The 72,089-nt window shown below is 43.4% G+C and overlaps 2 pseudogenes; both read left to right on the top strand.

Moving 5' to 3' along the window:
- The first annotated feature begins 35,814 nt into the window (after positions 1-35,814).
- Positions 35,815-36,664, top strand: LOC132365346 (transmembrane epididymal protein 1A-like; annotated as a pseudogene).
- Positions 36,665-69,704: 33,040 nt separating this feature from the next.
- LOC132365345 (small ribosomal subunit protein eS10-like) lies at positions 69,705-70,198 on the top strand (annotated as a pseudogene).
- Positions 70,199-72,089: the final 1,891 nt, after the last annotated feature.

Raw genomic sequence — 72,089 nt, 5'->3', positions numbered from 1 at the left:
TTCCACATGCCCAGCTTCGCTCTAAGGGAGCCCACGCGACTCCCCCGCACCACAGCCTGAGTTGTGCTGTAGACGCTTCATCACCCCCCCAACACACACGCACACACACACACACACACACACACACACACACACATGCTCACACATGAGAAAACAGAGTGCCAGAGATATGGGGTAGGTTTCTGAACCTGAGTCCGGTATCTTGTGAGATGCAGTACAGCACAGTAGTCAAGAAATTAGGTTCTAGAGTCAGACATTCTGGGTTAAAAGCCCCAGTACCCTGCATCTTACCAGCTGTTGGCCTTGGGCAAGTTTATTTAACTCCCTGAGGTTTAGTTTCTTCTCCTATAGAAGGGAGGCAATGAGAGCACTTACCTCAGATGATAAAATGAAGTGATCGATATGAAAGAATAAATTACAAGATGACGTATAAATGGAAGGGGTTATATATTCATAGCATTAAGGTCTCCAGGCTCGGCGAGCCCATATGATACAAGCAACGTAAGTAATAGACACTAAGAACGTTTTTCTTTAACGCTTCAATTCAAACTTACTCCTAGAGTTTGCCGTAACCAAATTTACCTCAATAGGACCTTGTCCTGTGTGCTCACACAGGTGATCACACATTTACTGGGGGACTTTGCAAAGCTTTAGCAGGACAAAGGTGAGCCCAGAGGCCAAGTTTCAGGGGCTGAGGGCCCCCTCCCCATGTAGTGTGTAAATAGATGCTCCAGGAGGTTAGATGAGCAACTAATCCAGTTGAGGGAAATCTGTGAACTTCTGCCTGAGTTCTCTTTTTAAAATAAGTAACTTCTGTGGTTTTAAGAAAATATTTTTTCTTGCAATAGGAGTATATGTTTATTGAAGAAAATTCAGAAAATAGAGATAAGCAAAAAGTAGAAAATATCATTTGTAATCCCATCTCCTAGGGAAAAAGAGTTGGTGTATTTTTTTGCATCTTTTTTTTCCCTGTGTGTATGTATGCATTTATGTTTTGTGTAAGACACACACTTTTTAAAAACCCAAAATGGGGGACTTCCCTGGCAGTCCAGTGGTTAAGACTCCATGCTTCCAGTGCCAGGGACATGGGTTCGATCCCTGGTCGGGGAACTAAGATCCCACATGTTGCACAGGAAGGCCAAAAAAAAAAAAAAAAAGCAAAACAAAATGGGGTTCATCCCATATAGACTATTTTCTCACTTTACCATAAACGTAAATATTTCTCCATGTCAGTACACAATTCCTTACACCCTTGCTGCTCAGTGTGGTCCTGATGTACAGGCATCACAGGGCAGCTAGTGAGAAATGCAGAATCCAGGCCCCACCTCAGACCTGCTGAGTCAGAATCTGCTGCTGAATAAGCTCCCCCAGAGGATGTGCCCCACACAGTTTGAGGAGAATCATCTGATAGCACCGTGTTTAAAGGGCACAGTCTCCCATAGCATGGCTGAACCATAATCTATTTCACCTCTCACTGGTGGGGATTTTCCCCTATGACAAGAAGCTGATCCCTGGAGGATCTTGGGCTTCCCAAAGCTGCCCTTGACCTTCTTCCCATCCTCCTCTAGCAGGGTGCTCTTCCCTTGCTGTGGGTCCCCCCTCACTTCTCCCCACTTCCCAGATGACCTCTTGGCCCCCTCAGAGGCCACCCCCAGGAGACTCCTGACAGCTGGGGAAGCACATCCTTGCACGTTCTCCATGGGCTGAACGCACACTGCCCACCTCTGTCATCACCTTCCTCCGCCTGGACCCCAGCCTGGGGCCCCAGACTTCCCTCAGGTCCCAGGCTTCCAGCAGAGCCCTTGGCAAAAGCAATGCCCAGTCCCCTGCGGGGCGGGCAGCCCAGGCTTGGCAATGCCTCAGCCCCTCCTGAAATTCCTTTCAACCTGCTACTCTCAAAATCCCTTCTCACTCCTGTAATCTCCAGCTCACTGTGAACGGCCCCCTAATTGCCGCCTGAGCCTCCTCTCCGTGCCCCCTCCAACCCCGTCTCCCTATCCCACCCTCCGCCCCTCCCTTCCTTAGGTCCCCTCTCTGGTCCGGAAACCTCCTCTCAGCCCCTCCTCTCCACCCCACAGTGTTCCTCTCCTCTGCCATTCCCCCCATCCCTAGAAACAGCCTCCCACTTCTCACCCGCCCCCTCACTCCTCCCTTTCCAACTTCCTCAATTTTCACCTCTCCCCCAAATTCCAGTCCTGTCCCTGGGAAAGGAGAAGCTCCTCTGGTCCCACCCTGCCTGTGTGTGGTCCGAGGTGGGGTGGAGGTCGCTCCCGCCCCCAGGGTGGGGAGGATACCCTGCCCAGTCCGCCCACCCGGCCTGGGGAGGGTGAATGGAGCCCTGTGTGCCCCTGCTCTGTGGGAGGATGTCAATGGCCAGTGTGTGACTGGGTGAAAAGAGGCCAGTGACGGCTGTGAGGCAGTCCTGAAAATTACCCCGGTCCACCAGCCCGGGGGTGAGCCAGATGCGACTCGTCAGGCAAGAAAGAATGACAGTGAAAAGTAAACTATGACCCCGACCACCTCGCTGGGCTTCCGTGGGGGCTGGGCTCCCCGGATCAGAGCCACCTTCCCCAGGGCGCCGAGAACCAGAGTCCCCGAGAACCAAAGGCGGATGCTCTGAGCTGCACCTGCCGTGGGGCCGCAGGAGAGACGATGGGTCCCACGGCGCCCTCCACAGTAAAGCTTTTTCCCTTTATACACGTTTGATAAGTAATCGGGGGAGATATTTTCAAGATAATACAGATAAGCTTCTATTTTCACCGATCAAAATAGTAAGGATTTTTTTTTTTTTTAACGAGAATATTTAGCGCTGACAAAGATACAAAGAAACTTAGTCAACCTTGCACTGCTGGGGGTGGGGAAGTGAATGGGCTCAACTCTCCACAAAACGTAATAGTATCCAGTACTAAGAGTCTTTGAGTGCTCACACAGTTTGATACTGTAATTCCACAGGTGAAAATGTATCAGAAGGAATAATCCCAAATATTCCCCAAAGCACAGACGTTCTTTGTGCTGAAAAATGAGAAAGAGCTTATTAAAATTGGAATCAACATATTGGGAATTAGGTAGGTATATTATGATACATCTACAAGTTGGAATATCATTCTGTCATTAACAACATTTATGAAGAGCTTTTGATAACATGAGGAAATGTCTTCCCAAGAGAAAGAAACAGGATATAAATTTGTATATACAGGATAATCACAAGTATACAAAATAAACATAGAAGACTAGAAGAAAATCAATTAAATGGGAGTGGGTGATTTTCCCCTTTACCTTTTACTGTTTTATGAATTATTTCAGAGATACATTGAGGTATAGAGAATAATTTAGCCACACTAAGCATTAGAAATGCAACATTCTTCCTGATGCAGCCCCTCAGGGACTCTCCTTATTCCCCATCCTCACCCTCACCCCTGAGGCAAAACTCTATATACTTTTATTACACGTGAACAGATTCCTGAACATTATATAACACTGTTTTAAATATTTCAAACTTTCTTACATGGTAAAGTACTACTTGTATACTTCTGTGACTTGCTTTTTTCAGTCAACATGATTCTTTGGGGATTTATCCATCCTGACTCATTGTTGATAAAGCCAAATCTGGTTCACTCAGTAAATGAGTTAATATTAATAAGGAACTTAGAACAGGGTCTGGCACATGGTGCTACATGAGTTTTGGGGGGTTTTGATAAACAAAAATTTATTTCCCCTGCAGTATACTATTGTGTTAATATTATATTGCATTTATTTATCCATCCTCCTACTGATGAAAAAATCAGACTGTTTCCATTTTGTCCTGATGACAAACAATGCTGCTATGGACATTTTAGTCCATGTCTCCTTGTGCACGTGTGTGAGAGTGTGTCAGTTTCTATAGAGTACACATCTAGAATTGGGGCTGCAGTGTTGCTAAGGATGGCTGGCTGCAACATGGCAAGTTACTGCCAACGGATGTGTTATTGTGTTCCCAATCCCCATCAACACTTGCTACGGTCAGATTTGTTAATTTTTTTCCCCAATTTAATGGGTTTGTAGTATATTTCTTTACGGTTTTAATTTGCATTTCCCTGGTAACTATGAGTTTAGAGGTTAGGTATCTGTTCATACATTTACTGGTTATTTGTATTTTTTTATTCTGTAAACTCCTGTTCATCACCTTTTCCTATCTTTCTATTGGTTGTTGTAATTTTCTTCTTGATTTATAAGAATTCTTATATATTTTGGATATTAATGCTTTGTCAGTTGGAAATGTTGCAAATATTATCATTCACATCGTGGCTTGCCATAACTTTTTATGTTGTTTTAAGGCACAGAAAATTTAAATGTTGACATAGCCTAATTTATTTATTTATTTATAGTTTGTGCTTTCGGTGACTTGGTTAAAATACCCTTTCTTACTCCAAGGTCATAAGTCTCCCTATATTTTCTTCTCGAAGTTTTAAAATTTTGTTGTTTTATATTTGGTCTTACATACATCCACCTGGATTTGATTCTTTGTGAAGGTAGTTATGGAGGGAATCTTCTTTCTCATATGGATAACAATCGTCCTAGAATCATTTATTCCAGTCATCTGCAAAGCCAGCTTTGCCATAAATCAAATTTCCCCAATGTGTTGGTCTGTTTCAGGGCTCTTTATTTTGTTCTATTAGTGTATTTGTCTTCCTTGAGCAATACCACACTCTTTTACTGTAACTTGATAAGTTGATTTCTGCATAAGCATGTATTCCCACATTTTTTCAAGACTATCTTCATGATTTGGGGCCCTTTACATTTTCATACACATTTTAGAATTAGCTTGTTTTACTAAATTCTTGTTGGTCTTCATTTTTAAAGTCTTTCATATTTTCCAGTCTTTTTAAAAATGAAGCATTTAATATCTACAAAAATACACAAACATGTATATATATGGTATAAAAAATAATAAATACCTGTGTACCCATCAGCCAGCTTAAGAAACAGAGTATTGCCTGCATTTTAGAAGTCCCCAACGTGCCCTCTCCTTCTCAAGGAATTTTTATTCTAAATTTTGTGTTTGTCATTCTCTTCCTCATTATTATAGTTTTACAACATAAAGAAATGTTGTTAAGTTTTGTATGTTTTTGAGTTTTATATAACTGTTATAATGTAAAGAAAAATACAAATGTGTAGAATACAAATTAATGACAGTTTTATTTCCTTCTTTTAAATTTTATTTCTTTGTTGTGCTTTATTATACTGTCTAGGACTTCAAATAATAGGTTAAATAGAAGTGGTGAAATTGGGAATTTCCACTGCGGCACCAGGGAAGTCCCAAGAAATATACTTCTGATTAGAAAAGCCCAGTAGCACTTCCAAATTGATAAAGAGGAAGGAAGAAATAAATAATAATGAAATAATAAGAAATAAATAATAAGCTAGAAAAAAGGAAAAAGATGAAAACTTAAAATAAATATTAAAAATAAAATAAGATGGAAAGAATAAAATCAAGTATATCAACTGTGGCACTAAATGTGAATGAGCTGAATTTCCACATAAAATATAGAAATTGTCAAATTGAACAACCAAATCCAAATATATAATGTTTATAGGAAGCATACCTAAGACAAAGCGATAGAGAAAGGTTGATGATTAAAGAAATTCTAGACAAATGCAAACAAAAGGAAAGCAGAAATGACAACATAGATGATCTGAAATTTAAGATAAAAAGTATTAAATAAGACAGAGATAATGTGTAATGACAAAAGGCACATCTTAACAAGAAGGCATTCTTCATAAACCTCTAAAACTAAACATCTTGGCAGCCAAATATATAATGCAAAAACTGTTAGAAATACAAGAAGAACCTCATTTTAAAACATGCATGCATGGGCTTCCCTGGTGGCATAGTGGTTAAGAAACCGCCTGCCAATACAGGGGACACAGGTTCGAGCCCTGGTCTGGGAAGATCCCACATGCTGCGGAACAACTAAGCCTGTGCGCCACAACTACTGAGCCTGTGCCCTAGAGACCACAAGCCACAACTGCTGAGCCCGCGTGCCACAACTACTGAAGCCCACGCACCTAGAGCCCTGCTCTGCAACAAAGAGAAGCCACAGCAATGAGAAGCCCATGCACTGCAACGGAGAGTAGCCCCACTCACCTCACTGCAACTAGAGAAAGCCCACACACAGCAACAAAGACCCAACACAGCCAAAAATAAATAAATTAAATAAATTAATTTTAAAAAAAACATGCATGCATAATTACAGTAACAGATTCCAGTATAAATCTTTCAAAATCTGACAGATCTAGAAGATAAAAATTTAGCCAGGACATAGAGGATCTGAGTATTAAAATCAACCAGCTCAATTTAATAGATGCGTATAGAACTTTGAAACCTACAAATACAGAATATGCTTTTTTTTACCTTATGTCAATAAAACATTTATATATTTATATATCATATTTCAATATCATGTATATTTCTATATCATACATATACATATATATATCCATCATGTACTTGGCCACAAATAAAACTTGACAAATTCAAAAAAGTGAAGATTTTTGTAGGATATATTCTTCTGATCAATGTTTTAGAATACAAATGAATAATAAATAGAAGACCCCCAAACTATTAACTACTTAGAATAAAAATAACCTTTAAATCAATACAGAAATAAAAATAGAAACCAAAAACTATCCAGAAAGTAATGAAACTTATGTTTTGGTATGTTAAACCTATATTCCAGGGAAAATTAGTCTTAAATGCGTTCAAGAAAATTGAAATTAAAGGAATCAAGAACTCCTCTTAGGAAATTAAAAATGAACAACAAAAAATCCAGCCAAAGGGATTAATAAAAGTAAAAGCCAACAATAGTGAAATAGACAAAAAAATAGTGGAAAGAATAAATAAATCCTAAATCTAATTTTTATATTGTGGTAAAATATACATAATATCTATCATTTTAACAATTCATAAGTATACAATTCCATGGCACTAAATACATTCACTATGTTGTATAACCATCACCACTATCTATATTCAAAACTTCTTCATCATCCTCAACAAAAACTTTGTACCCATTAAACAGTAACTCCCCCTTCTTCCCCCCACCAGCCCCTGGTAACATCTCTCCTACTTTCTGTCTCTATGAATTTGCCTACTCTAGGTACCTCAGATAAGTGGAATCATACAGTATTGGTCCTTTTGTGTCTCACTTATTGCACTAAGCATAATGTTTTCAAGATACATCCATGTTGTATCATGTATAAAAATTCATTTCTTTTTTATGGTTGAATAATATTCTATTGTATGCCTATTCCACACTTTGTTTATCCATATTTTGGTTATCTGTTGACAGACACTTGGGTTGTTTCCACCTTTTGCCTATTGTGAATAATTCTGCTATGAACATTGGTGTACAAGTATCTGTTTGAGCCTCTGTTTTCAAATCTTTTGAATGTATACATAGGTGTGGAATTCCTGGGTCATATGGTAATTCTATGCCAAATCTAATTTTTTTGTAAGATCAACAGATACCTCATGCCCACCATTAGTGACAAAGGAGAGATCAAATACAAACAATAGTAGAAATTAGAAAAGCCATATAACTCCAGATACAAAAGAGAGAAAAATAATCATAAGACAACATTATAAACAACTCTAAAACAACCAACTCGAAAATCTAGAGAAAATTGTTGAATTCCTGGAAAAATACAAATCAACACCAAAAGAAACAGAAAATTTAAACAGATCAGTTACTACAGAAGAGACTGGAAATGTAAAAATAATACAGTATAGGAATAGAAGGACACTTCTTAACTATGATAAAGAACATTTATCAAAAATCAGTAGCAAATATCTTACTTAAACTGTGAAACCTTCAAGCTATTTCCATTAATAGTAAGCACAAGGAAGGGATGCTCACCATGATCATTATTAGTTAAGCTTATTTTAAAGGCTCTATAGCATTATTAAAACAAAATGAAATTATAAGAACAAATTCTGACAGCAGAAAAAATTATCTATACTTGCAGATGATGTGATTGTATACGGAGAAGGACCCAAGGGACTGTAGTAAAAAGAAAAAAAAAATCTATCAGAGAAGAAATAAATAAACAAGGTATTTACAGACTGTAATAACTACTCTGCAGGAAATAGAGTAATGATAAAGAGTAGCTAGGCAAAGGGTCCTACCCTAGATAGACTGTCCAGAAAAGACTCTTTTGTAGGGGGGCTCCTGAAGCTGGACCTGGGCAATGAGAAGGAAGAGCTTGGGGTGGCATTCCAGCCAGGGGGAACAGTGTGTACACCGGGAGTTTGAGGAACTGCAGGAAGGCCACTATGGCAGCAGCAGGGAGGGAGGGGTGGTGCGAGATAGGGTGGGGTGGGGGTAGGAGCCTGTCGGCAAGAGCAAGGAGATTGACTTTTACTGTAAGTGCCATGAGAAGATATTGAAGGACTTCAAGCAGGGGAGAGATTTAGGTTTTTAAAATCTGATTTATATCAGTGTGAGTTGATGGATGTTCACTAAACTTATTGTAATCATTTCATGATGTATGTAAGTCAAATCATTATGCTGTACACCTTAAACTTATGCAATCCTGCATGTCAATTATATCTCAATAAAATGGGAAGAAAAAATTTTTTAAAAATCTGATTTATGTTTTTAAAAGAACATTTTATCTGCTTGTAGAGAAGAAGGCAAGAGGAGCAAAGGGAGACCAATTAGAAAGCTATTGCTGTAGTCCAGGTGGGAAATCACCATGGTTTGACTTAGGGAATGGCACTGGGTGAAGAGAGAAATGGGTGGACTTGAGATGTATTTTGGAGCTGGACTCAGGCTAGACAGATGGAGGGATGTTAGTTTTCCCTGGTACATCTTCACTGACCTCTTTGTTTTCAAACTCTAAGTGTCATTTTGTTTTAGCTATGTGTTTTATCAGCAGAAAATAGGTAGATGGGTTGTGGTAGGTTTTTATTGGGGATTTTTTTTAATACTGGGATTTAATCCATCTGAAGTAATTATGATCTCTGCTATGTATCTTCTACTTTTTCTTTTGTATTTTTTAGTTCCAGGATTTCCCTTTCCCCTGGTATTTTGTCCCTGATTCTCGAAGGGTTGCCTGAGTTTTCTTGATTTCTCCTTTTTTAAAGCTTTAACGATTTGGAAGTTTAACATCCTATTTTTAGTCTTGTGGTCTAGTAACTGTTCAAAGTCTTGAGTCACGTTAAGTATTAATCTTACCCCTCTGTTCGTCTCCACCATCCACCCCCCGCCCAGTTCCTTTCCCTTTCTTTAGTGTCCTCATAAACATTTGTGATCACTTCGAGTTCTTTTTAGTAGTGAGTTTCCACAGGAACATGTGACGACGCTGCCTGGAATATACATATTCATTTCTCCTTTCTTGTCTCTCAAGGAGAATGAAGACCTGAAAGAGTGTAGGCAGAAGGCCTCCCCGCCTCCCCGGATGGAGGCTGCCACCGCACCGTCCTCACTGCCCCCACCCCACCGCCCCAGCCCCGGGTCTGCACCGTCCCAGGGTTAGTTGGCGTCCGGCTCTCTGCAGGCTGCGGGTGGGCGGAACACCCGGGTCTGGCGCTCTTGGTCCGTACCTCCCCGCAGTCAGAGTACCGGGACCTCGGGCAGTTCAGAGCTTGTCCACTAGGGGGCAGTGGCGCGCTTCCCAGAAGAGACCGCCCGGGGGCTTTTAGTTCTCGGTCCCCTCTCCAGAGTCCCACGACCGGTTAGACTGGTTCCGCCTGCTGTGGGAGATGCAGGGTGAAGGAGCTCACAGACCCCGCAGGCCAGCCAAAGTCGGGGAGGACGCGGAGCCCAGGCACGCCAACCCCCGCCCCCCACGACATACACACAGGCATCTGGAGGCCCGAGTGGAGGAGGCGGGGTCGCGGGGCGACCCGCGGAAGAAGCCTGGTTCGGGATCAAGCCAAGAGCACGTGGTGGTTCTTAACGTGGAGGGCAGCAGGGGTACCTAGTCCAGTTTGAGACCAAAACTCTTCTCATCCCAGCCTCAAAGCAGTTCTCCCAGTGTTGCCACCATGCCTGAATCCCCACCATTAGAATCACTCCAATTATTACGGAAGCCCCCAGTCAAATGCTCATGTGTTAACCACTGTTACCCAAGGACAACTCATTAATCCCTTGGGACACAATGACACATTAGCACAGATTAATTTTGCACTGAAGTGGGATTGGGGCAGGGAGATCTTTAGGCTGTAGGTCATTGGGGATGTTGTTATTACCTCAAGGATTGCAACGATGGTCATTGTTTATTTCACTTGTTCCTTGCCAGGCACCTGAGAGCTTTGTCCCATTATCCCTTCTAATAAAACAACATCTTGAGATCACTTGGTCTGCTGGGTTTTTCCACTGTAAAGTTACTATTTTTCTCTTTGTAATTAATGAATATTTAGGGGGAGATACTTTGAGACTGCAATATTCTGTTTATCCTCAAACTTCCCCCCCACTTCTCAGTGTCCTTGGACTGCCTCTGGGACACCTCTTCACGCTGGCATTGACAGTTTTTGCTCTTGGCTCACAGTTTTCCTTTCACCCCAACCCTGCCTGAGTAAATCACTGTATTTGCATCTCCCTCCCCGTCAACTCCCATTCTCTGCTTAATGCCTTTCACCCTGCACCTGGCATTGGCACTCCCAAGTGTTTTTGACTTCCAGGCTCCTGGACCCCTCTGCGGGCCTCTTCCTCTTTCATTTAACTCCTCTCCATTCCTTCCCTCCCCCCCGCCCCGCCTCCCCCAGTGGATTCTTCCTTGGTAGCTCCTTCTCTGTTGAATTCCCACATCCTTCAAACTCTGCAAATAATATCTCTTACCATTTTCTGGGAATAACCAAGCGTGGAGCCTGAACTGCATTGTTGGGCTGCACCCCCCAGGCCTACAAGCCCTGTGCTTGCCCAGCTTCAAGACTGAAGAAAGAGCCCAGAGTCAGCGACAGAAACATCAGTGGTTTAATGGACGGGGGAACTTACATGTCTGAAGCCAGGTCCTGGAGCGATACCCTACCATGTGGGGCGGAGGGAAGGCAGGACATGGCGGCAGGCTTCACTCCCAGAGGCAAAGAGAGATTACCAGTTATGGGGGAATTGACGTCAGGTTGTCTCATCAGTTACCAGGAAAACTAGCAGAGGGGCATGCCCCTTACCACCCCCTTTGATAAGCTATCAGGTGGAGATGTTCTGATCTAAAGTTAGAGCAATCATTAGCTGGGGCGGGAGCAAGTATGTAGGAAGGTCAGTCAGGTGAACAGGGTGTAGGTGAAGCAGGTGCTGGTCAGCAAAAGAACAACCATCCTGGGTGGCCTGATCATACGCTAACTTCCTAATTCTTCCTCTGTGTTTTCCAAACATCTCCACCCCCACAAAGCATCCTTTCCTCCTTTCATCCAATCTCAGACAACTAGGAAAGGTCTTTGGGGCCAGCTGGAGCTCTGAGACCTCCTGGTAAAGCAGAAAGAACACCAGCTTTGGAGAAAGTCAGATCTGATTTGGATCCTAGTGCCACCATTTACTAACTATATGACCACTTTTTTTTTTCCTTTGAACTTTCTGAGCATCAGTGAACATTTCAGCGATGTCTAGATAGAAATACTAATTGTTAAAGATTTTAAGAATTGATATTTATGTGTGACAGGGACTTCCCTAGTGGCGCGGTGGTTAAGAATCTGCCTGCCAATGCAGGGGACACAGGTTTGAACCGTGGTCCGGGGAAATCCCACATGGCTTGGAACAGCTAAGCCCCTGCGCCACAACTACTGAGCCTGCGCTCTAGAAGCCACAAGCCACAACTACTGAAGCCCCCGCACCTAGAGCCCGTGCTCTGCAACAAGAGAAGCCACCACAATGAGAAGCCCATGCACCGCAACGAAGAGTAGCCCCTGCTCGCTGTAACTAGAGAAAGCCTGCACACAGCAATGAAGACCCAATGCAGCCAAAAAAAAATAAATTAATAAATTAATTAATTTTAAAAAAATATTGACATGTGACAAGTTCCTGAAACAGACTCTGACATGTAATGCTCAGTAAATGGTAACTATTATAATTACTCATGGTAGGGGTCCCTGCTCCCTCTAAAAACGTCATGCATTACCTCTCCTCTCTCCTACGTTTTCAACCTCTCACTCTCAACTGGTTTCTTCCCTCAGCTTATGAACAAGGTCAAACCTCCCCCATCTTTAAAAACAAACAAACAAAATAAATAAATAAAAAGAAAAAAAAAACCCTCTGTAAGAAAACCCACCAGCTCCCTCAAGTACGTTCACACCTTGTCAGGAAAGGAGAATTTCCACAGGAGGGAATCCTTGGCTTAACCAATGCCTGGTTCTCCCAAATTCCTGTCTCCTGTGGGAATCTCTCATTTGGCTTTTCTGAATCAGAGGATTGGCTTAAGTCATCAGTTATGGAAAATTCTCAACCATTATCTTTTCAAATATTTTCTCTGCTCCATTTTCTCTCTCCCCTCCTTCCAGAACTCCAGTTAAATATATACTGGATTTTCTCACTGTATCTTCTATCTCATTTATCTTCTCATCTATATTTTTCATCTTTATGCCTCTCTGGGCTTCATTCTGGATGGCTTCTTCTGACTTATCTTCCTTTCCACTATGTGTTATTAACCCACTATTGCATTCTTATTGCATAATCATACTTTTCAGTTCTATAATATCTAGTTGATTCTTTTAAAACTCTGCAATGTTGCTTTCAAAGTTTCCATATCCTTACTTAAAACTTTAAATCCTGCTTTTATGTCCATGGACAAAATAAGCATTGCTTTATTACAAGTTGGATCTAGTAACTCTAGTATCTGGGATCCTGGTGGGTCTGTTTCTATGGCTTCTGTTGATTCTGCCACATATTTTTTTGTTTGTTTGTTTTACATGCCTTGTGTGCCTGTGTACTTCCTGGACCTTTTATTTGACATTACTATTTTGAAAATTAATTTGAAACCTAGGCTCTTCTTCCAGAGAGGATCTTCCTTTCCTTCTGCCAGCATCTGAGGACACTCAGGCCAGGAATGGGCCCTGAGAATATTCTAGATGACCACAGAGTCAGTCCCTGACCCATTTCCAGTTACAGCCCTTTGGGGTCCCTGTCCAGAGCAGAGAGTGGGCATATACTAGGTTTCCACCATCATGGACGGTGAACACTGTCCCTGCAGCAGATCACTCGCGTATCTTTAGGACACTGTGGAATAGATGCAATATCACCCCTCCCCCTCGCCCAAGAAGCTTGGCCTGTTCGCTGCCTTCTCCCATTGGGTGAACACATCTAAGATACGGAGCAAAGGGTCATTTTAGGGTCTTACCCCCTCCATGTTCTATTCTATTAATTCCTCTTTTTCTGTTAGGCCTTCAACGTTATTAAGAAGAAGTTTGATGTCTCCTCCTTTAACTTTTGTAGTTTCTTTAGAGGGAGGGCGGTTCATCCCTTAGTCTACCACTACTGGAAGCAGATGCCAGGGAATCTCTAATGCCCCTGTACCACTTCTTTCCTGGCTGAACCTAGGTCCTTCCTTTTATTCATCCACAGTTGAGCTTTACATGGAGATAACAGGAGGGCATTACAATACAGAGAGCAATGTACAACTGGCCACTAGAGACATCCTGGTCCCTACCCCTGGGTCCACTAGAGGCCAGGAGGCCATCTTCCTTTCTCCCTGACCATCCATCAGGATACATCAGCATCGCTGGTGTGAGTGCTGGGCTTCTGGTGTGGCAATCTGATATGGGTTTGATTCCAAGGTCTGTATAAGTGTGTAGACAGGTTCGATGTCTATGTGTAGACAGGTTCTATGATGAGCAGACCTCTCTGATGTAAGCCACCTGGGAAACAGGCCTGTTCTTAGGTAGGTAACATTAACTCAAACATGAAGCCTGCTCTGATTCCTCTAACATGGACAGAGTCTCTCCGTGCCTTGTGTCTGTGGCTCTTTCTCAGTACCTGGTCTGGAGCCTACATCACCCTCCACCTTGTATGATCAAGATTTTATGTGCATGTCATGTCTTCCCTTTTGTGGTGGTGGTTGTTTCTGTTTCATTTTGTTTGCCTTGGTTGAAGAGGCTTGGATTATTCCTATTGCTCAGTCCATGCCATATTATTTTCCTTGGTCTGCACAGAGGCCATTAGTCATTTTATTAATTAACTTATTCTCTTCTATTTCTACTTCCTACTTTTATTACCCCCTCTCCACAGGTCATTATTTTACTGTGTTAATGGACATCTTTATTTGAATGTGTTCTTGAACATGTGCATTGTTGATTTATATGTGTATATTTTTTAAATGTGAAAGATACTACGAAATATATTCTATTCTGTTTCCTTCTCTCTGTGTTTTTAACATCTAACCATGTTCTGTACAATATCTAACTCAAGCCATCTAACCTCTGCATAATATCCCATCATGTGCACGTGCTCCGCTCTCCCAGCAATGAACACTCAGGTTGCCTTCAACTCCTGGCCTTCAACTACTGGTCACCATGGAAATATGCTGGGATGAACACCTTTATGAGAGTTCCCTTATGGGTCTGTATGAGGACTTTCCTGGGATGTGTATCCAGAAGCAGGATTGCTAGGTTATAGAGTGTGCTCACGTGGGACTCAATTTGACAAAGTAGAACCAGGCTCCTTTCCAGAATGGCTGCACCTACCTACACTTCCAACAGTGATACATGATTGACTTCTATGTTACCAAATCCCCTCCAACTTACATTACCCAGCTTTCTAATTGTTGCCAGTCTAATAGGTGCCAAATGATACCTTGTGGAGTATTGAATTTGCATTTTTCTTACCATCAGTGATTTTGAGCATCCTGTCATATGCTTAGTAGCTTCTTGGGTTTCCCTTCTGTTGTTTGCTTGTCCATGTTCTTTGCTCATTTTTTCTATTGAAGTTGCTGGATTTTTTTCTTTATTGATCAGCAGTATTTCTTTGCGTAGTCTAGAATAATTTTAATACCTTGTCAGTTTTAGACATTGCAAATGTTCTCTCCAATTACACATTGCCTATTTTTTTATAAACATTTTTTTTTAATTTATTTAATTTATTTATTTTTGGCTGCATTGGGTCTTTGTTGCTGCGTGCAGGGTTTCTCTAGTTGCAGCGAGCAGGGGCTACTCTTCATTGCGGTGCACAGGCTTCTCATTGCGGTGGCTCCTCTTGTTGCAGAGCACGGGCTCTAGGGGCACGGGCTTCAGCAGTTGTGGCTCGCGGGCTCCAGAGCTCAGGCTCAGTAGTTCTAGAGCACAGGCTTAGTTGCTCCACAGCATGTGGGATCTCCCCAGACCAGGGCTCGAACCCCTGTCCCCTGCATCAGCAGGCGGATTCTTAACCACTGTGCCACCAGGGAAGCCCCACATTGCCTGTTAACTTTTCTATAATGTCCTTTATAGAACAGAGCTCCTTCATTTTATGTAATCAAATTCATTAAATAAATTAATCATTTTCCATATGATTTGAGCTTTTGAAACTTTAAAGAGTTCTTTCATGCCCCTGGGATGTAATATTTTCCTCCACTGTCTTCTGCTAACTGGATAGTTTTATCCTTCACATTTAGCTCATAACTCCATCTAGAGTCCACATTTGTATGTAGAGTTAGGTAGAGATCCATGTTTATGCTCCTCCCTAGAGTGGGTCTGTTTTTTCAACATCAGCTACTAAGCAATCCATCCTTTCCTCTTAGATTTGTGGCGCTCCCTTGTCGATTAAGTTCCCGTAGCCAGGCAGGCCGACCGCAGGAAAAGAGCCCCAGCTGCGCCTCTAGCGCAAGTCCCTGCCCACGCCCACTCGTGACTCTCACTTCCGCAGGTGTACAAAGGCTAGGCTGAGGGTCTTTGGGGGGCTGAATCATCCCCAAAGAAAGGCCTGTGGAGCAGTGACAAGGCCCCTGTGTGGCCGGAGCTCAGCAGGGGCTGGTCTTGGCCCCCATGAGGCTCAGAAAGGCCACTCCAGAGCTAAGGAACTAAGGAACTGGAGCTAAGGAACTCCAGAGAGGCAACGCAGGGTCTGAGGCAGCCACGCTGGGTCAATTCTAAGATGAGCTCAAGGGAAAAAGAACAGGAGAAGAGCCCATTCATAATAGAAAGGAGGGCAGAAAGGGAGGGAGAAAGGAAGGGAGGAAAAGAGACAAGGAAACGTATCTTTAGGCAATAGGGTGGAGCTGGGCTCAGGTAGAGATGAAACCCCTTGCCTCAGGCAGGGTTCTTAGCCACAAACCACGAAAACTGGCTCTGGCAGATTTAACTAGAAAGGAGGTTTATAAAAGGAGTCATTTGGAGGGCTAAGAGCCAAGGCAGAGTCCAGGGCAGGTGTGTAAGGCCTGTGCCCACTCCAAGGGAGGCCATGAAGGACGAACCTAGCATTTCTAGGTCCCTGTGGGGATCTGGGCCCTCCCCGCTACCTACCCATTAGGTGGGGAATTCCTTACATAGAGGAAGGGGGTTCAAATACTGAGCAGACAAACAGAATAACTATGTCCACTAAGCTCCTCCTCTCCTCTACCCATCTGTGTCCCTGAACTGTGTGGGCATGAGGTATGTCTGGAAAAATAAGAACTTGAGCTCTGTTAACAGTCAGGGTTCAAAGATCACTGACACCCTGGAATCCTTGACAAGAGCCACTGTAAGAAGAAACAGTATGACACCAAAGAGAATATTTGCTACAAAGGAGGAAGGCACCTCGTACTACAAACCCCACTCATCTTCAGACCCTGAGGGTCCACATGATAGTGGCTTCAGGAAAACTGGGAGGCTGGCCCTCAGCCTTCCTCCCCATCCAGCCTCCCACAACCACAGGTGTGCACTTTGAGAAGACAGTCTAGGTGGAGGGCCTAGGAGAGTGGCCTCACAGAACGGTAGAGCCCCACAGAGCTCAAAGAAACTTCCTGCGGGGTCCCCCCTCCAGTGGAAGCAGAGCTGTTGCCACCTCACTTGGCCCGAGCATCAATCCCCGGGGAGAACTGCCAGAGACCGAAACCAACAAGACCAGGACCCCTCCTAGCTGTCGGGGCCATTGCCTGTGGAGCCCCGGCCCCAGAGACCCAGCTCAGCCAGCAGCAAGAGTGGGCTCCTCACAGCAATGGCAGCACCACAGGCCAAGACAGGGCTGGAAGCCTACAGCCCAGCAGGCTACGGCATCCCTGGCCGGCCGCTGACGGCGGCAGCTGCAGCATCAGTGCCCCGCGCGCAGCTCGGGCAGTAGTACGTCTACACCTGACCAGCCACCTGCTGACAGAGCAGTAACCAGAGCTGACTCTTGGCAGATGAGACTCCACAGAAGACAAACTGTGCAAGATCCGTAGACTCTCTGTGACCTTGCAAATGTTGGGGGCAAAGAGCCACTAATATGTGGACACTCGTGTTAATCAGACTGGACTTGTAGTCCCAGACTGGTGAAACCTGGTGTGCTGGTACCACAATTGTAATAACAAACACAATTGTCATGTCATGTCGCATCCTCGTGCATTAGCTTAATGCCGGGCAGACAGAGGCACCAGTGAAAGCACAGGGAGCAAAGCGGTATTACTGAGGCACCGCCTTCTGCCCCCGGGAGCACCTACCTGAGAGGTGAGCCTACCTGTTCACCAATTGTTGGTCCGTCGTCCGGCTCCGCCTGGTGGGATGGAAGGGGCAGTTGTCCCCTGTGAAGACCCCTGGGCTCTTCTCCTTAGGGCTGGTGTCCCTGCCCTGCTGGGCCCATGTCCTACTAAGACACACGAGGGCAGAGGTAGTGGCAGCAGGTACCCCTGGAAGAGGTGGGGGAAGCAGTTGTCTTCTTAATACCAGCCGTGCTAAGTTCTTCTGTTTTTCAAGGATGAAGCAGATGGTAATAGAGGACTAAGAAGAGGTTGGTCCTTCTCCATACGCCAGGGCAGCCGGTTGCTGTGTTCTTCTTGCTGAGCACGTGGGGCCGTAATGAACTGGGCAGAGAGGCACATGAAGACGGGCTGGGCAGCTGAGGCCTTTGGTGTTGGTGTTCAGGGCCTGAACAGCACGTTGATCAGCCACCTGGCTGCTGCAGCTGTGTGTGATGATGTGTCTCCTACCCACTGGAGACCCTGAGCTTCCTCACCACCTTCTGCTGCTGGCGCCTGGCCTTTGGGGCTACCGTGCCGGCACCATCTGCAGCCTCTGGCACCATTGTTGCCCCTCCGATGGAAGGGCAGGTGCCAGGTCCCACCATGCCTGGCAGGCCCCAGAGGCAGAGCTCAAGAAGCTCAGGGCAGAGGTCATGCTGCAGGATGGGGCCTCCTGGCTCAGACTTGTCCTTGGAAGATGCCCACACTTGGACAGACTATAGTGTCCTGAGAGCCACAGTTTGATTTCCTATCCCGTGAATCGTGTTCTTGTATCCTGGGGTTGTTTAGCTCCTGGGATGGCTTCAGGACCTGTCTGTCTGTCTGTCTGTCTCACTGTATGGAGGTGGTTTCCGGGCCTTTCTGGAGGCTTGGGGGTCCTAGAGGGTAGGCTGATATGGAGGAGTGTGGGGAATCAGGGTGGGCCAATGGACACCCTGGTCCTGGGCACCTGGACGAGTCTTTCCAGTTATCACTGGCGTGATTGTGACAGTGATGTTTAGGAAGAAGTGGATGTGCAGAGCCGTCTCTGCATAGGCTCATCATTGACAACATGCTTGTGTGTCTGCATTTCTTTCTGTCTTTTTTGAAAACACTGCTAACAGGTCAAAACCAAAACCATCTTCCAGGAGGCAGATGCTGGGTGTGGAGATGCAGATTCTTTCTACTGATCCGGGCAGGGTCTGGACGGAGAGAGAGGATTAAGCAACATGTCTGGACATGAGGTTGCGGACTGACTTCTTTTATTGAAGCATAACAGAAATACAGAAAGGTGGATAAATTGCAAGTGTGCAGCTCAATAGCTTTTCCCCAAATCACCTGTGTAACCAGCATCCAATCAAGAAATAGAAATGTACCAGAATCCCAGAAGCCTCTCCTGATTCTTTCCTGTCACTCCCCCTCACGCTAACCACTATCCTGACTTCTAACACCTTAGGTTAGTTTTGCCAATTTGAGGACTTAATAAGAACAGAATCCCAAGATATTACTGATGGACTTTAAAGAACAGAAATGTCTACTACCTAATATTGGGAGTTTTGCTTTGGGATGATATAATCCCCTACCATCATCATCCTCACACTTGTAATAAAGCCTGCTGCACAGATGAATGCCTTTTGTGTGTCTTTCGTTTTGCTTTCTAAAGGGTAGAGGTGGGAATCAGTGAAAGCGGCTGGGCCTCCCCTCTGGGCAGTACAAAAACAGACCAAACAGCGCTGCTGCAGAACGTGTTTATAGCAGATTCACACACTCAGAGTCTGATGGGGGCCCTGGAATGCTCAGGAACCGTGGACAGAGGGTTGGATTTCCGAGAGTATAGGATGGGTAGGCAATGAGTCAACTTCACCTACATTTCAAAAGATAGGGTGATGCTCCACTAGCATCTGGGTTACAAACTAGATAAGCATGACATTTCATTAGAGGAGATACAAAGAACCACCCATAGGCATCTCTATTTGACATTAACTGGCAGGTTTATTCCCGTGTGAGTTACACCTGCATGAGTCAGGTTTCAGGGCTGAAGCAAACCAAGCATAGCCGAGTCTGGAAGAAGAGAGGGGAGGGAGGAGGATCCAGCCACACATATGGAAGGGACCAGAAAAAAAAACCCTGCTGGCAGGGGGGTAGCCATGCAGCCACCTATGCAGAAGTGCTGCAGAGGGCACGGAGCGGGTCTCTGGGGCCAGTCTTGGGTAGCGAACGGACCAAATCGCAAAGCAAAAGAGAAAAGTGAAACTTCTGTGCACCCACCCCCCACCCAGCAGCAGCAAGAGTTAAAACCAGAACAGCACCCAGCTGAGCCTCCCAGGGATGTAGGAAGCCAACTCGAGCAAGAGGGCAGGACCCGCCCTTCTGACAGTAACTGCAGATCAGATAGTGTAAGGTGGTTCTCAACCTGACTGCAAATTACAGTCACCAAGGGAGAGTTTACTTTTCACTTTTTAAAAAATTGTGGTAGAAAATACATAACATAAAATGTCCCATTTTAACTATTTTGAGGGATACGGTTCAGTGGCTTTAAGTACATTCACACTGTTGTGTAACCATCACCACCATCCCCCTCCAGAACTCTTTCATCTTCCCACACAGAGACTCCATCCTCGTTAAACACTAACTCCCCATTCCCCCCTCCCGCAGTCCCTGGCAACCACCATTCTACTTTCCATCTCTATGAATCTGGCTACTCTGGGTACCTCATATAAGTGGAATCATACAGTGCTTATTCTTTTGTGTCTGCAGGGGAGATTTTAAAAGCATGAATGCCCAGGCCCAACAGCCCCTGATCAATAAATCAGAACTTGGGGTGGGGGCAGGAACCCCTCCCCATAGCAAATACATCTCAGCACCTGCTGGCTGATGCCTACAGTTCCTTTAGTTGTGGGTAAAGCTAAGGATTTCTCCTTTTTCAGCTGGAGATGAGGGGCTTAAAATGACTGAGGTATCACAGTGACTGAAACTCATCTGCTAAAGACTGATCTATCAGTCAACAAGCATAAATGACTATTATCAGGCACTGTCTACTTTGGAGAGCCAGGAGCACTCAGACAGCAGCAGACGATGAGATGGGGTGAGACAGACACACTGGAGACTCATGGTTACTTTTGGTGGGGGGTGGGAATAAAGGTTAATTCTGTTTACCTTTAGTTACCCTGTGGACAAAATAGGAGTTGGGAGTAGAGGAATTTAGGTCCAACGCAGCTGTGCACTTGCCTGGTTTACTGGAACGTGGCCACCCTGACATATGGTTCCCATCAACTGTATTTTTGCATGATTCTTGAATCCCTCCCCTTTTTTTTATTTGACTGCACTGACTTCATTGCAAAGGAACTTCACTTCCATGGGTTCTGAGGCATGACCAGTGCCTTGTTCAGAAAAGAGCCCCTTGTGTTGCTTGTTTCTGCAGAACTAGAAATACATAGAAAACAATCAGATGGGTTAGAGCAGGGGTCCCCAACTGCCAGGCTGCGGACGGGTACCGGTCCCTGGCCTCTTAGGAACCAGGCGGCACAGCAGGAGGTGAGCTGCCGGCAAGCGAAAGAAGCTTCATCTGCCTCTCCCCATGGCTCACATTACCCCCTGAACCATCACTCCCCACCCTCCTCACCCCCGTCCATGGAAAAATTGTCTTCCCTGAAACCGGTCCCTGGTGCCATAAAGGTTAGGGACCGCTGGGTTAGAGAGACAGAGAAAGACAGGCAGAGATACAAACATATACAGAATAACAGAATGACAAGAAAGATTCACATCAAGCTCCTAAGGCTGGCTCTCCCTATGAAGGGAGAAAGGTATGGGAAGGGGGCTGGAAGGATTTGAATGTTTATTTATTTTTTAAAATCCTGAAGCATACATGACAAAATGTTAACACTTATTCATTCTGTGCTGGCATTTGCTATGTTATATCACTTTTTACTTGTCTTTGTGCCTTTTGGTGTCTTTAAAAGTTGCCAGTATTGCAAATATATCTTTATAAATAATTGTACACATGAATATACATGTATAAAGAAATATTTTGATGACTAAAGAGAGTTCTTACAAAGTTTTTTATGTTAATAATTTTACCATAAAATTAAATTAATAAAGCCTCACAGAAAAGTTGAAAAATGCCAAAAATAGAGACGCAAATTAACATTTCCCATAAAACTACCATCCAGAATTTGCCACATTGTGATGTCTTGATATCTAAGCTTTTTCTCCATGCATTAAATCATTGCATCATTGGGACTTCCCTGGTGGCGCAGTGGTTAAGAATCCGCCTGCCAATGCAGAGGACATATGTTCGAGCCCTGGTCCGGGAAGATCCCACATGCGTCGGAGCAGCTAAGCCCATGTGCCACAACTACTGAAGCCCGCACACCTGGAGCCTGTGCTCCCCAAAAAGAGAAGCCCCAGCAATGAGAAGACTGCGCACCGCAACGAAGAGTAGTCCTGCTCACCACAACTAGAGAAAGCCCGTGCACAGCAACAAAGACCCAACACAGCCTAAATAAATAAATAAAAACCTTCATTAAAAAAAAAAATCATTGCATCATTGATTTCAAGTTTTCAGGTAGTTTATGATTAAAAAAAAATAATACTTGTTCATTGTAAAATGCAGAAAAAGATAAAGAAATGAATCACCCATGGTCTTACTACCTGGAGTGTCCTTATCAACATTCTTGATGGCAAAACCCCAAACCTGATTCTAGTTAGGAAGAGAAAGACATTACTGGAAAGATTGGAGTAGCATTCATCATCAGTGTGGAGATGGGTTTACCAGTGTTTTTTATTTCATTCATCTCCTCCTCTGGTCTTTATGTGATAGAGTGACCCAAACATTCAGTCAGATTTTGAATGGCTGGACCCTAATGCCAATTTGACCTTAAATGTTATTTCTTTGATGGCTTAATCTGAAGGAGTCACTCACTATTGCAATAGTCTTTTTTTTTTGGAAGGGAGAGGGCTTACCCTTTATCATCCTCTAGCATTTTTCTTGTTTTCTTGAGTTTTTCTTTCTTGTCTCTCTTCTTCATTGTTGTATCCTCAGGGCCTGGAACAGCATCTGACATTAGCAGTATTCATTGTTGAATGAATAAATGAATCAAAGAGCCTTTGGTGGTCTTGCCTACGAAGAATCTTCCTTTAACTACCACTGGACATGTAGCCTAAGAAGGCAACCTGGTGAAGCACCGGGTTTCATCTGCATCCCTGCCCCCCACCTCCTTGTAGAGCAGCAATTATACATCCTTGTGTCCACTAGCCACAGCCAACACCATATCCCTCTTTTTTTGCCTGTTTGCCTTGTGCCTTGAGGAGCCTGAAATATCCATGTGAAGCCTCAGCTTCCAGTTCAATGACATAATCAATGTGTCCCTTGATGAGTATATTCTTCCCTTTGGTGCTAAAACTTTTTTTTTTTTTTTTTTAAATCCTAATAAGTGTTTTTTTTTTTTTAATTTATTTATCTATATATTTTTTTGGCTGTGTTGGGTCTTCGTTTCTGTGCGAGGGCTTTCTCCAGTTGCGGCAAGCGGGGGCCACTCTTCATCGCGGTGCGCGGGCCTCTCACTATCGCGGCCTCTCTTGTTGTGGAGCACAGGCTCCAGACACGCAGGCTCAGTAGTTGTGGCTCACGGGCCTAGTTGCTCCGCGGCATGTGGGATCTTCCCAGACCAGGGCTCGAACCCGTGTCCCCTGCATTGGCAGGCAGATTCTCAACCACTGCGCCACCAGGGAAGCCCGGTGCTAAAACTCTTACCCTCAGGGTCCAGTGTTGCTAGTATGGGAAAAAATATTTTTTATAGCCATTCACTATTGTAGCAGTCTTAAGATTTTTTTAACTTACCATTTATCATTCTTTACCACTTTTCTTATTTGCCACTGAGGAGTGGGAGGAACTACGTCATCCTCTGTGAGGGGAAGTGTGTATTCTTTTTTTTTTTTAAACATATAGTTAATGCAATTTTTTAAATTATTTATTTATTTATTTATTTATGGCTGTGTTGGGTCTTCGTTTCTGTGCGAGGGCTTTCTCTAGTTGCGGCAAGTGGGGGCCACTCTTCATCGCGGTGCGCGGGCCTCTCACTGTCGTGGCCTCTCTTGTTGCGGAGCACAGGCTCCACACGCGCAGGCTCAGTAGTTGTGGCTCACGGGCCTAGTTGCTCCGCGGCATGTGGGATCCTCCCAGACCAGGGCTCGAACCCGTGTCCCCTGCACTGGCAGGCAGATTCTCAACCACTGCACCACCAGGGAAGCCCGGAAATCTGTATTCTTAAGGCCACAGATAAGCTCCACCCCAGCCACCATGGCCACACCGTACATGACCCCACTGAGCACACACTGGGTGGAGGGGAAGGGAGCAGAATGCCATCCGCAGAGTCGACTGTCCTGGTCCCTGGTCACTGAAAACCTCCACTGTGGGAATATTTTGTTCAGCATTCACATGAGATGCATATTCTGGACCCATTCTGAGAGTTCAAGACATTAACTCTTCCCCAAACTTTTTTTGTCATAAATCCTCTAATCTTAGTTCTTCTAGGTCATTGACCATATGATGAGATTTTAATCACACCCCAGGATTTAGTGGTCCTTGAACCATTCCAGAAAAAGTAGAAAATTTTTTAAAAATTTAAATACTCTGTTCAAAGTTCTGCCTCCTGGAAGTGTTTCTTTTAGCTGCTGTTCTTCAGGACCATCTGGAGCGGGACTATAGCACTGCTCAGGGCATCCCTGGTAGAGCCATCTGGAACCAAGCTTGAATGTTTTCCCCTCATCAAGCAGTCATAGAGAGCTCTACACGTGGCCCTACATGTTGGCTGAGGGAGGAGACGGCAGAGAAAGCATGCTGAGAATGTGAGCAACACTTTCATGCCATTTATTTGTGCTTTCAGGTGATGCTCAAACCTGGCCTCATTGTACCATATCTGTTTGATGATGGAGCATTGTTATGCATGCCTGACTTTAGACTCAGAAAGCACCCAGATCACATGGTTACCTGATATCCAATATGGAAAGTGTTCACTCTCCAGAAGAGTCCAATAGCAAGCTAAGAACAGTTTCTCAAAATGAGGATGGATGGTCATTTGCCAACATAGTCATGGTTTTGCTCCAGAATTATGGCGCCTTCACTGTGATTCTCCTATCTGGACTTGACACAGCCTCCAGGAAATTTACTACCTCTGGATCCACTAGGCAATAATAAAGCTGCTTGTGCTGCAACCTGTGCCAGTTGGAAGGTCTTCCCTTACATGGGTCTCCACCTAAAAACAAACATATATGGACATTCTACCCAACAACAACAGAATACACATTCTTCTCAAGTGCACATGGAGCATTCTTCAGGATAGACCATATGTTAGGTCACAATTCAAGTCTGAAAACATTTAAAAAGATAGATATCATACCAAGTATCTTCTCCAACCACAATGAGATGAAGTTAGAAATCAACTACAGAAGGAAAACTGGAAAATTCACAAATTTGTGGAAGTTAGCACACTTTCTTTTTTTATATACAGCAGGTTCTTCTTAGTTGTCTATTTTATACATATTAGTGTATATATGTCAAACCCAATCTCCCAATTCATCCCACCATCACACGCCCCCTCTGCTTTCCCCCCTTGGTGTCCACACAATTGTTCTCTACATCTGTGTCTCTATTTCTGCCTTGCAAACCAGTTCATCTGTACCATTTTCCTAGATTCCACATATATGCATTAATATACGATATTTGTTTTTCTCTTTCTGACTTACTTCACTCTGTGTGACATTCTCTAGGTCCATCACGTCTCTACAAATGACCCAGTTTCGTTCCTTTTTATGGCTGAGTAATATTCCATTGTATATATGTGCCACATCTTCTTTATCCATTCGTCTGTTGATGGGCATTTAGGTTGCTTCCATGACCTGGCTATTGTAAATACTGCTGCAATGAACATTGGGGTGCATGTGTCTTTTTGAATTATGGTTTTCTCTGGGTATATGCCCAGTAGTGGGATGGCTGGGTCATATGGTAATTCTATTCTTAATTTTTTAAGGGACCTCCATACTGTTCTCCATAGTGGCTGTATCAATTTACACTCCCACCAACAGTGCAAGAGGGTTCCCTTTTCTCCACACCCTCTCCAGCATTTGTTGTTTGTAGATTTTCTGATGATGCCCATTCTAACTGGTGTGAGGTGATACCTCATTGTAGTTTTGATTTGCATTTCTCTAATAATTAGTGATGTTGAGCAGCTTTTCATGTGCCTCTTGACCATCTGTAGGTCTTCTTTGGAGAAATGTCTACTTAGGTCTTCTGCCCATTTTTTGATTAGGTTGTTTGCTTTTTTAATATTGAGCTGCATGAGCTGTTTATATATTTTGGAGATTAACCCTTTGTCCATTGATTTGCTTGCAAATATTTTCTCCCATTCTGAGGGTTGTCTTTTCGTCTTGTTTATAGTTTCCTTTGCTGTGCAAAAGCTTTTAAGTTTCATTAGGTTCCATTTCTTTATCTTTGTTTTTATTTCCATTACTCTAGGAAGTGGGTCAGAAAAGATCTTGCCGTGATTTATGTGAAAGAGTGTGCTTCCTATGTTTTCCTCTAAGAGTTTTACAGTGTCCAGTCTTACATTTAGGTCTCGAATCCATTTTGAGTTTATTTTTGTGTATGTGTTAGGGAGTGTTCTAATTTCATTCTTTTACATGTAGCTGTCCAGTTTTCCCAGCACCACTTATTGAAGAGGCTGTCTTTTCTCCATTGTATATTCTTGCCTCCTTTGTCATAGATTAGTTGACCATAGGTGTGTGGGTTTATCTCTGGGCTTTCTATCCTGTTCGATTGATCTATATTTCTGTTTTTGTGCCTTGATTACTGTAACTTTGTAGTATAGTCTGAAGTCAGGGAGTCTGATTCCTCCAGCTCCGTTTTTTTCCCTCAGGACTGCTTTGGCTATTCGGTGTGTTTTGTGTCTCCATGCAAATTTTAAGATTTTTTGTTCTAGTTCTGTAAAAATGCCATTGGTAATTTGATAGCGATTGCATTGAATCTGTAGATTGCTTTGGGTAGTAGAGTCATTTTCACAATATTGATTCTTCCAATCCAAGAACAGGGTATATCTCTCTATCTGTTTGTCTCATCTTTGATTTCTTTCGTCAGTGTCTTACAGTTTTCTGAGTACAGGTCTTTTACCTCCTTAGGTGCTTTATTCCTAGGTATTTTATTCTTTTGTTGCAATGCTGAATGGGATTGTTCCCTTAATTTCTCTTTCTGATCTTTTGTTGTTAGTGTATAGGAATGCAAGAGGTTTCTGCACATTAATTTTGTATCCTGCAACTTTACCAAATTCATTGATTAGCTCTAGTAGTTTTCTGGTGGCGTCTATAGGATTATCTATGTATAGTATCATGTCATCGGCAAACAGTGACAGTTTTACTTCTCCTTTTCCAATTTGTATTCCTTTTATTTCTTTTTCTTCTCTGATTGCCATGGCTAAGACTTCCAAAACTATGTTGAATAATAGTTGTGAGAGTGGATATCCTTGTCTTGTTCCTGATCTTAGAAGATATGCTTTCAGTTTTTCACCATTGAGAATGATGTTTGCTGTGGGTTTGTCATATATGGTCTTTATTTTGTTGAGGTAGGTTTCCTATATGCCCACTTTCTGGAGAGTTTTTATCATAAATCAGTGTTGAATTTTGTCAAAAGCTTTTTCTGCATCTATTGAGATGATCATATGGTTTTTCTTCTTCAATTTGTTAATATGGTGTATCACATTGATTGATTTGCACATATTGAAGAATCCTTGCATCCCTGGGATAAATCCCACTTGATCATGGTGTATGATCCTTTTAATGTGTTGTTGGATTCTGTTTGCTAGTATTTTCTTGAGGATTTTTGCATCTATATTCATGAGTGATATTGCTCTGTAATTTTCTTTTTTTGGATTATCTTTGTCTGGTTTTGGTATCAGGGTGATGGTGGCCCCATAGAATGAGTTTGGGTGTGTTCCTTCCTCTGCCATTTTTTGGAACAGTTTGAGAAGGATGGGTGTTAGCTCTTCTCTAAATGTTTGATAGAATTCACCTGTGAAGCCATCTGGTCCTGGACTTTTGTTTGTTGGAAGATTTTTAATCACAGTTTCAATTTCATTACTTGTGATTGGTCTGTTCATATTATCTATTTCTTCCTGGTTCAGTCTTGGGAGGTTATACCTTTCTAAGAATTGGTCCATTTCTTCCAGGTTGTCCATTGTATTGGCATAGAGTTGGTTGTAGTAGTCTCTTAGGATGCTTTGTATTTCTGTGGTGTCTGTTGTAACTTCTCCTTTTTCATTTCTAATTTTATTGATTTGAGTCCTCTCTCTCTTTTTCTTGATGAGTCTGGCTAAAGGTTTATCAATTTTGTTTATCTTCTCAAAGAACCAGCTTTTGGTTTTATTGATCTTTGCTATTGTTTTCTTTGTTTCTATTTCATTTATTTCTGCACTGATCTTTATGATTTCTTTCCTTCCACTAACTTTGGGTTTTGTTTGTTCTTATTTCTCTAGTTCCTTAGGTGTAAGGTTAGATTGTTTGAGATATTTCTTGTTTCTTGAGGTAGGATTTTCTTGCTATAAACTTCTCTCTTAGAACTGCTTTTGTTGCATCCCATAGGTTTTGGATTTTTGTGTTTTCATTGTCATTTGTCTCTAAGTATTTTTTGATTTCTTCTTTGATTTCTTCAGTGATCGCTTGGTTATTTAGTAATATATTGTTTAGCCTCCATGTGTTTGTGTTTTTTACATTTTAGTCCCTGTAATTGATTTCTAATCTCATAACATTGTGGTTGGAAAAGATGCTTGATATGATTTCAATTTTCTTAAATTTACCGAGGCTTGATTTGTGACCCAAGATGTGATCTATCCTGGAGTATGTTCCATGTGCACTTGAGAAGAAAGTGTAATCTGCTGTTTTTGGATCGAATGTACTATAAATATCAATTAAATCTATCTGGTCTATTGTGTCATGTAAAGCTTGTGTTTCCTTTTTCATTTTCTGTCTGGATGATCTGTTCATTGGTGTAAGTGAGGTGCTAAAGTCCCCCACTATTATTATATTACTGTCGATTTCCTCTTTTATAGCTGTTAGCAGTTGCCTTATGTATTGAGGTGCTCCTATGTTGGGTGCATATATATTTATAATTGTTATATCGTCTTCTTGGATTGATCCCTTGATCATTATGTAGTGTCCTTCCTTGTCTCTTGTAACATTCTTTATTTTAAAGTCTTAATGATATGAGAATTGCTACTCCAGCTTTCTTTTGATTTCCATTTGCATGGAATATCTTTTTCCACCTTCTCACTTTCAGTCTGTATGTGTCCCTAGGTCTGAAGTGGGTCTCTTGTAGACAGCATATATATGGGTCTTGTTTTTGTATCCATTCAGCGAGCCTGTGTCTCTTGGTTGGAGCATTTAACCCATTCACGTTTAAGGTAATTATCGATATTTATGTTCCTATTATCATTTTCTTAATTGTTTTGGGTTTGTTTTTGTAGGTCCTTTTCTTCTCTTGTGTTTCCTACTTAGAGAAGTTCCTTCACCATTTGTGGTAGAGCTGCTTTGATGGTGCTGAATTCTCTTAGCTTTTGCTTGTCTGTAAAGCTTTTGATTTCTCCATCAAATCTGAATGAGATCCTGCTGGGTAGAGTAATCTTGGTTGTAGGTTCTTCCCTTTCATCACTTTAAATATGTCATGCCACTCCCTTCTGGCTTGTAGAGTTTCTGCTGAGAAATCAGCTGTTAACCTTATGGGAGTTCCCTTGTATGTTATTTGTCGTTTTTCCTGTGTTGCTTTCAATAATTTTTCTTTGTCTTTAATTTTGGCAAATTTGATTACTATGTGTCTCGGTGTTTTCTCCTTGGGTTTATCCTGTATGGGACTCTCTGTGCTTCCTGGACTTGGGTGGCTGTTTCCTTTCCCATGTTAGGGAAGTTTTCGACTATAATGTCTTTGAATATTTTCTCGGGTCCTTTCTCTCTCTCTTCTCCTTCTGGGAACCCTATAATGCGAAAGTTTTTGTGTTTAATGTTGTCCCAGAGGTCTCTTAGGCTGTCTTCATTTCTTTTCATTCTTTTTTCTTTGTTCTGTTCTGCAGCAGTGAATTCCACCATTCTGTCTTCCAGGTCACCTATCCATTCTTCTGCCTCAGTTATTCTGCTATTGATTCCTTCTAGTGTAGTTTTCATTTCAGTTATTGTATTGTTCATCTCTGTTTGTTTGTTCTTTAATTCGTCTAGGTCTTTGTTAAACATTTCTTGCATCTTTTTGATCTTTGCCTCCATTCTTTTTCTGAGGTCCTGGATCATCTTTACTATCATTATTCTGAATTCTTTTCCTGGAAGGTTGCCTATCTGCACTTCATTTAGTTGTTTTTCTGGGGTTTTATCTTGTTCCTTCATCTGGTACATAGCCCTCTGCCTTTTCATCTTGTCTATCTCTCTGTGAATGTGGTTTTTGTTCCACAGGCTGCAGGATTGTAGTTCTTCTTGCTGTCTGCCCTCTGGTGGATGAGGCTATCTAAGAGGCTTGTGTAAGCTTCCTGATGGAAGGGACTGGTGGTGGGTAGAGCCGGGTGTTGCTCTGGTGGGCAGAGCTCAGTAAAACTTTAATCTGCTTGCCTGCTGATGGGTGAGGCTGAGTTCCCTCTCGGTTGTTTGGCCTGAGGCAACCCAGCACTGGAGCCTACAGGCTCTTTGGTGGGGCTAATGGTGTACTCCAGGAGGGCTCACGCCAAGGAGTACTTCCCAGAACTTCTGCTGCCAGTGTCCTTGCCCCTGCAGTGAGCCACAGCCACCCCCCACCTCTGCAGAAGACCCTCTAGCACTAGCAAGTATGTCTAGTTCAGTCTCCAATGGGGTCACTGCTCCTTCCCCTTGGGTCCTGATGTGCACACTACTTTGTGTGTGCCCTCCAAGAGTGGAGTCTCTGTTTCCCCCAGTCCTGTCAAAGTCCTGCAATCAAATACTGTTAGCCTTCAAAGTCTGATTCTCTGGGAATTCCTCCTCCCATTGCCAGATGCCCAGGTTGGGAAGCCTGGTGTGGGGCTCAGAACCTTCACTCCAGTGGGTGGACTTCTGTGGTACAATTGCTCTCCAGTTTGTGAGTCACCCACCCAATGGTTATGGGATTTGATTTTACTGTGATTGCACCCCTCCTATCATCTCACTACAGCTTCTCCTTTGTCTTTGGATGTGAGGTTTCCTTTTTGGTGAGTTCCAGTGTCTTCCTGCCGATGATTGTTCAGCAGTTACTTGTGATTCTGGTGCTCTCGCAAGAGGGAGTGAGGACACATCCTTCTACTCCACCATCTTGAACCAATCTTGAAATTAGCGCACTTTTAAACAACCAATGGATCAATGTTATTAGTCTGCTTGGGCCACCATTACAAAATACCACAGACTCAGTGGTTTAAACAGAAGATATTTATTTCTCTAGTTCTGAAGGCTGGGAAGACCAAAACCAAGGTGCTAGCCAATTCAGTTCCTGGTGAAGACACACTTGCTGGCTTGCAGATGACCACCTTCTCTGCTGTGTCCTCACATGGCAGACAGAGAGTTCTCATCTCTCTTTCTCTTCTTGTAAGGACATTAATCCCACCAGGGGGGCCCCACTCACATGACCTCATCTAAACCTAATTGCCTCCGAGAGACCTCACCTCCAACCAACTACCATCACACTGGGGGATTAGTGCTTCAACATATGAATTTTAAGGAGACACAAACATTCAGTCCATAACATTCTGCCCCTGGCCTCCCTAAAATTCATACAGATATACAAAAATATTCATCCCATCCCAACAGTCCCAAAAGTCTCAACTCATTCTAGCATCAACTCTAAAATCAAGAGCCTAAAGTCTTATCTAAATCAGGTATGGGTGAGATTCAAGGTATGATTCATACTGAGGCAAAACTCCTTTCCAGCTGTGAACCTGTGAAACCAGAAAAGTTACCTGCTTCCAAATACAGTCCTGGAACAGGCATAGGCTAAACATTCCCATTCTGAAAGGGAGAAAGTGGAAGGAAGGTGTTATGATCCCAAGGAAGTACAAAACCTAGCAAGGCAGATATCGTTACATCTTATGGCTGGAGAATAATTCTCTTTGGTTCTATGCTCAGCCCTCTGGTCCTTTGGAGCAATGGTCCTGCCTTCAGGACCCAGTGGATTGGCAACGCCATCCCTATTGCTCTGCTTGGCAGGTTACCACCCCCCGCCTCCAGGTGGCCCCACCCCCAAGGCTCCAGAAGACCACTATCTGACCTGTTGAAACTGAGGTGATGCCCATCCCCCCTACCTTTTGAAACCAAGGAAGCAGCCCTGATGATCTCTGAATTGCCTTCAGGGTCATTTTTCCCTTGTCTTGAAGAATAGCACATGTTCACAGCCAAATAACTTTATGGTCCAGTCCTGTCTATAGGATCTAACAAGCCCAATAGCCTTCCCTCATTTGGTCTGAGCTCCATTCCTTTGGGTTGAAACTGGCAGTGTTGCTGATGGAGTGGCTAATTAGGTCTGTAGTCTATTCCCATACTAATCCCCTTATCAAAGGGTTGTTGGGCCCCACCTTACTGTTCTCTTCAGAAAAACTTCCTCATTTTTTGCAATATGGACAGGGTGAGAATTTTCAAAACCATAAGTTAGGATCTTTTTTTTTTAATTTATTTTTTGCTGCCTTGGGTCTTCGTTGCTGTGTGCAGGCCCTCTCTAGGTGCAGCCAGCGGGGGCCATTCTTTGCTGCGGAGCGCAGGCCTCTCATTGCAGTGGTCTCTCTTTGTTGTTGAGCACGGGCTCTAGGCGCAGCGGGCTTCAGTAGTTGTGGCGTGTGGGCTCAGTAGTTGTGGCTCGCAGGCTCTAGAGTGCGGGCTCAGTAGTTGTGGTGCACGGGATTGGTTGCTCTGTGGCATGTGGGATCCTCCTGGACCAGGGCTCAAACCCGTGTCCCCTGCGTTGGCAGGCAGATTCTTAACCACTGCGCCACCAGGGAAGCCCTCAGGATATTTTCTGCTTAACAATTGCTTCTTCAATGCATTCCTCTCTTTTCACGTTATATTACAAGCAATCAGGAGGCACCAAGCCTCTCCTTAAACACTTTGCTTAGAAATCGCCTCAGTTAAACATGCATTTTCATTTCTCACAAGTTCTACCTTCCACAAAACACTAAAACATGAACATAATTGTGCCGAATTCTTTGCCATTTTTATAAAATTTATCACTTTTTCTCCATTGTCTTATAACATGTTCCTCATTCCCATCTGAGACTTCACCAGAACAAGCTTTATAGCCCATATTTCTACCAACATTCTGTTCATGACTATTTATGCTTTCTCTAAGAAGATGGACATTTCTCTATAGCGTTCCTCTTTTCCCTATAGGTCCTCAGCTCAATCACCTTTAACTGCCTGTTCATGGCAATCTTGATCTTTTCTAGCATGCACCTCCAAACTCTCCCAGCCTCTACCCATTATCCTGTTGCAAAGCTGCTTCCACATTTTTAGGTATTTGTTACAGCAGCATCCCACCTCACAGTACCAAAATTCTGTCTTAGCTCAGTCTGCGCTAATGAATACCGTAGCCTGGGTGGCTTAAACAACAAATATTCTTTTCTCACGTTTTATAGGCTGGAAATCTGAGACCAGCGTGCCAAGATGGTTGGGTTTTTGTTTTTGTTTTATTTTGGACACACCACATGGCATGCAGGATCTTATTTCCCTGACCAGGGATAGAACCCTTGCCCCCTGCAGTGGAAGCATGGAGTCTTAACCACTGGACTACCAAGGAAGTCCAGATGGTTGGGTTCTGATGAGCGTCTTCTTCCTGACTCACAGACAGGCACCTTCTCGCTGTGTGCTCACACGTCCTTTCCTCAGTGCATGCACATGGAGAGAAACAGCAGAAAGAAGATAGGTAAGGAAACAGAGGACTTGAACAACACGATAAACCAACTAGATCAAACATATACGAACACTCTCCCCAACAACAACAGAATTCACACTCTTCTGAGAGATCTTTGTCTCTCCTCCTCTGTCTATAAGGGCATTAGTCTCATCATAAGGGTCCCACGCTTATGACTTTATCTAAACCTAATCATCTCCCAAAGGTCACACCTCCAAAAACCATCACATTGGGGGTTAGAGCATCAATATATGACTCTTGCGGCGAGACAAATTTTCAGTCCATAACATGTATCATGTTGATTTTATTATTATTCATTTGCTTACCAGTGAGATTCATTATCTTGAATTTCATAGGTTTGTTAAACATTTATGGTTTTTCTTAGATGAGTAGCCAGTTTATGGCCTTTGCCCATTTTCCTACTGAGGTGTTCATTTTTAACTTCTTGATTTGTAAGAGCTCTTTATTTTGTAAGAAGACTAACACTTTGTTACATATAGAGTAAAATTTTACAGTTTGCTTTTCTCTTGAAATTGGTTTTTTAACAGTAACTTTAATATATAAATAAATTATTAATTCTAATGTTTAATTTCTATTAATAAAAACTTTAAAAATTTACATATAATTAAGCTTTTCACTTTTTTCTTTATGATTCCTGCTTTGGTATCATTCATAGAAATACTTGAACAACTTCAGCGTCATAGGAATTTAGCAAGGAATATTAGTAATAACAATAGCAAAATTACTAATAATCACTGTCATTTTTTGAGTATTTATTATGTATCAGACACTCTACATACATTATTCTACAGGGATACTTCAGAGATATTGCAGGCTTGGTTCCAGACTACCACAGTAAAGTGAATATCACAATACAATGAGTCATGGAAATTTTTTGGTTTCCCAGTGTATATAAAAGTTATGCTTGGGACTTCCGTGGCGGTACAGTGGTTAAGACTCTGCGCTCCCACTGCACGGGGCACGGGTTCGTTCGTCGGGGAAATAAGATCCCACATGCTGCACGACACAGCCGAAAAACAAAAAGAGTTATGCTTGCATTATACTGTAGTCTATTAAGTGTGCAATAACATTATGTCTAAAAAACCAATATACATACCCTAATTTAAAAATACTTTATTACTAAAAAACACCAAAACAATTACAATAGCAACATCAAAGATCAGTGATCACAGATATAATAATAACAAAAAGTTTGAAATATTGTGAAAATTACCAAAATGTGACATAGAGGCACGAAAGGAACAAATGTTTTTGGAAAAATGGCACCAATAGACTTGCTTGATGCAGGGTTGCCACAGATCTTCAGTTTTTTTAAAAAACACAATATCCACAAAGCCTGATAAAGAAAAGTGCAATAAAATAAGGTATGTCTGTATTTAATCCTCACAACAAACCTAGGAAGTAATTATTATTCCCATCCTACAGATTAGGAAACCGAGTCTCAAGAAGACAAAGTAACTTGCTTGCAGTCATGTGAGTTGCAAGTGTTGGAGCTGAAATTCAGTCACTGTGCAGATAAATGAGTAGACCCGGTCCCCATCCAGGCTCTGCTGTGCTGGCTGTTAGAAGGGACCCCATGCATGTCCCTTCCCCTCCCCCCCCGAGCCTTCATGTCACCTGTAAAATTTGTTTAGCAATAACTTCCTTATAGAGTTGTTGAGGGATTTTTAAAATTAATTTTTATTGGAGTATAGTTGTTTTACAATGTTGTGTTAGTTTCTGCTGTACAGCAAAGTGGATCAGCTATATGTATACATATATCCCCTATTTTTTGGATTTCCTTACCATTTAGGTCACCACAGAGCACTGAGTAGAGTTCCCTGTGCTATACAGTAGGTTCTCATTAGTTGTCTGTTTTATACACAGTAGTGTATATATGTCAATCCCAATCTCCCAATGTTGATGGAGTTAAATGAGAAAAAATTTATGTAACGTGCCTGGCACCAAGAGACCGTCAGTGGAAGAGAGGCCTCTTTCCTGGAGCACCTAACTCTTTCCCTCCCCTCTCCTTGTGGAGGGGTGGGGCAGAGCCTGTGAGAGAAAGGGCAAACCAGTGCCTGCAGTGAGGGGCAGAGGTTGAAATCCCAGGCCTAGCATCTAAGTAAGGAACAGAGTGTGGTGCAACGCACGCACACCATCACGCCTCCGAAAGAGGTCCCACCCAGGAGTGACTCAGATGCTTTGGACACCTTTCCCTGTGTGGGAAGCGTGGGTGGGGCTGGATCGGGAAGATCTCCCCGCGGTTCAAAAGCAGCCACTCTTGCTTGTGAGGCGTGCCTGCGGGGTTACTGCTCATCTCCCGCTGTCGCCCTGGTGGCCCTGACATACACACTGAGACCATGGGAACCCTCGGGGGACACCTGGTAGCAGGGATCTTCTTCTTCTCACTCTACTACTTGGTGCTGGTGTCCTTGGCCCTGCTACGAGGACAGAGGTTCCTCAAACCCCCTCTGCTCCCAAGGGAGAAGCGAGGGCACAGGTGGTGGCAGCTGGTCCCTGTGGAAGGAGTGGGGAAGGTGGATTCCCCCTGATTCTCATTTTCCCCGAGTTCTTCCACCCGCCGGGAACAAAGCGGCTGATGACGGTGGACTGGGAGGCCCCTCGGCGACCGTTCACGTTCAAGGACGAGCGGCGGCACTTCACCACGTACGGGTCCTTCCTCCTCGGTGGCGTGGTGGACATCGCGAGCCAGGCGTGTGCAGCTGGAGCAGGCAGCCGAGGCGCTGGCCTTCTGTGCGCTGGTGCTGCTGGCGGTGACCCACGCCGAGCACACGGGCGCCCTGGAGACCCGCGTGCACACGCTGTTCACAATGCCTGCCTTCCTGGTCGGCCTGTGCTCATCATCGAGATCTGGGTCCCCAGCCAGCCCAGCTCTGGGTGCTCAAGACTTGGGTGGGGCTGGTGCTCAGCAGCTGGCTGATGCAGTTGAGCATGCTGATGTACACGCCTCCCTCTGGGCGGCCCTGGAGAGGGGAAAACCCCGTGGACCTCGCCTTCCGCACCATCTTCTTCTGCTGGCACCTGGCCTTAGGGGCCGCCATCTACGGCCTCTGCAGCCTCCGGCATGATCGCTTCTCCTCCTGGAGAAAGGCCCCAGGTGCCAAGTACCACCTGTGCCCCATAGGCGAGGGCACTGAAGAGCTTGAGAAGCGCCGGGCAGGGGCCCAACTACGAGATGGGGGTGTCTAGGTGTAGACTCTGTCCCTGTGCTGCACCCTTTGTAATGAGAGCTTTGAGGGTGCCCACCGTGTGTCTAGTGCAGAAATGTCCTGGGATCTGCAATGTGGCTTTCCATCACAGGGGTCCCCTTCCTTGTTCCTGAATGAACCTTCCAGCTCCTAGGATTCCTGCTATCTATCTCTCTGTTCTCTCCAGGCCTGTCTCTTTCCTGTCTCGCTATTCAGTATGGTTCCTAACCATGGACATACATGAAGTGAGAGCAGGAGTAGTGTTTATCTTTGACAGCTTTTGGGATCCAAGAGGAAGAAATGAAATGAGGGAACAGAGAGAGACGGAGGGTCTCTGGGGACTCGGCAGGGCTCTGCGGGTCTGAGGCTGGGCTGGCTTAGCGTGTGCATGTGTGTGCCGGCGGCTGAAGTGGTGAAACGTGTGACAGGGAAGGGGCTCTGTTTTCACATCGTGGTGAGGACTTCTGTTTTCTTCATTTCTCTCTGTTTTTTATTCACACTAAGTGTAGCAGGAAGAAGAGCTGGTTTTGTTGTTGCTGTTTCCTAGTCTAAACTGGACGAGGCTACTTCTGCCTGAGGGAGTAAGGGATGAGGGGAAAGGGGGTGGCAATCAGCTTAGCAGGGTTCAAGTCTGGGGAGAAAGGAGGCAAGGGAGGAATTCCCAAAGGTGGGTGTAAGAAATGAGGATTATATTTGTATAATTTTAAGTTGTTTGGGTTCTGCTGTGACATAAAACAACTCCATTGCTTATGCAGAGTCTTTCGGTAAAGTCTTATGATACACATACATGTGTCTTGTGTGAGTGATTCTGGGGCAAGATCAAAGAAAGGGCCCAGATTTCAGGTGGTGGGAGCAGAAGGGGAAGAACCGCCATGAAACATGGGGCACAGATGACCTCAGTGGTTCTGAAGATGCAGGGACTCGGAGCCAAGAGGGAAACTGCAGCCCCTGGAACCTGCAGAACTTTCCAGCCAGTCACTGAGTTCCTCCCAGAATGAGGAGAGGAGGTGCTAATAAATTCACATACTCAGTGAAATATATGAAAGCAAACTATATAAAAATACTTATCCCTGGGTACAATCAGAAAACTGCTTCTGATAGCATGTGTCTGCTTATGTGAGATGATAAACGCAGCATTTGGAAGTCTGAAGAGGCAGGAAGACGGGAGTAGATGCTGGCCATAGATGTGGACAAAGGACCACAGAGAAAAGTGCCCACACATGAAGCAGCGGCAATTCTGCCATGGCACACGCAGTCAGAGATGCTGTCCTCAGAGACAGAAAACCTCTACGAAGCACAGAGAGGGATTTGCATTTGCAGATGGAGGGCAAGATGGGCTGCACATTGTCCTCTGAAATATGCCTGGACACTCCCTGAAGAAGCAGGGTGCAAGAGTGTGGAAACAGGCCCTGGAAACAGTAGGACAGGGGTTAAAGCGAAGAAGGGGAGCAAGGGAAAGGATGGAAGTGGGGCAGGGGTCTGGCAAGTCACCTGGGCTGGGCTTGCAGAGGAAGGACACTCTGGGTCTAAGGAAGAGACATGTCTTCCTGCAGCAGCTGGAACCAGGCCAGTCTCAGCTTTCCTCCCCAGCAAAGCAGGAACCAACCTAAGGAAAGGTCAGCACCTTTCTTTCTGTCCCCACCCTAAAAAGCCCAGAAACAGAGCCAGCCTTACCGGCGGCTTGTGCACCCCCAGCAGTGAAAGCACCGAGTCCTAACCACTGGACTGCCAGGGAATTCCCAGGGCCCCTCATTTTATATCTTCCGTCCAAAGCCCTGGGTGAGGCCATAGCAAGGGGTCCATATGATCGTTTATCACTGAAAACTAGCAAAAGTTAGATATTTCTGTATTCTTTTTTTCTCCATAAAATCTGGCTGCACCTTCTCCCTGAAGACTTAACACAGATTTACTTTCAGGATGCCTTATGATAAACACACCTCTTTCCCTGTTGGTAGAACATCCTTTATTCAAGGATAATGGTAATACTCTTCCTTCTTCAGCTTGGAAACAAGAAGCTTAAAATGCTAATGACATCACACACTGGCTGAGAACCACCTGCTAAAGTAGAATCCCTCAGTCAACAAATGTAAATAAGTCTTATCAGATGCTGGGCCTGACTTAAAGAGGAGTAATTGGAGGTGCAGAAAACTGATGGCTAGGAGAGAGATGGGAAGTAATTTACAGAGGTGGGTCCTGTTTATCTTCATTTGTGCTGTGTGCGGGAATTCTTGTCCTGCACATCTGGCCCTTGCCCAGCGAATCAGTCATGGCTCTCTAGGGAATCAGAACCAATAGGATGTGGATAGACAGACAGAGAATTTAAGGAATGGACTCATGAGATCGTGAGGACTGGCAAGTCCAAAATCTTCAGGGCACGCCAGCAGGCTGGAGACCCAGGGGAGAGTTGATGTTGCCATCTTGAGTCGAAGACAGTCTGGAGGCAGAATTCCTTCTTCCTCAGGACACTGCAGACTTTTCTTTTAAGGCTTTCAACTGATTGGATGAGGCCCACCCACACTATGGAGGGTAATCTGCATATTCAAAGTATACTAATCTAAATGTTAATCACATTTGTTAAAAATACCTTCACAGGGATTTCCCTGGTGGTCCAGTGGGTAAGACTCCACGCTCCCAATGCAGGGGGCCCCGGTTCGATCCCTGGTCAGGGAACTAGATCCCACATGCCACAACTCAAAAAAAAAAGATCCCGCATGCCGCAAGGAAGATCCCACATGCAGCAACTAAGACTCAGCACAGCCAAATAAATAAATAAATATTTTTTAAAAATACCTTCATAGCAACATCTAGACTGCTGTTTGACCAAACAACTGAGTACCGTGGCCCAGCCAAGTTAATTAATCATCATACTCAGCAAAATGGAACATGGCCACTCAAACATGATTTATGTCAACTGTGTTTGTCATGATTGTTGGAGACCTTCCTAAAGAATAACAGTAACTTCATTTTAAATGAACTCCATCATTATTGGTTCTGACTGCAGTGTGACTACAACTATATAATGTTCTATGGACTTTATCCCTTCCCTGTATCCTCCAGAAGGAGAATGATAGAGTGATGGGTGTGCAGGTAGGTGATGATTTTCAATTAAAAGAATAATGCTTAGAGGCTATTTTTTCTTTTTCATGTTACATATTTTAGACATCTTAGAAAATAACAAAAAGTAGTTTAAAGTATTTTGAAATCTACCATAATGCTCTTACCCAGAATTAATTACTGCCTGGCAGGGCTAAAAGGGTAGAATGTATTTCAACCACACTAAGAGGTTGGATGGTAGGGTTTACATATCAGAGATGAGGCCTTTCCTGCTGAAGATGACTGATGTGCCTGATGACCAAGGCGTGGCTGACTGAAAAGTGTTGCAGGTGAAGGTCACTGAAGATAAGGAAATCCAGAACTGGGAGTCTAGTGCTGTGGGAAGGAACTGAGTAAGGATACTGACATGCCTGGAAGATGGCAACCTTGGGCTGGAGAAGAACCCAGAGCCCAGTCTGCAGCGAATTTGGAGGAGGAGGAGGTGGTAAGGTATCAAGGATGGCCAGAAGACAGAAAATGTGACTAACATCAGCTTCAAAGGAGGAAGTGATCAGGGTTAGGCAGACATGGTAATACCTACCCCACAGAGGTACTGTGAGAAATAAATAAGGTTCTGCATAAACAACACTTAATACACAGTCTGGTGTACAGTAGATGCTCAATACATATTAGTTTGAGATTCTGAATATACATATGCACAATGACCAGACCATATATAAAAATAAAACTCTGACCCACAATCGGCAGCAACCAGCCCAGGAAGCCAGCCTGCTATCTATAAATCAGACTTGTAGAAAGTCAGCTATCGCTCACTACTAACCAGTCCAAGTAGCCAAATAATAACCCCTATAACAACTGACCCAAAATGGGAAGGACCTGATTAATAACTAACAGCTTCCCTAATTTTTGCCCTGCTTCCAACTTAGGACCAACCAAAGAAACCCAAATATGCATCCCTAAACAATCACATGATACCCCACTTCTAGTTAGCCAGCCTGCAGCTTCCCTATGCCACCAGCCTCCAATCAAGGCATAACGGATGCCTTCTCTTTTTTTTCCCACTATGAAGCATTCCCATTCCCCTGCCTGTCTTTGGGTCTTTGTCAAAAAGCAAATAAAGGTGGCTAACTCCCTTGCTATAGCAAGCCCTGAATATAAAGCCTTTTCTTGTTCTCCTTTGGTTGGTTTTCATCTATTTTCACATGTTTAATTCTTTCATTTATTCATTCAAGCAGTTATTCAATATTTATTGAGCATATGTTGATACTATATGCCAGACCCCATGCTGGGACATGAGAATAATGACGTGACCCAGATGCGCAGTTCCCTGCCTTCAAGCTCATTGTGGTTGTGGGAGAAGAAAGGCAAATAAACAGCAAAGTAAGTACAGTCTGAAAAGGACTGTGATGAGGGGCAGCTAATCCAGACTTGTGAATCAGGGAAAGCTTCCTAGAAAAGTGATGTCACCACAGGGACCTGAAGGATGAATATGGCCAAGGGAAGAGTGATGAGGGAAACAGTCAGGGACAAGTGAAACGGCCATAGCAAAAGTCCCCAGGCCATTGCATAAACACCGAAGGAAGTGAATGCAAGTGGGATGACTGGACCTCCGTGTTTGAGCCTGGAGTGGTGAGCCATGAAGGTGGAAAGGCAGACAAGGGTCAGAATCCTTCTAGGCCACATGAAGGCATTTGGCATTTATCCTAAAGCTGACAGTAATGATCAGATTTCCATTTTGGAAACATCACTCAGGCTCCATGTGGAGTGAGGCCTGGAGGGCAAACCTGGAAGCAGGGAGACCAGTTAGGAGACTAACAGGTGATGGTGGCTGGAGGAGAAGAAAAGTGCAAGGACTGGGAAGATGAGTTAGATGTTCCCACCCGGGACATCACGGCTGGAGGTCAGTAGGGTCGGGGGGTTGGAGTGGGTGGGACAAGCCAAAGCTTGTACAGCTGAGGAAGAAAGTAAATGCAGTCACTGAGAAAATGAAATCCACAGTGGGGGCTGGAGAAGAAGAGATGAATTCTGGATGGAGACATGAAGTTTAAGGTGTCGTTCTGCAAGAAGGTGGATGAACTTGTCTGGAGCTCAAGAGAAAGGATGGGTAGAGAGGGCAATCTGAAAGTCATAAACGGTCATTAAAGCCATTTATGGGGATGGATGAGATTGCCGAGGGATAGGGTACGGGGAAGAGGGCTTGGAACGGGACTCTGGGAGGCACTACACCTAACTGGAAAAAAGAAGGCAGGCACTCGTAAGGCAAACCAAGAAAGAGTAGCCAGGGAGATGTGGGGAAAACCAGGACCTTGCTGTAATATAGATACTAAATATTGATATTGTTTTAATAAACGGAGTAGCAAACAAAGCCTCGTTTCTTATTCCCAGTTCCTCCTTCCCCTTCCAGAGAAGGATGGTCCCCAGGACACTGGGAGGGAACTTACTCTACTAGTTACTAGTGCAACTGGTCATGCATTGCCCCATAGTGTTGCCCAAGCTGCATCAACAAAGTGCTAGCGTTGGTACACATCATTAAGTAAAACTGGATGATGAAATAATGGGAAGAAATGCACATGCTTAGGACAAGGACGTCCCCCTGAGGCAGGAGATAGATAGCCCCCCTCCCGCACCCTCCCCGCCCATGGTAAACAGCTGGAGTTTGTTCCCTGTGGACCGATACTCCAATATGAAAATAGCAGGACAATTGAGAGAGGAGGCTGGGCCCTGCCCAGATAAGAGATAAGAGACCACATATTTCTCATTCTCAAAGTCAAGGAGACCTTCCCGACTAGAAAGCTCCTTGGAGGTCAAAAGGGAAGTGATGCTAAGCTACCCATAGGCCTCTTCTCTGGAATCCATCTTAGCTGAGAGATGCGAGAGCACACATGGGAGGATCCTGAGATATACCAAATATAGACTCAGAACCAGGCAATTTAAAATGATTGGCCAAAGGAAACCTGGAAGAAATGCCCCATATAAGTGATTTAAACTACCATGAGGGCACGACTCTTTCTCTGAGTCCGCCTGTGTGTCTATCCACCCGTATTGTACTCTTTTTCCTCCTAATAAACACTTTATTTCACTACTCTCCGTCTTTGTGGGAATTCTTTTCTGCAAAGCCGAAGGGCCATGGCCTTGTCACTGACCACTGGTGTAGCGGCTAGGATTCAGCGCTCTCACTGCCGTGACCCAAACTCAATCTCCAGCCAGGAACCGAAACCCTGCTTCAAGCCGCTGCAGGCCGAGGCCACCTGGGATCACCCTTACGTCACGCCCAGCTGAGGATTTTACTAGTATCTTGGTTAGGTGGGACTGGCAGTTAATTCCAGGACCACCGTGGGCATTATTCCAGTTTGATGGTTGAACTGTATACAGTTAACTATTTAGTTCATTAGCCCGGGTTACTGAGTGCCTACCATCATATTTCCTCACTCTTCAATAGCCTGTGGGTACAAAAGGGACCACAGGAAGGATAATGGTTTATGTTTCAAGTCCCCCAACCTCTTAAGCCCCCTCTGAGGTACCCCTCCCCGTCCCCACAAGCCTCTCTCTCTCTCCGCCCCCCCCCCCACTTTCCCTCTCCCTCTCTCTTCTCTCCCCTCACCCACAAGCTCTGGGCCTTCCAGTTTCCAGGAGAGCCCAGAGATTACCCTTCCGCCTTCCTCACTGCCAGTGGTGTCCCTGGTAACGAGGCCGCTTTCCTCTCTAATTCGCAATTCTTTAAAGACTGCATAGAGGCCCTCCCCCCCGCCCAACCAGGAAAAAACGTCCTTCTCCCAGCACTGTGCGCCCACCCTCGGCGGCCCTCCGCCCGCCTGAAAACAGTTCCTTAACTTCCCCTGGCAACCCCACTCTCCAGGGACACAGTCCCCAAGGACCAATCTCCGCGTGGCAGCATCCTCACTGCCTAGCGCATCAACCGGTCCTGCTGTCCTGGGACAGAATCTAGGCGCGTGGGGACTGGGAGACAGAGTTGGGAGAGACACTTCCCTTCTTTTGTACTTCTGATTGTTTTATCATGTACAAAAGAAAGAATACGGGTAATACGCTCGATTTCTTTATCAACGAAATCAAAATTAAAACTGTACTAAGGGCACAGAACTATCTAGTAAACCGTGAGGAACGCACGGAGCCCAGTTCTGCCAGGCTGCCCCCGGCTGTGCCTGATGTGCTCCACGGCCACCCTCTTGTTACAGGGGTTCCGGCCTGAGAATGGCCGTGGTGCCAGGGCCCCTCACCCCTGCGCAGTTCCTCTCCCCTCCTCGGGACTGGGGCGGAGGTCAGGAACTCAGCCCGGAGCCCACCTCTGCGCGGGCGAGGGGCTGCGGGGACGCTGCGGCGCGTGGCGCGACCGCCCCAGCGTGCGCTCAAGGGAGGAGCGCGCCTCCCACCGCGCCGCACTTTCTTTTCCCGCCTCGCCCTGGAGGTCCGGCCTCGCAGCTCGCCCGGGAGAGTGTCCAGACGAGGTGGTGTACCCGCCCCTCCTGGGTCGTTTGTATCCTCAGCGCCCGGCACCACACCAGATTCGGGAGGCAGAGGCTGCGCGGGGGAGGAAGCTTCGCGTTCTGCGTGGGTGCCCAAAGCTAGGCCCCAGCACTGCTGTGCCCTCTTATGCCACGCCCGCCCGGGCGAGGGCAGGCCGGCCCCAGGTACTCATAGGTTACACGCCTGATCTGGGGAAATGAGGAGGGAGGTGGATGAATCACTGATGGATGGACTGATTCTTAGATCTTTTCTGCGTGCACTATTTCTCCAGCTCCTTCTAAGCACTCGGGAGGAATCGGCGAACAAAACAAAGCTCCCCAGCGCTCTCAGATCTAGAGTGGGAGATGGCAGTGACCTGATTAGTTCATATATTGATGTTTAGCCCCAAGTGTCTACACCACCTCCTCCTACACCCTATTCAAAGCAAACTTTCCTTGACAAATTGGTCTCCATTGTGCACCAAGGGAGCCAGCAAGTGGCAAAAGCATGCTGATTGGGGGAGGGTGTGGGCAGGAAGAGGTATGAGGTTGGGAAACACAATGCCTACCTTAAGCAGAGACATTTTTTTCATTCGTAAAACATCATTTATCATCATCATTTGGGCTTCTCAAAATTTCCTAAGTGCCCCAACCTCTTTTTTAGTCGCTAATATTTGAAAAGAAAGAAAGGATGGCAGTTTCATTCCGCAAGGTCATAAAAACACTTCTATTCACTCGTTATTTAACAGTTTCTGGCAAGATGGTTGAGATGCCAGATGTGGTGACAGTTCGTCAGAAGAAAAAGCACAAGTTTGAAAGGCAAATGATAGGGATACATGAATGTCCTCAATGGGAATAACAAGGTTTAATGACCAGAAAATAGTGCCCCAAATGTCCGATTAACAGGAAGCGTGGAGCAATGACAAAGGAATCAAAACCAGAGCACCGCCAGACAAGAGGAACTCCAAACAGGCCCTTCCCAGGCATGTTTCTTTTCTTTCTTTCTTGCTTCCTTCCTTTCTTTCTTTCTTCCTCTTGTGATGAAAACTTTTAAGATCCACTCTCTTAGCAACTTTCAAATATACAATACAGTATTATTAACTGTACCCCCATGCTGTACATTACATCTCCATGACTTATTTATTTGATAGCTGGGAGTTTATATTTTTTAACCCTCTCCTCTCATTTCACCCGCCCCCTCTCTGGTGACCACCAATCTGTTCTCTCTATCCATGAGCTTGGATTTGTTTGTTTTTTGTTTGTTTTCAGATTCCACATATAAGTGGGATCATACGGTACCTGTCTTTCTCTGTCTGACTTATTTCGCTTAGCATAATGCCCTCAAGGTCCATCCATGTTGTTGCAAATGGCAAGATTTCATTCTTTTTTATGGCTGAATAATATTCCATTGTATGTATATACACTGCATTTTCTTTGTCCATTCATCCATTGACAGACACTTAGGTTGCTTCCATATCTTGGCTCTTTTAAATAATGCTACAATGAACATGGGGCTGCAGATGTCTTTTCTAATTAGTATTTTTTTTTTTTTTTTTTTTTTTTTTTTTTTTTTTTTAAATTTTTATTTATTTATTTATTTATTTATGGCTGTGTTGGGTCTTCGTTTCTGTGCGAGGGCTTTCTCTAGTTGCGGCAAGTGGGGGCCGCTCTTCATCGCGGTGCGCGGGCCTCTCATTATCGCGGCCTTTCTTGTTGCGGAGCACAGGCTCCAGACGCGCAGGCTCAGTAATTGTGGCTCACGGGCCCAGTTGCTCCGCAGCATGTGGGATCTTCCCAGACCAGGGCTCGAACCCGTGTCCCCTGCATTGGCAGGCAGATTCTCAACCACTGCGCCACCAGGGAAGCCCTCTAATTAGTATTTTTGTTTCCTTTGGATAAATACCCAGAAGTGAATTGTTGAATCACATGGTAGTTCTATTTTTAATTTTTTGAGAAACCTCCATATGGTTTTCCATAGTGGCTGCACCAATGTAGATTCCCAACAACAGTGCACAAGTGTTCCCTTTTCTCCACACCCTTGCCAACACTTGTTATTTCTTGTCTTTTTGATGACAGCCATTCTGACAGGTGTGAGGTGATATCTCATTGTAGTTTTGATTTCCATTTCCCTGATGATTAGTGACGTTGGACACCTTTTCATTTACTTGTTGACCATCTGCGTGTCTTCTTTGGAAAAATGTCTATTGAGATCTTCTGCCCATTTTTAAATCTGATTGTTTATTTTTTTTACTATTGAGTCGTATGAGTTCTTTACATATTTTGGATATTAATACCTTATCAGATTTATGATTTGCAAATATTTTTTCCTATTCGGTTGGTTGTCTTTAACCAGTCATTTTTCTTAAGCTGCAAAGCAGAGTAGTTTGTGCCGTATTTAGTTTCAGGGCTTTTTTTGTCTTTTTTTGTAATTTGACACTACCTGCTCATTTAAGTGACATCCTGTGTGAAACCTACATTCACACACAGGATTTATATGCAGACAAAACAGCATACCATGATTTACCTGTAGACAGAGTCAAGTTCAGAAAATTACTATTAATGATCCTACCAAACTCAATACCCTCTTTTTGTAACAAATACTTTGTCAAGGTCCTTTACTATCTTGAACTGAAATTCATAGATAATATAATCTGTCTACATACATGATTGCAAAGACTAGAGATAGATAGATGATAGATAGATAGATAGATAGATAGATAGATAGATGACACTATAATATCTGTCAATGCCTCCCAGCCAGAGACCCTCAGGAACACACAGTTGAATAAGTTAAATCTATTGCTCTTTGCAAGGAGGGAAAATATGCACCACAGGGAAATGTGGTAGAAGGGACTTGGAGGATTTAGGTTTGTGTTAGGTGACTTTCAGGAGGATTCATGGAAGTGGTGCTTTGCTTTGGATTAGATGCTGTTGAGAAGTGGGAATCATTCTATAGTTGGCTCTTTTGATAAATGTGACCCAGAAGGAGGGTAGATTAGAGTAAGACTAAAGGTATCATTGTAAAGGAGCGGCAGACACCTGTACTAGCCAAGATAGGGAGATGTTTAGTCATTTCTCTGGTTTGGACCACGTTCACATTCATCTGTGTTCAGACATGATTACAGAGTGTTCTTGTTTTTATCTAGATCCATCAAGGTCTCAGAGTGGCTTCGTCTCATACTGGTAATCTGTGAAATTGTTGATGTGCAACAGGAGAACACAATGCTGAGCAGTGAGTGCCAGGCCAACTCCCAGGTGTCATGGATGGCTTTTCTCATTTTCATATCCTAAGTGAAATTAAAAGGAGAGATAAAAATGATCCATAATGAAATAATGTACATTTCGATATATAAATGCTCCAGCATAACTATATTAGAACACATAATAGAGTCAGATGATTGCATTCCCTTATATGAGTCATTCTGGATTTAAAAGTAAGAATATTGGAAGTGTTTCCTTACAATAAATGCAGAAGAATGAAAGAGAGTGGTTCCAACTATCATCAGAATTTAAATTAGTGTTAAGATATATAATAACACACCAGGCTCATTTGTATATGATAAAAGAAGGAAGGAATAACCTTAATGGAAACAGGAATAACATGTTAAGCAAATTATAGGCTGTCAAGGAAGAAAACATAAAGAACAATATTCTCATGACATTAGCCTTACTTGTGAGTAGTGAAGAAAAAAAAAACCTTTTTTGTATGACATGGAGGAAAAGAGTGATGAAATATCTCAGAGATCATATCTCCTGTCTTGAAATGTCCATACTCATTCAGTGCATGCATACTATTATTTAAAAAGACTTTGAAGATCATATACAATAAACCCAAAGATAAGGCGTATTTTAATATAATGGGATTCTCTCCAGGCCCCTGACCAGCCCTTGTTGCCAGACCTGAGTCTCAAACTGAGGCAGACTAAAAGGATAATAACACTTACCCTACAGGGTTGGTGCTATGATTAAAGATAATGTTTGGTAGCTCATACAACTCAATAACAAAAAGACAAACAACACAATCAAAAAAGGGCAGAAGACCTAAATAGACATTTCTCCAAAGAAGGCTTACAGATGGCCAATAAGCCCATGAAAAGATGCTCAACATTGCTAATTATTAGAGAGATGCAAATCAAAACTACAATGAGATACCACCTCACACCAGTCAGAATGGCCATCATTTAAAAGTCTACAAATAATAAATGCTGGAGAGGGTGTGGAGAAAAGGGAACCCTCCTACACTGTTGGTGGAAGTGTAAATTGGTGCAGCCACTATGGAAAACAGTATGGAAGTTCCTCAAAAAACTAAAAATAGAGTTGCCATATGATCCAACAATCCCACTCCTGGGCATACATCCAGACAAAGCTATAATTCAAAAAGATACGTGCACCCCAATGTTCATAGCAGCACTCTTTACAATAGCCAAGACATGGAAGCAACCTAAGTGTCCATCGACAGATGAATGGATAAAGAAGATGTGGTACATATAGACAACGGAACACTACTGATACTAAGTCATATAAATGAATGAAATAATGCCATTTGCAGCAACATGGATGGACCTAGAGATTATCAGATTAAGTGAAATAATCAGAAAGAAAAAAGACAAATACCATATGATATTGCTTATATATGGAATCTAAAATATGACACAAATGAACTATTCTATGAAACAGAAACAGATTCAGACATAGAAAACAGACTTGCGGTTGCCAAGGAGGAGGGTAAGGGGGGAGGGATGGATTGGGAGTTTGGGACAAGTAGTTGCAAACTATTATATGTATGTATAACTGAACCACTTTGCTCTACACCAGAAACTAACACAACATGGTAGGGAATTCCCTGGCAGTCCAGTGGTTAGGACCCTGTGCTTTCACTGCCGATGGCATGGGTTCAACTAAGGTTGCACAAGCTGCGGCAGCATGGCCAAAATAAATAAGTAAATAAATATTTTTAAAAATTGTGAATCAACCATGCTTCAATAAAATAATTTTTTTAAAAAAAGATAACGTTTGGAACATGTATAGTTCATGGTGCTCTAAAGCTAGCCATTGTCATCAGTTTAGTCTTTGGGCCCCGTGCGCACACACACGCGCGCGCACACACACACACACGTCTTTGGGCCCCGTGCGCACACACACGCATGCGCGCGCACACACACACACACACAAAGATGGAGAGATAGGATGTGTGCTTGCTTGAGTCTCCATGATTACATGGAAGGTGCTTGATTGAGTGTGTGTGGTCGAGTTTGCAGGAGAATCCCAGGCGACGCTGTTGCAGGCTTTTGACAGTGCAGGCCGGGTATGGGGGGATCACGGGAGATGGAGAGGACAGGTTGAACATAACTGAGTTGGAACTTGCTCAGTTGGGTATGTGGATACTTGTGTACAACATGCTTCAATATATTTACCTTTGTGCCTTTTTTTGATAGTACAGACCTCTGGGAAAATAGTTTTTATTAACATCGCAAAAATGCAGGGACTTCCCTGGTGGTCCAGTGGGTAAGACTCTGCACTCCCAATGCAGGGGGCCCGGGTTCAATACCTGGTCGGGGAACTAGATCCCTCATGCATGCTGCAACTAAGAGTCCACATGCCACAACTAGGAGTCCGCATGCTGCAACTGAGACCCAGCACGGCCAAAATAAATAAATAATTTTTTTTTTAATTGCAAAAACTGCAGCCCTACATTTTACATGCTGGACTTTTGGACCCTATTTATTTCACTGTGGCCTGGGGTTCTTTCGCTTCATCGGGTGGTGGAGAATAGAAGCTGAATTGGAAGAGAAGACAAGAGGTCTTAGAGAAGTTAGCATTGGGACTGTATCAGAGTAACAGTGAAAATCCTGAAAAACGGCAAGGAATCCAAAATAAATAAAAGAAAACACAATTTTCTTTGCATTGTGCTAAACATCTGTTGCTAATTTTTTTTTAATGGCCTACAAACCTATGTTGTCAGCAAATTATAGCTGAGGCTCAATCTGTGGCACATACAATGATATTGGAAAAGGGAATTATTGTTTCTATGAAATCATTTTCAAGGGTTGCGTTTTACTGTCAATGCCTCTGTATGAATTGTCATTAACTTTGAAAATAAATTTCCACTGTGGCTTTTTTATCCCTTAACCTCATCCATGTGAGCAGAGCGCTTCCTTGTCCCCCAGGGGGCTCTCGTCCACTAGAAATCAAAATTTCCTAGCCTGATCCCAACTCACAGCTGATGTTCAACAGCTTTCACCATCTCTTTGATTTTTCTTAGAACAGTATCATCAGAATTCAGTGGAATAAAAATAACATTTCAGTTGGATTTTTTCCTATCATCGTTCTAATAACCTATCGTTTGCTGGTAATTTGACTTTTTTCCCCCTACAATGTGTTGTTTACCCTATTTTGCAAGCCTTTATATTATTTCAAAATTCCAGCTTTCAAACTTTTCCTTTAAATCTCAGAAGTATGATATGCTATCAATTTTATAAATGTGTTTCTTTGTAAAATCTTCACTTTATCTTGATGGGGGGACGTCACTGTTTATTAGAAAAGAACTGCAGAGTTGGCATGTTTGCAAGGGTTCAACGTGGGCAGATACAAAACCGAGTTTTCAATATTCAGCTGAATATTGTTGACTCTTTTCCTTTACATTTGACATTTTGTCATACAGGCCAAATCACTATATTCCTATGTAAATGCAGAATCACCATGAAGATGACAGTTAAAAGGCGGACAGATTTGGTGACTCCAATAATACAAGAGGATTGCCGTCAGCAACTTCTCAAAATGGTGAACTCTGAAATAAAACACAGTACAATCTTTCCTTGATGTATGCCGTTGTTGCTTCCCAGGAAATCTGCTATTTAACTAAACCTTGCCAATAAAACCAAAAAACATAGAAACACTTTGTGTTCATTTGTAAAATGGAATTAGTTCTGGGCTCAAATAATTATAAGCAGGTTTTTCACCTACCTAATTCCAGGTTCAGTTAGATTCTAGAATTGGATCATTATAAACAGGTTTTTCACTTCTATTTAAAAGTCCTGAGGGACACAGGAGAAATCTTTTGTTGTGCCAGTGTGGCCCCACTAAATGCCGACAGTAACCCCTATTCATTATGACCAAAAAAAAAAATACAAATTTCCAAAATTCTCTGGGGAGCAGTAGCGCCCTGCAGAGGACCATTAATTTTTATGAAGATACAATTGTACATCTGTGGTTTATGATCTAAGTTACACCTGATTTACATAAAAATATGGTCACTCAAACATGATCAGGGCTGTTTTAAGAGCTTTATGAGGCTCAGTCCCTTACTTTGGAGGCCCTACCTTAATTATATCAAGCATTTAAAATGCACCCTCATCCTACAGTAAATATACTAATAGCAAGACTGGCTATGTGCCATGCACCATTCTAAGTATTTTACAACAACCTTCTGAAGTAGGCACTATTATTATTCCCATTTTGCAGATGAGGAACAGGCACAGAGAGGCTCAGTGACTTGCCCAAAATCACACAGCTCCTAAGTAGGGGAGCCAAAATATTATACAAAGCTAGGCACTCTGATGCGGACATACTATGGCCTGTGTAACTCTTGTAGAGTTTGTATTTAAGAATAATTTAAGACATCCCTTATGAGTTAGTTGAGTTGCAGATGACTTAACCTTTGTCAATTTCAGTTGTGGAGTTTTTGTTTAGTGTTTTGAGCCAGTCATTTAATTTGAGGTCTCAAACATCCTTGTAAGGTCCTTAAAAGGCCCCCAGACCTCATACTAAGCCTGCACTGTTGAAAGCCTACAACAGCACCTTCCATGCAATCAGGGAGACCCACAGCAGCACTCACCTTCTCTCTCCTGGTTTTTAGTGTGTAGCTTCTAGAGCACCATGATCCATGCAATTGTTATCTCTAATTTTAGCACCCATCCTGTAGGATAAGTGTTATTATCTCAATTTATGGAAGAGGAAACTGGTATCAGAATAAGTGACTCATTCAATGTTCACATTGCCTAAGAAATAACAGAGCTGAGAATTCAATCCTGGTCCTTAGGGGTCCAAAGTCTCGGCCCCCGTGATCTCAGTTTGGGCCCCATGGGGCTTTCCTGTCTCTTTGCCTAACACTCCTTCCCTAGTAATGGAACCTCAGCAGGTTTCCATATGTCCTGCCACCCAGTTCCCATCAGCAAGAGGCACAGCTACTAGTTCTTTCCCTACAGCCACTGTCATCCCATTTCAGAGCCGATTAAGCCCTCAGACTCTCATTAGAGCAAAGCCAACTACAGAGGTTGTTCTGGATGGGGAACTCCAGAAGACGATGTTCTCAATGCCAGACCTCACCTGCTCCTCTTTTCCTGGGCACTAAAATCACCCATCACTTCTCCTGACCATGCTTTTTTTTTTTTTTTTTTTACAAACAAAAAAATTTTATTGAAGTATAGTTGAATTATAATGTTGACCATACTTCTTAGAGTTCCCTTTCCCCACAACCCCAGAGGCCATGACTGCACCAAATTTCCCCTCATCCTGGTTGCCTGAACCCCTGAGGGTCCAAAGAGCCTGGGGAGCAGATGTTACCAGCTGGTTCCCCTCCCTCGAGACTGAGATGGACTCCACGGGCCCTTCACCTGGAGGCCTCCGAGAATGAGGCTGAAACAACCAAATTTTATTGGGCATGTGGTAGAGAGAGCTGAGAGAAGCTAGGGTGTGGGGACCCAGGAAGAGAGAAGCAAACAAGAGATCCCTTGCAGAGCCAGAGAGAGGGAGCGTGCATGTGCACAAAAACAAGAGAGAGAAACTCAGTCCCTGCCTATCTGGTCCCCAAATCCTCCTGAGGTCTCCTACCCTTCCAATCCTTAGGCCTCATGAAATCTGCCAGTATCCTTCCAATAGAGTCCTTTCTTGCAACCAAAGTTCCCTGCATCACCTGCTGAGCCCCACTGCAGCCTCAGGTGCTAAACCCTAGGGCGGGAGCAAAAAGGACCAACTCATCAGTCCCAACCCTCTCACTCCCATCCGGATCTGGGATCTGGCAGGTGGTGGCACTTAAGTGAGTTTTCTGAGGGCCTGTCACCTATTCACCTCTGAGTCGCAAACACTCCAATAAATGATATGGAGTTGAGAGTATGGGAACAATCTATTAAATAAAAAATATAGCAATGCCATAAAGGCTGGACTAACTCTGAAAAAAAAGCTAGAGGCTAGGAAACCAGAAATTTCAGTACAAAGTGAAGATGCTCCAAAATGAGACTAGGAAAAATTTGACAAAACATAGCATTTTCAAAGAAACGCTTCTGGTGTTTAATCGCAGAACTGCTGCAAAGGGCAGAGAAAACCTTCAAAAGTTTATTCCAAGGGAAAAAAAATAAAGAGGAACCAAATTGGGATAGGTGTTGGGACAGTAGAAATGAAAGGCTTAGGGGTGTGGAGTTTGAATCTTAATGCGGCAGACATAAAAATAGAATATAGAAGAGAACTTGCATATGATAAATACATTTGGGAACTATCAACTTGAAACCATGAAAATAGACGTATTCTACCTGAAAATAAGTATGGTGTGGTTTGTAATATTTTTTAAGGTTACCAACATTTGGAGAATGTGATGAGCAGTATAAATCCTCTTCCCAGGTAAAAAAAAATACTCATAACACAAAAATATACATAATTTTGCACATAATTTCAGGAGGTACTCAGACTCCAAATACAGCAAAGACAGTTGGGAATTTAGAGCCAATGAGCAGAGTAAGGAGGTCAGTGGATAAAAAAATTACTAAGAATAATTTGATTAGACATCAAGGGTAGAAGTATTCTTGGTAGGCAAGCCAAAGTGATCAGATACCAAGGAGAGGGGTATTCTCAAAACACTAACTTAGAGTTTCCCTGGTGGCGCACTGGTTAAGAATCCGCCTGCCAGGGCTTCCCTGGTGGCGCAGTGGTTGAGAATCTGCCTGCCAATGCAGGGGACACGGGTTCGAGCCCTGGTCTGGGAAGATCCCACATGCCGCGGAGCAACTAGGCCCGTGAGCCACAGCTACTGAGCCTGCGCGTCTGGAGCTCGTGCTCCGCAACCAGAGAGGCCGCGATAGTGAGAGGCCCGCGCACCGCGATGAAGAGTGGCCCCCGCTTGCCGCAACTAGAGAAAGCCCTCGCACAGAAACGAAGACCCAACACAGCCAAAAATAAATATAAATAAATAAATTTATTTAAAAAAAAAAAAAAAAAAAAAAAGAATCCGCCTGCCAGTGCAGGGGACACGGGTTCGAACGCTGGTCTGGGAAGTTCCCACATGGCGCGGAGCAACTAAGCCCGTGCGCCACAACTACTGGGCCTGTGCTCTAGAGCCCGCGAGCCACAACTACTGAAGCCCACATGCCTAGAGCCCGTGCTCCACAACAAGAGAAGCCACTGCAATGAGAAGCCCGCGCACCGCAATGAAGAGTAGCTCCCACTCGCGGCAACTAGAGAAAGCCCACATGCAGCAACGAAGACCCAATGTAGCCAAAAATAAATAAAATAAATAAATTTATTTTAAAAATAAATATGTACACTAACTTAGTAGATTCTTTGCTAAAACAGGGCCTTGACTGGGGTGGTCTACCTTATAGCCCCTCCAGAATGCCCCAAGTCTAGCCCCACTGTAGACCCCAGCCCGCTTTGCTCTAGCTAAGCCCTGTCTGTTGAGTGCCTGAATCTGCTCCCTGAGGTCCTCCTTTCCATGTTCACTTTGCCACTTCCAGACTCTGGAGACTCAGCAGTGACACAGATGGTTCAAGGCCTGCCCTGCCCCACCCACTGGATGGTACCTCTCAGTTCAGAGGCTTATCTATTCACCTGAGCTTGCTGGGCCCGCACAAGGGAACATCACACAACCAATAAAGTGATGATCGCCTGAGGATCTGGAAATATAGCCACAATCTACGTCATGGAGAGCAGGTATGTAGATACTCTTGTAACTAGACATGTCTCCACAGGAAACAGCCTAGTAAGCAACATGGCTGAATTTTCTTTCTGTCTCTTTTTTGGCTTAAACATTGTTCTGGTTTTCCTACTCACCAAAACTTGTATGAATTTCACAGAGACAATGATAAAGAAAGCAGACACCAAAGAGCAGATACTATATAACTCCATATACGTGAAATTAAAAACAAGGAAAACCAATCTATGATGATAAGAGTCAGAATAGTGGAATTTCTGTGTTGACTGGGAATAGAACAAGAGAGCCCTCTGGGATGCTGGAAATGTTCTCTCTTGATCTGGGGCGTGATCACGTGGGTTTATACATATGCAAAACTTTCTCAAGTAGTACCCTTAAGATTAGTGCACTTCATTGCATATAATTTATACCTCGATTAAAAAGCACAAAAACATTTATTATGGGTTCTTCCCTTCCACAACAGTATTTCCTGACTGGGTATACGTTTCCCCTTGCTGATCTGTCTTCTGGAATTCCTGGGTCCTTTTCCTCTTTCCTGAGCCTGGAGATTTTCCTTTCTGGAAGCTCTGTCTGGAGCTGAGAGCTACCAAATGGAGTTAAAATACTCTCAATCAAGGGACTTCAGGTTCTCTGTTCCATGTGCCAGTTATCAGGTTATTGCCTTTCAGCTCCAAGACTGTTCCCAGTGATAATGCACCTGGACCTTAAAATATTTCTCCTTTGCCAGCTGGCCAGATGCTAAGCTTTCTCAGTAGTGGGCTCTGGAAAGAGACTGGGGGAGGAGGGGGCCAGCTTTCCAGGTTCCAGTGTGCTTCCCTGGGCAGTCTCCCGCAGCATGAGGCTTCTGCAGCACCTGGTCCAGCTATATGCATGGTTTCTGTAGAACCTAGCAGCCAGCAGCACCGGCACTTCTCCCTGGGCAGCTCCCCTCAACCCCCAGGGAACTGTTCCTCAGTGACTCCAGCTAGCACAGCACCTCAGCAGACCTCACCATCCAGGGAGCCCTGGCTGCACCTTCTTCAGTGAGGTCTGGATCTCAGCCTGTGGAGGGAGACCCTCTTGCAGACTGCTCCTTCTTTCTGTCTCTCTCAGCTCTAGGTATAGTGACTGCTCCTTATATCCGCTGCTACTGTATTCATCTGAGTTTTCTCCGCCAATTACCAGCCAGCCTTTATCCCAATCCCCTGTTATACTTAATGATTCTTTACATTAAACTTTCCCTGTTCAAGTCACTGTGCGGTTTCCATCTCCTGACTGGACCCTGACTGATACATTCCCCTTGTGGTGTTTGGGGATGTGGGGTTTTTACAGATAGAAGTAGCAATTGTCGGAGTGGTGATGCACTGAGGTAAAAGGCTCTGCTACCAAATTGCTGGGTGATCCTGGGTATCTCAGTCCATTGGGCAGCTATAACAAAATACCATAGACTGGACAGCTTAAACAGCAGACATTTATATCTCACAGCTCTGGAGGCTATAAGTCCAAGATCAGTGCCAGCATGGTAGAATTCTTGGTGAAGGCCCCCTTTTGCAGACGGCCATCTCCTTGCTGTATCCTCACATGGCAGAGAAAGAGATCATCTCTCTTGTGTCTCTTCCTATAAGGGCATCAATCCCATTCATTAGGGCTCCACCCTCATGACTAATCACCTCCCAAAGACCCTACCTCAAAATAGCACACTGGGGGTTAGGATTTCAACATATGAATTTTAGAAGGGGACACAAACATCCGGTCCCTAACACTGGGAAAGTCACTTTTCCTTTCTGGCCTCAGTTTCTCCTGGGATGAAATGGGGAATGTGTCTGCTCATCCTCCACTACCTTCACAGAGAGGTTGTGAGAATAAAGTGGAAGCACTGTGAGCTCCTTGGTGGACAGGTGCTGCTGAAATTCCCGGAGCTATTCCACCTACTAAAGTGGCTCGCAAAATTGACTGTTACGTAAAGATCTCTGCATTAATCAATTGCCACCCCTCCCACTGCAGGGAGGGAAACAGGAGTGGAGGAATACAAGAAGGCCTAGAGACTTCTGGAGGTACGCAGGGGTGGCAGGACCTCTGGGAGATTCAAGGCAAGGGCAGATGTTGAGACCTACACCCTGTCTCTGCCCTCAGATTAAGCTGATAGTCGGGGTTCACTTAGCATCGTATCTGTGACACTGTTCCCCAGCACACATTTGACACTGACCAGTGCTGAAATGGGATGCTCTTGTACAGCATCTCTGCACTGTGCAATTCCAGGTGGCGCCATGCACGTCACAGTTTTGCAAATGGCCCTCCCTGGTGTTGTGCAATGTACAGCCTGTGCAGCCATACGCAGTAGCCCTGCCCAGTTGAGGGAGGCTGAGGCCGTGGCCACACACTCCCTGTGGGTCATCTTCTCTGAGGTCCTGAAGGGAAGGCCCTTCAAGCAAACTGATGACACAAGGAACTTGCACCAGGCCTCCAGGGGCCACAGAACAATCATACTGATTTCCACCTGACTGTCCTTTACCACCCAAAGGGCAGCATCTTCCCTGGTTCCCATCCCTGCCTGTAGTTCTTCCACCAGTACCTCCAACTTCGGGCTTACAAAATTCCTTATCGATTAGCATGATGTATCACACGTCATTACTTCAGAACGAGGAATCCATCTTATGGCAAAGGAAGTATGAAATGGACATAGGATCACAGGATCTATTGCTCTTACTGTGTTCTTAGCATCTGGAAACAAACATCGGAAGAGAATGTTGGAATGGCCTGTTAAAGTCTCATTTAAGGCACAGGTTTCAGGGCAACACCCTGCGGGGTTGAGGTGCATCCTCTAAGATGAGGTATACGCACTGGCCAATGGATGATATACAGAGTTGTTTCCTCTGTAGCTGTTCAACATGCATCCAGGAACCAAGAGGGAGAAGTGGGATTGATCCCTCCCACCATCAATCCCAGTGGCCTACTTTCAGACTTTGTGATTCCGGTACCTACAGCCTTATGCTCTGTTGTATCAGAAGATCTGGCTCTCATAGTAGGGGAAGGAGGGGAAAACTTCAGACAGGCATACCATAGGGTCTGAAGCTACACCTACTACCTGGACCCTTGGGAATCCCATGCTGGTAGACCAATAAGGATAGGTTACGGGCAGGCAGGAGTGATGATTGACTCTGAAAGCCATGAAGAGCTAGAGTAGCTATATGATGGGGGACGGAAGGACTACAGCTGAAACACAGAGGTTCCATGCCCAGTGATAATGGTGAGCCGTCAGTTACTTCAACCACTGCCCAACAAAGGCAAGGTAGCTAAGGCTCAGATCCTTTGGGATGAAGGACTAGGTCTCCCCACCAGGCAACCAACCCACACCAGTCAAAGTGCTGGCGACAAAGAGGGAAATCTATGATGGTGATGGAGAAGGAGATGATAAATACCAATTTCAGTTTTGGGACCAGCTGCACCAGTGGGGACCATAGCTTGTTCTACTGACACACTTATGTTCTTGCAGAGATTGTAGGTGACCACATTTTGATGGAGTCTCTGAGGTGGATTGGATTTGCTGGAAGGCAGGAACAGATCTGAGTGATACAGGAGCCCTCTTGTGCACCACTTCAAATCCTCTTGGCCACAACTCTTACTCCAGCCACTGCTTTGGCAACCAGTTTTGCACAGACTTCACCCAGTTCTTAGCCTGCACAGCCTGACTGTGCCTTGCCTTGGGCCCTTGCTCCCTTACTCTGAATATCCTTCCGCCCTGTGTCTCCTGGACCCTTCTCCTACATTTCTGCCCTCTCCTTCTCATTAGCTCTTTTGGTTCCTCGTGCCCTGTAAATATAGGTTCTCCCCAGAGTCCACTCTTTGGCTCCCTTCTTGGTGTACACATTCTCTCCAGACAAACTTGTCTATTCAGATTGCTTCTATCTTTATTTTTATTAAGCTATTTCCCAGATCTCCAACTTTACTCCTGTATTTCAGATCCACACTTTCAACAGCTGGCTGGAGACCTGCATGAGGAAAACCAACCAACATTCCAACTCAGGTAGTTCTTGCCAGAGAATGATTATTCTTTTGCTTATATGAGAGTTGTGGATTCTACATATTTAAAGTATTCTATATTTTTAATAAAATGATAAGGAAAGCACACACACACACACACACACACACTCCACTCTTGGGATCCTGAGCCAGGGGAGCTGGCAAGCGTCCCTCCAGGACCCAGAATTCTCAGTACCTGATTTTGTTCTCCACCCTTCCTCCACCACGCATTTCATAATCATTCTGTAGATTTACATTCACCAGTAATCAAAGCCAACAATCTCAGTCATGCATCCCAGTTTCTGCCTTCATCTCCTATATTTCTAGCTCACTCCCCCATTACCAAACTCCAGCAATGCTTTGCCCCACAATGACCTAAGATCCACTGATCCTACCACCTTTCCCAGTGCCTAGATCCCTAGATGTCCCCTCTTCCCTCCTTGCCAAATTTAATTTCCTCACCCAATTCTTATAATTTCTCTCTTTATCACAATCTAATTCCTTTGCACCTCTTTCACTTTGTGATACTAACTTAGAAAAATGACAGACCAGGTTAAATCCAGCCCTCCACCTACTCCACATCTGCCCTCATGCACCTGAACCTGGCTGCAGAAAAAGATGCAAAACTGCTGACTGTTTTCTCTCTAAATCCATGACATGAACCTCAAGCACATCTCAGCTGTAGCCAGGCAATCATCCAATACATCCTAATCCTATAGCCCCGAATGACGATTTCTTCACCTGTCTTCCCCTCAGACCTCCAACACCTTCTTTAGCTTCACTCTTTACTTGTGACCTTGTTTCCCGTTTTACTGAGGAAATGAAATTTGCCAAAAAAGAACTGTCCTGGACTCCCACCTACCACATCTGTGCCAGCATACTCTGTATTACTTCCTTGATTATAGATAAACCATCTGTGGTCCTGACTAAAGCCAATCCCTCCCTTATTCAAGGACATCTCTCCAGTAAACCTACCTTCTCTCTCACAGCATCAGATTTTCCCTCTCTACTCTTTCCCATAAACATACAATCACACTATTATTTCTCCCATTTTCTTTTTTCTTTTTTAACATCTTTATTGGAGTATGATTGCTTTACAATGGCATGTTAGTTTCTGTTTTATTACAAAGTGGGGGCTTCCCTGGTGGTGCAGTGGTTGAGAACCTGCCTGCTAATGCAGGGGACACGGGTTCGAGCCCTGGTCTGGGAAGATCCCACATGCCGCGGAGCAACTGGGCCCGTGAGCCGCAACTACTGAGCCTGCGCGTCTGGAGCCTGTGCTCCGCAACTGGAGAGGCCACGATAGTGAGAGGCCCACGCACCGCGATGAAGAGTGGCGCCCGCTTGCCGCAACTAGAGAAAGCCCTCGCACAGAAATGAAGACCCAACACAGCCAAAAAAATAAATAAAATAAAATAAAATAAAATAAAAGAATTACAGGGGTCTACATCTTTTAAAAAAATAAATAAAATAACAAAGTAAATCAGCTATACATATACATATATCCCCATATCTCCTCCCTCTTGCGTCTCCCTCCCACCCTCCCTATCCCACCCCCCTAGGTAGTCACAAAGCACCGAGCTGATCTCCCTGTGCTATGTAGCTGCTTCCCACTAGCTATCTATTTTACATTTGGTAGTGTATATATGTCAATGCTACTCTCTCACTTCGTCCCAGCTTACCTTTCCCCCTTCCCGTGTCCTCAAGTCCATTCTCTACGTCTGCGTCTTTATTCCTCTCCTGCTCCTAGGTTCTTCAGAATCTTTTTTTTTTTTTTTGATTCCATATATATGTGTTAGCATATGGTATTTATTTTTCTCTTTCTGACTTACTTTACTCTGTATGACAGACTCTCGGTCCATCCACCTCACTACAAATAACTCAATTTCGTTTCTTTTTATGGCTGAGTAATATTCCATTGTATATATGTGCCACATCTTCTTTATCCATTCATCTGTCGATGGACACTTAGGTTGCTTCCATGTCCTGGCTATTGTAAATAGAGCTGCAATGAACATTATGATACATGACTCTTTTTGCATTATGATTTTCTCAGGGTATATGCCCAGTGGTAGGATTGCTGGGTCGTATGATAATTCTATTTTTAGTTTTTTAAGGAACCTCCATACTATTCTCCATAGTGGCTGTACCAATTTACATTCCCACCCACAGTGCAAGAGGGTTCCCTTTTCTCCACACCCTCTCCAGCATTTGTTGTTTGTAGATTTTCTGATGATGCCCATTCTAACTGGTGTGAGGTGATATCTCATTATAGTTTTGATTTGCATTTCTCTAATGATTAATGACGTTCAGCATTCTTTCATGTGTTTGTTGGCAATCTGTATATCTTCTTTGGAGAAATGTCTGTTTAGGTCTTCTGCCCATTTTTGGACCGGGTTGTTTGCTTTTTTGACATTGAGCTGCATGAGCTGCTTGTAAATTTTGGAGATTAATCCTTTGTCAGTTGCTTCATTTGCAAATATTTTCTCCCATTCTAAGTGTTGTCTTTTTGTCTTGTTTATGGTTTCCTTTGCTGTGAAAAAGATTTTACGTTTCATTAGGTCCCATTTCTTTATTTTTGTTTTTATTTCCATTTCTCTAGGAGGTGGGTCAAAAAGGATCTTGTTGTGATTTATGTCATAGAGTGTTCTGCCTATGTTTTCCTCTAAGAGTTTGATAGTGTCTGGCCTTACATTTAGGTCTTTAATCCATTTTGAGTTTATTTTTGTGTTTGGTGTTAGGGAGTGTTCTAATTTCATTCTTTTGCATGTAGCTGTCCAGTTTTCCCAGCACCACTTATTGAAGAGATTGTCTTTTCTCCACTGTATATGCTTGCCTCCTTTATAAAAGATAAGGTGACCATATGTGCATGGGTTTATCTCTGGGCTTTCTATCCTGTTCCATTGATCTATATTTCTGTTTTTGTGCCAGTACCATACTGTCTTGCTTACTGTGGCTTTGTAGTATAGTCTGAAGTCAGGGAGCCTCATTCCTCCAGCTCCACTTTTCTTTCTCAAGGTTGCTTTGGCTATTTGGGGTCTTTTGTGTTTCCATACAAATTGTGAAATTTTTTGTTCTAGTTCTGTGAAAAATGCCTTTGGTAGTATGATAGGGATTGCATTGAATCTGTAGATTGCTTTGGGTAGTAGAGTCATTTTCACAATGTTGATTCTTCCAATCCAAGAACATGGTATATCTCTCCATCTGTTTGTATCATCTTTGATTTCTTTCATCAGTGTCTTATAGTTTTCTGCATACAGGTCTTTTGTCTCCCTAGGTAGGTTTATTCCTAGGTATTTTATTCTTTTTGTTGCAATGGTAAATGGGAGTGTTTCCTTAATTTCTCGTTCAGATTTTTCATCATTAGTTTATAGGAATGCAAGAGATTTCTGTGCATTAATATTGTATCCTGCTACTTTACTAAATTCACTGATTAGCTTTAGTAGTTTTCTGGTAGCATCTTTAGGATACATGTATAGTATCATATCATCAGCAAACAGTGACAGCTTTACTTCTTCTTTTCTGATTTGGATTTCTTTTATTTCTTTTTCTTCTCTGATTGCTGTGGCTAAAACTTCCAAAACTATGTTCAATAATAGTGGTGAGGGCTTCCCTGGTGGCGCAGTGGTTGAGAATCTGCCTGCCAATGCAGGGCACACGGGTTCGAGCCCTGGTCTGGGAAGATCCCACATGCCGCGGAGCAACTGGGCCTGTGAGCCACAATTACTGAGCCTGCGCATCTGGAGCCTGTGCTCCGCAACAAGAGAGGCCGCGATAGTGAGAGGCCCGCGCACCGTGATGAAGAGTGGCCCCCGCTTGCCACAACTAGAGAAAGCCCTCGCACAGAAACGAAGACCCAACACAGCGATAAAATAAAAAATAAATTAATTAATTAATAAAAATAATAATAATAATAATAATAGTGGTGAGAGTGGGAAACCTTGTCTTGTTCCTGATCTTAGTGGAAATGGTTTCAATTTTTCACCACTGAGAATGATGTTGGCTGTGGGTTTGTCATATATGGCCTTTATTATGTTGAGGTAAGTTCCCTCTATGCCTACTTTCTGGAGCGTTTTTATCATAAATGGGTGTTGAATTTTGTTGAAAGCTTTTTCTGCATCTATTGAGATGATCATATGGCTTTTATTCTTCAGTTCGTTAATATGGTGTATCACATTGATTGATTTGTGTATATTGAAGAATCCTTGCATTCCTGGGATAAACCCCACTTGATCATGGTGTATGATCCTTTTAATGTGCTGTTGGATTCTGTTTGCTAGTATTTTGTTGAGGATTTTTGCATCTATGTTCATCAGTGATATTGGTCTGTAGTTTTCTTTCTTTGTGACATCTTTGTCTGGTTTTGGTATCAGGGTGATGGTGGCCTTGTAGAATGAGTTTGGAAGTGTTCCTCCCTCTGCTATATTTTGGAAGAGTTTGAGAAGGATAGGTGTTAGGTCTTCTCTAAATGTTTGATAGGGGCTTCCTTTGGTGGCGTAGTGGTTGAGAATCTGCCTGCCAATGCAGGGGACACGGGTTCGAGCCCTGGTCTGGGAGGATCCCACATGCCGCGGAGCAACTGGGCCCGTGAGCCACAATTACTGAGCCTGCGCGTCTGGAGCCTGTGCTCCGCAACAAGAGAGGCCCGCGCACCGCGATGAAGAGTGGCCCCCACTTGCTGCAACTGGAGAAAGCCCTCGCACAGAAACGAAGACCCAACGCAGCCAAAAATAAATAAATAAATAAATGTTTGATAGAATTCGCCTGTGAATCCATCTGGTCCTGGACTTTTGTTTGTTGGAAGATTTTTAATCACAGTTTCAATTTCAGTGCTTGTGATTGCCCTGTTTATATTTTCTATTTCTTCCTGGTTCAGTCTCGGAAGGCTGTGCTTTTCTCAGAATTTGTCCATTTCTTCAAGGTTGTCCATTTTACTCATATATAGTTGCTTGTAGTAATCTCTCATGATGCTTTGTATTTCTGCAGTGTCAGTTGTTACTTCTCCTTTTTCATTTCTCATTCTATTGATTTGAGTCTTCTCCCTTTTTTTCCTGATAAGTCTGGCTAATGGTTTATCAATTTTGTTTATCTTCTCAAAGAACCAACTTTTAGTTTTATTCATCTTTGCAATTGTTTCCTTCATTTCTTTTTCATTTATTTCTCCTCTGATCTTTATGATTTCTTTCCTTCTGCTAACTTTGGGGGTTTTTTGTTCTTCTTTCTCTAATTGCTTTAGGTGTAATGTTAGGTTGTTTATTTGAGATGTTTCTTATTTCTTGAGGTAGGATTGTATTCCTATGTACTTCCCTCTTAGAACTGCTTTTGCTGCATCCCACAGGTTTTGGGTCGTTGTGTTTTTGTTGTCATTTGTTTCTAGGTATTTTTTGATTTCCTCTTTGATTTATTCAGTGATCTCTTGGTTATTAAGTAGTGTATTGTTTAGCCTCCATGTGCTTGTATTTTTTACAGATTTTTCCTGTAATTGATATCTAGTCTCATAGCATTGTGGTCAGAAAAGATACTTGATATGATTTCAATTTTCTTAAATTTATCAAGGCTTGATTTGTGACCCAAGATATGATCTATCCTGCAGAATGTTCCATGAGCACTTGAGAAGAAAGTGTATTCTTTTGTTTTTGGATGGAATGTCCTACAAATGTCAATTAAGTCCATCTTGTTTAATGTATCATTTAAAGCTTGTGTTTCCTTATTTATTTTCATTTTGGATGATCCATCCATTGGTGAAAGTGGGGTGTTAAAGTCCCCTACTATGATTGTGTTACTGTCGATTTCTCCTTTTATGGTTGTTAACATTTGCCTTTTGTATTGAGGTGCTCCTATGTTGAGTGTCTAAATATTTACAATTGTTATATCTTCTTCTTGGATTGATCCCTTGATCATTATGTAGTGTCCTTCTTTGTCTCTTGTAATAGTCTTTGTTTTAAAGTCTATTTTGTCCGATATGAGAATTGCTACTCCAGATTTCTTTTGATTTCCATTTGCATAGAATATCTTTTTCCATCCCCTCACTTTCAGTCTCTATGTGTCCCTAGGTCTGAAGTGGTTCTCTTGTAGACAGAATATATATGGGTCTTGTTTTTTTATCCATTCAGCCAGTCTGTGTCTTTTGGTTGGGGCATTTAATCCATTTACATTCAAGGTTATTATCGATATGTATGTTCCTATAACCATTTTCTTAATTGTTTTGGGTTTGTTATTGTAGGTCTTTTCCTTCTCTTGTGTTTCCAGCCTAGAGAAGTTCCTTTAGCATTTGTTGTAAAGCTGGTTTGGTGGTGCTGAATTCTCTTAGCCTTTGCTTGTCTGTGAAGGTTTTAATTTCTCTGTCAAATCTGAATGAGATCCTCGCTGGGTAGAGTAATGTTGGTTGTAGGTTTTTCCCTTTCATCACTTTAAATATGTCTTGCCACTCCCTTATGGCTTGCAGAGTTTCTGCTGAAAGATCAGCTGTTAACCTTATGGGGATTCCCTTTTATGTTATTTGTTGCTTTTCCCTTGCTTTTAATATTTTTTTGTATTTAATTTTTGATAGTTTGATTAATATGTGTTTTGGAGTGTTTCTCCTTGGGTTTATCCTGTATGGGACTCTCTGTGCTTCCTGGACTTGATTAACTATTTCCTTTCCCATATTAGGGAAGTTTTCAACTATAATCTCTTCAAATATTTTCTCAGTCCCTTTCTTTTTCTCTTCTTCTTCTGGGACCCCTATAATTCGAATGTTGGTGTGTTTAATGTTGTCCCAGAGGTCTCTGAGACTGTCCTCAGTTCTTTTCATTCTTTTTTCTTTATTCTGCTCTGCAGTAGTTATTTCCACTATTTTATCTTCCAGGTCACTTACCTGTTCTTTTGCCTCAGTTATTGTGCTTTTGATTCCTTCTAGAGAATTTTTAATTTCATTTATTGTGTTGTTCATCATTGTTTGTTTGCTCTTTAGTTCTTCTAGGTCCTTGTTAAACATTTCTTGTATTTTCTCCATTCTATTTCCAAGATTTTGGATCATCTTTCCTATCATTACTCTGAATTCTTTTTCAGGTAGACTGCCTATTTTCTCTTCATTTGTTTGGCCTGGTGGGTTTTTACCTTGCTCCTTCATCTACTGTGTGTTTCTCTGTCTTCTCATTTTGCTTAACTTACTGTGTTTGGGGTCTCCTTTTCACAGGCTGCAGGTTCATAGTTCCTGTTGTTTTTGGTGTCTGCCCCCAGTGGCTAAGGTTGGTTCAGTGGGTTGTGTAGGAAGGGACTAGTGCCTGTGTTCTGGTGGATGAGGCTGGATCTTGTCTTTCTGGTGGGCAGGTCCACATCCGGTGGTGTGTTTTGGGGTGTCTGTGGTCTTATTATGATTTTAGGCAGCCTCTCTGCTAATGGGTGGGGTTGTGTTCCTGTCTTGCTAGTTGTTTGGCATAGGGTGTCCAGCACTGAAGCTTGCTGGTCGTTGAGTGGAGCTGGGTCTTAGCATTGAGATGGAGATCTCTGGGAGAGCTTTTGCCATTTGATATTACGTGGAGCTGGGAGGTCTCTGGTGGACCAATGTCCTGAACTTGGCTCTCCCACCTCAGAGGCACAGGCCTGACACCCGGCCGGAGCACCAAGACCCTGTCATCCACACAGCTCTAAAATCAGCAACAAGACAAGGATGCCCACTCTTGCACTTCTATTTAACATAGTATTGGAAGTCCTCACAGAATTTATTGGATACAGTGAAAGCAGTGCTCAGAGGGAAATTTGTGGTTGTAAACACCTTGGATGAGCTTAACCATAGACTGGTCACAGCTGAGGAAAGAGTCAGTGAGCTTGAATACACGTCAGAATTTCCCAAACTGTAGAGGACAGATGGTAACAACTCTTCTCCCATTTTCAAAGAAAAACTCTTGATCCTTCCTTCCCTTCCAGAAACCATTCCATTTCTCTGTTCCTCTTCATAAAAAAGCCACTTGAAAGTATTACTTGTACTCATTGTCTCCAATTCTCTATTGAATCCTCTTCAGCCAGGCTTTTGCCTCTATCACACTATGAACGTCTCTGAACAAGGTCACCAGTGACTTCTGTGTTGCAAAATCCAATGATCGGTCCTCAGTCCTCATCTTACTTGACCTATCAACACACCTGGCACAGTTCATTGCCTCTTCCTCCTGGAAATACTCTCTAGCAAGGCACCACACTCTCTGGGTTTTCCTCCTTCCTCACTGGCTGTTCTTTCTCAGCCTACTGGTTCTTCAATTTGTATTTCTTTACTTTGGAGTACTCCAGGGCACTCCTTCACTTCTTCCTCTATACTAACTCCTTTAGCAATCTCGTCTAATGTTATGATGTTAAATATCTTTTTTTAAAACATTCAACATTTTTAAAAATTGAAATATAGTTGATTTACAATATTGTGTTAGTTTCAGGTAACATGTTAGTTTCATGTCCAACAGGCACATGAAAAGATGCTCAACATTGCTAATAGTTAGTCTGATGCAAATCAAAACCACAATGAGATAACACCTTACATTGGTCAGAATGGCCATCATCAAAAAGTCTACAGATAATAAATGCTGAAGAGGATGTGGAGAAAAGGGAACCCTCCTGCACACTGTTGGTGGGAATGTATATTGGTGAAGCCACTATGGAAAACAGTATGGAGGTTCCTTAAAAAACTAAAAATAGAGCTACTGTATGGTCCAACAATCTCACTCCTGGACATATATCCAGAAAAGACGAAAACTCTAATTCAAAAAGATACATGCACCCCGATGATCATAGCAGCACTATTTACAATTGCCCAGATATGGAAACAACCTAAGTGTCCATTGACAAATGAACGGATAAAGAAGATGTGGTACTGTATGGCACACAAACATGTAAAGACAGGGAAATATGTTCAGTATAGCACATAACTACATTTTAATTTTAGTTTATTTTTAATTTTTATTGGCATATAGTTGATTTACAATGTTGTGTTTTTAAGGTGTAGAGCAAAGTGAATCAGTTATACATACACATATATCCACTCTTTTTTAGATTCTTTTCCTATATAGGCCATTACAGAGTATTGAGTAGAGTTTCCAGTGCTATACAGTAGGTCCTTATTAGTTATCTATTTTATATATAGTAGGGTGTATATGTCAATCCCAATCTCCCAGTTTATCCCTCATCCCACCCTAGTAACCATAAGTTTGTTTTCTACATCTGTGACTCTATTTCTGCACATAACTACATTTTTGTTAAGGTAAAGACCTTTTCAACATTACATTATGTAGGATGTGGAGTTTCAGCTCCAGGGGTAAGTGCAGGGTCTTCAGTTCCAGCCTCCCCCATGAGTTCTGCTGTGAACTGCAGGTAGATGCTCATTCAGTTCTCAGGCCCAACCACATCCGGCTGCCATCTGGCCAGGAGCAATGGTCAGGATCACATCTACCTCCTGGTGGTTCTTATAACCATAGAACAACCATCTTCTTTCCTTTCCTAATGGGGATGCTTTTCTTTTAAACATTTAAAACTCTAACAGAAGAGATTTCTGATTAAAAATAGCAGACTAAACATCTCTGTTTATTTCCATTCCCTCCCACATCCTCGCTAAAATTAAAGTGAAGGACTAAAAAATGGATAAACCTACAGCCACAAGAGAATGAAAGGCGGTCCATCAGCTGATAAGAGATTTTGACAAAATTCTAGAAGACAGGAAGCAAAAGAAGGAGTGACAAGTAAAGTAGCAGAATAAAGGAAACTGCAGAGTAGAATACTGGCACAGAGAAAAAATACAGAAAAGAGCCGTTTAGCCCTACAGAATGTCAGAGAAGTTCAGTTCTCTAAGGAATCAAGTAGAGTAGAACAGCAGAGGGCAAGTAGGGTTGAAAACAAGGAGGCTAATTAAAATCTATATAGAAAATAAACAATCCCCCCATTCTCCCCTTCCTCCAGTTCCCCTGGGGTCAAACCAGACATCCATCCTTTAGGGAGAATAGAGTTTCTTTCCCTACAGAAATGAGTGGCCCAGAGAATAGAACTGCATATTATGGCATTAGAGGATCCCCCAGCATAATGGCCAGCTCCCGTACAATCACCCCGAAGCAAAGCCCACCCCCAACTCAACACACACACAAAGCTCCTGATATGCTTTTTGTGCCACGCTCTTAAATAGGAGCAGTCAGTCAAGAATCACTAGAAATTTGAGGAAGGCTTCCAAAATAAATAAAATCAAGATTTTTAAAAATGACTCAACTGAGTTCCCATGGAATACTGATAGTTTCTTACATCCAAATCTCTTCACACAACCACCAAAACCCATACAAACTAACAAGGAGAGCAACTCAAATCACATATAATCTATATCTATACCATAACTACAAGGCAGAGATTCCACAAACTTTAATTTACATGTAAGAGGCAAATTAAACATATGATATCAGCAAAGCTGGCTCCAGAGCTCACTCCAGAGCTCTAACTAGAAAGTCAGGTGAAGACTGCAGGGAAGAAGGATGGGTTCAGGGGAATTCTAGCAGTGGAAGAACATGAATAAAAGTCACCACTTCAAAAAGAGAGGGTATCATCTTGAGTAGAAGAATGCTAAGAATCCTTCTCCAGCTCCAGCCCCGGATGCAGCAGCTATCTCGATGTTGATGCCCAAGAAGGACCTGCTTGTCACTTATGAACTCCTTTTAAGGGAGGGGGTGATGGTGGCCAAAAAAGATGTCCACATGCCTAAACACACTGAGCTGGCAGACAAGAATATGCCCAGTCTTCACGTCATGAAGGCCATACTGTCTCACATCACCAGGCTATAGGAAGGAACAGTTTGCCTGGAGACATTTCTACTGGTACCTTACCAGCAAGGGTATCCAGTATTTCTGTGATTGCCTCCATCTGCCCCCTGAGACGGGCCTGCCACCCTGCACTGCAGCCGTCCTGAGACTGGCCACAGCCCAAAGTTCTGGAGGGAGAACAACCTGCAAGACTCACACAAGGGGAAGCTGACAGAAACGCCTACAGACCAAGCACTGTGCCCTCTGGTGCCAAAAGGAGAGCTAAGGCCAGGCTGGGTCAGCAACTGAATTCCAATTTAAAGGTGTGTTTGTTTGGCCGTGGATGTGGTCAGCCACCTCAGTAAATCTGGAAGAGATTGTTTAGTGTTGAATAAACCTGTAGGAAGGAAGGAAGGAAGGGAGTGAGGGCGGGAGGGAGACTGAGATTAGGTCTGCCACCTGGCAGGCCAGAGCACTGGCCACTGAGGAATCTAGGAGAGGCTCAAAAATTCACAGAACCAAAAATAACAGTCTTGGAAAGCCTCCACTCCTAGGGAGAGGAAGGCTGCTTAGAAGGGGGAAGCATTACTTGGAGACTGGGAAATGGTGGAAAGTAGAAGTCCTACAGAAACAAAAGAAAATTGCAGAATCAGAAAACACACTAATTTCTCCCTCAGAAAAGCACAATCTATTAAAGAAATTTCACTCCACTTATCAATAGAAGAAGGCATTCCTGAACTAAGAACCTTAGTAAACCACCCAAGCCCTTTACCTCTCCCCACAAAGAAACACCTGTTATTAGCAGGCCGGGAAAATTCAACACACTTTTAAATAAACAAATCACAGGCAGCATCTATACCAAGCCACTTTGAGAAGAAAACAATAAGTGAGATGCTAATATGTTCAGCTGATGAATTTATTCCCCTCCAAAACAACAAAGAAATGGATGAAAATCGTGACACAATATCCAACAGCAATTAAATATTATTAAATAGGCATTTGAAGATATAAAACACCAAAATTCAAATTTTCTGGATAGAAATGGACAAAAACCAAGATGTGAAATGAGTTAATCAAACTCAGGAAAGAGATAGAAGAAAAAGTCAAATAGAAATATATACAGAGAAGCAAGAAGAACTACAATCCTGCAGCCTGTGGAACAAAAACCACATTCACAGGAAGATAGACAAGATGAAAAGGCAGAGGGCTATGTACCAGATGAAGGAACAAGATAAAACCCCAGAAAAACAACTAAATGAAGTGGAGATAGGCAACCTTCCAGAAAAAGAATTCAGAATAATGATAGTGAAGATGATCCAGGACCTCAGAAAAAGAATGGAGGCAAAGATCAAGAAGATGCAAGAACCTAAATGTCCATCATCGGATGAATGGATAAAGAAGATGTGGCACATATATACAATGGAATATTACTCAGCCATAAAAAGAAATGAAATGGAGTTATTTGTAGTGAGGTGGATGGAGTCAGAGTCTGTCATACAGAGTGAAGTAAGTCAGAAAGAGAAAAACAAATACCGTATGCTAACACATATATATGGAATCTAAGGGGAAAAAAAAAAAGGTCATGAAGAACCTAGTGGCAAGATGGGAATAAAGACACAGACCTACTAGAGAATGGACTTGAGGATATGGGGAGGGAGAAGGGTAAGATGTGACAAAGTGAGAGAGTGGCATGGACATATATACACTACCAAACGTAAAATAGATAGCTAGTGGGAAGCAACCGCATAGCACAGGGAGATCAGCTCTGTGCTTTGTGACCACCTAGAAGGGTGGGATAAGGAGGGTAGGAGGGAGGGAGATGCAAGAGGGAAGAGATATGGGAACATATGTATATGTATAACTGATTCACTTTGTTATAAAGCAGAAACTAACACACCATTGTAAAGCAATTATACTCCAATAAAGATGTTATAAAAAAAAAAAGATGCAAGAAATGTTTAACAAAGACCTAGAAGAATTAAAGAACAAACAAACAGAGAAGAATAATACAATAACTGAAATGAAAAATACACTAGAAGGAATCAATAGCAGAATAACTGAGGCAGAAGAACGGATAAGTGACCTGGAAGACAGAATGGTGGAATTCACTGCTGCAGAACAGAATAAAGAAAACAGAAAAAAAAGAAATGAAGACAGACTAAGACACCTCTGGGACAACATTAAACACAACAACATTCGCATTAGGTAGGGGTCCCAGAAGGAGAAGAGAGAGAGAAAGGACCCGAGAAAATATTT

This window comes from Balaenoptera ricei, chromosome 4, assembly GCF_028023285.1.
Source record: "Balaenoptera ricei isolate mBalRic1 chromosome 4, mBalRic1.hap2, whole genome shotgun sequence".
Taxonomy (NCBI): Eukaryota; Metazoa; Chordata; class Mammalia; order Artiodactyla; family Balaenopteridae; genus Balaenoptera; species Balaenoptera ricei.
This window is presented reverse-complemented; position numbering and strand designations above follow the sequence as displayed.